Source organism: Cavia porcellus, unplaced genomic scaffold, assembly GCF_034190915.1.
Source record: "Cavia porcellus strain 051 isolate PalLab524CR breed Dunkin Hartley unplaced genomic scaffold, mCavPor4.1 scaffold_17, whole genome shotgun sequence".
Lineage (NCBI taxonomy): Eukaryota > Metazoa > Chordata > Mammalia > Rodentia > Caviidae > Cavia > Cavia porcellus.
The window spans coordinates 58500739-58572827 of NW_026947500.1; the positions used below are offsets into that span (position 1 = coordinate 58500739).

A 72089-nucleotide genomic window follows, 5' to 3' on the forward strand; every position below is an offset into this window, starting at 1 on the left:
CTTTCTCATCTATCTATAGACCAAAGGGGGACATGAATGACATCATGCTATATGATTTGTTTTGTAAACTATAAGGTCAGTCCTAGTGTTCGTTTCCCCTCAAAGTAAACAACAAAACAATATAACATATGCTGGAGAAATAAACACATTTTAGGAACAAAGTTCTTAGAGGTTATGGATAGAGAAAGTATAATAGTTTTATTTTACATTGCATAATTGTGATTCATTGTGAAAAGATCATGTTGGTTTTACTTGATAAGATGCACTCATCTAGTAAACCATATATTTTCTTTTCTTATATTTGTGTCTTGTGTGTTATCAGTATCTCTGCTGTTAGGTTTTAAATACAGAAAAACACCTTGGCAACAGCTTCAAAAGGGAATAACGTGTGGTGGTATACACCTGTGATCCCAGCACTCTGAGGCTGAGGCAGGAAGATGACCATGAGTTGGAAGCCAGCCTGGGCTACATAGACTAGTTCAAGGGTGACCCTGTCTCAAAACAAAACAAAACAAAACAAACCAAACCAAACCAAACCAAACCAAAACAAAACAAAACAAAACAAAAATTAATAAAAGTGGGAGGAAGGACTAGGAGTACTCTGACATATCCATGTCTGTCTTTGTAGGGCTATAGCTCATAGAGACTTTCTCATCTATTTCTAGAGCACACAGTAACCTGCTAATTCAGCTGGTCCTGACCTACTGACTGTGGCCTTCTCAGTGACGATGACATGCAGGATTACTTAGTGAAGCTAGATGGGGCCTGCATGTTTGATAGGAAAGTGTAACAATACAGCAGCTAGGAACAGCTCTGCTCGGTTCCACCTGCTCCGTGAGTTTAGATATTAAAAGAAAGACATATTCATTACAAGTACTTCTCAATTAACTATACCTCTGTAGACAAGGCAAGAAAGTATTTCTACAAAATGGACAGCAACAATCTTGTCAAAAGATATGTAATCTGGAATAACTAATTGTTAGAACTACTACCTTGACTTTTGAAGTGATCTTTTTATTCATCTTTAAGAATGAAAGAAAAAATAGCCTAAGTGCTGCATAGATTCTCCCTCCCCCTCCTGCTTATTGAATTCAGTTTTTTCCACTGATTTTCATCGAGTTCTGTTTTTTTTTTTATTTTGAGTAATGAGAGTAAAGGTATCACTAATTCACTGAGTTCGACTTGAAGTTGTTATGCTTTTGTTCAGTCTCCCAGAAGCACGGATCCCAGGCATGTGTCATCATGTCTATACAGGTATAAATGGAAATAGTGTGGCTTACTTTGGATGAATGTGTGCTACAGTAACTATGCAGAATAATATATTATTTACATGAAAATGAGTATATTTACAATATGGGCCATATACTTTTACAATTATTATGTTAATTATTCTCAATTATAGAAAAAAGGGTCGACCATAAACTGTGGATATAGTCAGAGTATGAAAACTTATATTCGTTTCCATTTTTCACATCCAGGAGTCTCCAGATCTAAGAGATGGCAGTGGAGAACTGTACTGTGCTTGCTGAATTTGTGTTCTTAGGCCTTTCCAGTAGAAAAGATGTCCATTAGGGAGTCTTGTTGTTCTTCCTTCTTGTTTATGACATTACTGTGGTTGTCAATCTAGGAATGATCCTGCCCACCAAAATAGAACCCAGACTTCATACACCCATGTATTATTTCCTGGGAAATCATCTGTTTTTCTGTGATGTCTGCTATTCTTTAACTGTCTTTAAGGTGCTGGCAGATTTCCTGTCTGAGCAAAAAAAGGACTCCATACAATTTATGTGATATATACATATGGATCAAACTTGCAAGTTCGTGCTTGACAGGTAGGTGCTTATGCCACTGACCTAAATCCCCACTGACATAAATATGTATTTTTGGCACCTTGAAGATGTGGAATGTCTCATGTTGGCTGCCATGGCCTATGACTATTATATTGCTATTTTCAATCCACTTTATACAATTGCAGTGTCCAGGAGGGTCTGCACCCAGCTAGTGGCTATGTCTATATCATAGGCTTGATGGATTCATTTCAATTGTCCTTCTGCACCTCAAATGTCATCAATCACTTTTTCTGTGGCATTCCACCCTTGCTGGCTCTGTCTTGCTCAGACACATCTGTAAATCAGATTGTGATGTTTACTTTCATTAGCTGTATCAAGGTGAGCAGTGTTGGCTCTGGCTTCCTCTCCTACAACTCCATCATCACTGCCGTCTTTAAGATGAACTCAGTTGAGGGCAGATGCAAAGCCTCCTCCACCTGTGCCACCTACCTCACAGCCATGGCTGTGTTCCATAGTACCTTCCTGTTCATGTATTTCTGACCCAGCTCCAGTTGCTCCATGGACACGGACAAAATGGCTTCTGTATTCTACATGGTTGCCGTCCTTGTGCTGAACCTCCTGATCTACAGCTTAAGAAATAAGGATGGGAAAGAGGCTGTGAGAAAATCAATCAGCACTGCATGGTGTTCTGGGTAAAACTGTTTTCCATACCGAATGGTTCAGAAATTCTGAGACTAAAGTTCAAGTATTTTGTCATGTGTTATCATCCATTCAGCCTTCAAAATTTTCCCACTATAGACTCATGACTGTGCACTTGTTGAGTGTGAGGAGCAGTAATTATTGGACATTGTCTTCCTTGTAAACAGGCAGAATAGAATGAGCATCATTTTGCTGATTTGTAGACAGGGTCCTGTAACCCACCCTCCTTCACTGATAATTGTATCCCAGTGAGATGCCACTGGGCTTTGCAAAATGGTCCATGCACAACTCATTGTTTCCTTTCTCTGATTGCAATTTTAAAAATGAGTATAACAATAAAATTGCTGAGCCAGAATGAATGTTTACAGGTCAAAGACTTGTTTGTGTTCTTTATATGTATTATTATCACCTCAAAAATGCTCATCATGATTATAAATATGTAGTACATAAATAAAAGATAAACAAATGAACTCCTAATTTAGACTCAAATTCTGTTAAGCTGATGCTCTTGCCCCTCCCATCTTGCACTGTTCTGCTTTGATATCCATGATGCTCTACAGCACAGTATAGCTCAACAGCACTCCCTGAATGAACAAGTCCCCTACTAGACTGGTGAAAACAGCAGATTCTGCATATGTAAAAGGAGGCAATTTCCTGGGTTTCATGTTATTGTAGTAAGTTCTGCTTAGATGAAATCTACCTGCATACTCCTCTTCCTGGAGACTGAAGCTGAATATTATGGACAGGACACATGTGATGTGAGGAGCATCTCTTCTCAGACTTTCTGTTGCCCACGAGTCTGCCCTAGGTTTATCTAGAGCCTTCAGGACTAGCGGCTGCACTGTCTTCTTGTACCTTGTAGTAGGGGCTCCATCTCTGCTCTTCCTTTCCTGCCCCACTCTGAAGCACAGAGGGGCTCTGGCCCGCTGCAGCAAGGGATTCCAGACTGACATGAGGACTGGAAAGGGCTCTCTATAGTTAGTGTGCCTAATCCAATTTAGACATTGTACTGTGTACATGTAAATCTAAACTTTATATAGCACCCAACTAGTATGGATAATTTGTGTTTTATTCATTAACTAAGTAATATATTACAATTAGTGAAAAGCTATGCAATGTTAGATATCTACAGTCAACATGATCTACAGCAGCTGCCCTTGAATATGTCTATTCTCTGCATAATGCCTACTTTAACATGTCTTCAGTCTGTCAGCCCCAAGTACCTTCTACACAGTGCTCCTCTGATTGACTTATTAGATGTTGCATACACCCAAGTGAGAGCATACTGCATGCTCTTCTCTTTATCTGGCTTAAATAACCTTATATAATAATTCTAGATTCTTCTACACTGCCACAGATTACAGGGCTTCATTCAAGGGAGGCAAAATTGAATTTCATTATGTAGAAAACATGATTTTTATCCAAAAAGCACAAGTTTAGTTCACATCTTGAGTATTGTGAGTTGCGTTTCAATTAACAAGGCAGAGCAGGCATTTTTCAACACATTGATTTTATTTCGTTTGAACTTGTAACAACTAGAGCTATTTCAGGATCACATTAGAATTAAACTTGTAATTTTTTGAGAGGCTACCATATTGTTTAACAAGACAGTTATTCTAGAAAGAAACCCTTTATAACTGTTGGTTAGAGAGTAGATTAGTACAAACACTGTGGAAATCACTGTGGAGATTCCTCAAAAAATTAGAATTAGAGGTCCCATTCAACCCAGGTATTCCCCTTCTGTATATCTTCCCAGAAGGATTGAAAAACATCACACCACAGTGACATATGTGAAACCATTAGGTTCAAAATATACAATAGTCACTGTGAAATGGAAGGAAACTGTTTAATAAAAAGAAACTAAGATAGGGGAAAAGAGAAAGGATAGAAGGGAAAAGAAAAAAAATGCAAGTTAGTTATACCATTAGTGTCACTTAGTTCACTGAATAGGAAAGGTTGTGCTAATATTGATTGAAGTAATTTTTATGCCCATATTTTGTACTTGAGTGACTAAAGATAATGTTGTGTAATTTATCAACAATTGTTTCTTTTTCATTACTTTGTTGTGAAAATTTGTTTTACCTTTTCTTCTTAATATTAACAAATAAAGTAATAAATTAAAAAAAAGACAGTTATTCTAATTCATTGCCACCCAATGGGAATGTGCTTTATTCTCTCTGCATCTTTACCAGCACTGTGTTTAGCATTTGGCAATAGTCACTCTGACAGGAATGAGTTGACATACTTTCAATTTGCTGTTCCTTGATGATTAGAAATGTCTTATATTTTTTCACATGGCAGTTAGTTTTTGCCATGTTTCACATTGTATACTCATGTCTTTCCACCGTTGTTGATGAGACTATTTACTACTTATTGAGTTAATTGATTTCCCTATATATATTTGATGTGAATCCCTTAAAATGTATGATTTGAGTATATTTTTGTATTTCATAGGTTGTCTCACCACTGTATTGATTGTTTTACAGGTATGCATAAAAATGGCTATATTGAGCTGGGCATGGTGGCTCATGCCTGTAATCCCAGCAATCGGGAGGCTGAGGCAGGAAGATCATTGTGAGTTCGAGACCAGCATGAGCTACAAAGTAAGCTCAAGTCCTCTCCAAGTTGTGTAGAGAGATCCTGTCTCAAAAAAGTGGCTATGTTACACCTTCACATATTGCTCATAGTATCTATGTAAAATATGGGGTGCACATTAAATTTAATTCATAAGGAAATATTTTCTTTATACAAGGAATATTGAAAATAGGCTAACTTGCCTAGCATATGTCCAAGCAAAGTAAATTTCATGTTAGTATTCGAAAATAACACATACAACATAAACTGAAAGTGATTAATAACTAAAAGGCAAAATGTAGAGAATAAGTTCTTGTCTAACAATTGTATCAAAAGTAGACAAAATAAATATGCTTAACTCATTACATTTTTAGTAATAATTTTTTTTAGTGAGGCAATCACATCCTTGTTCCTGAGGCTGTATATCAGGGGATTGAACATGGGAGTCACCACAGTATAGAAAAGAGACAGCAGCTTGTCATTATCTGCAGAATGGCTGGATTTGGGCCTTAGGTAGGTAATAGTAGCAGTTCCAAAAAATAGAACCACAACCAACAAGTGGGAAGAGCATGTGGAGAAGGCCTTGGCCCTTCCTTTGGCTGTTGGAAGCCTTAGAATGGTGGAAATGATTTTGCTGTAAGAGGCAAGGATCAGCATGAAAGGGACAGCCACAAACAACATAGCTACCACATAGACAGATGCCTCATGAGCAGATGTGTCCTCACAGGCCAGCTGGAGAATGGGGGGAATGTCACAGAAGAAGTGGTTGATTTGGTTGGAATTGCAGAAATGCAGAGAGAATATCTGGCACGTTTGCCCTATCTGCACTGGGATTCCACCAAGCCAGCAGCCAGCAGCCAGCTGAGCACACCTCTTTGGGTTCATGACCAGAGCATAGTGCAGAGGGTTACAGATGGCCACATAGCGGTCGTAGGACATCACAGCCAGCAGGAAACATTCAGTGGCTCCCAATATAAGAAAAAAACACAGTTGAGCGGCACAGTCCCGCAAAGAAATGCTTCTATTCTGTGTCCAAAGATTGAACAGAATTCTAGGAAGAGTGACTGAAACATAACAGATTTCCAAAGAAGAAAAATTTGCCAGGAAAAAATACATAGGTTTATGTAATGTGGGATCAATGCTGGTTATTATGATTATGAGGCTATTTCCAATTAGGATAGTCAGGTACATTATTGTGAACACTCCAGATAGAAGTCCTTGGAGGTTTGGAAGGTCAGAGAATCCCAACAGGACAAAGTGCATCATGGTGGAATCATTGTCTTGTGCATTTCTCTCTTCAAGTTGCATCTTTGAAAAAATGCAACCAGAAGTTGAAGTTACTTCACTCTGGTTAGCATCTGTTTAGGTATATGTAAAACATAGATGATGTGTTTACAAATGTCCAAATTATCTATAAGATCAAAACCTTTAACTTCCTCGTGCTGTGGATTTTTAGTGAAAGACGTTTTTGCTTACCAGGATGTCAGCTGACATGTCTCTCATATGCTTCTTTCTGATGAGGAAGAATGTCACTTCAAGTTTTCACATGAAAATACAAAATGCAAAATGCAAAAATACAAAGTTTGACTTTATGTTGTAATAGCAATAATTACATTGTATTCCTTATTTTTTTCTTACCTATTTTTTCCTCTGATTTCCCACTTAAAAATTAATTCTATTGCAAAGTAATATTTTGAGATATTTAAAATAATTTTGGGAAGAACATCCTTAATTTTTAAAGTGATTTGTGAGAAAATAATCCTAAAGAATTTTTATCTTTGACATTCTGAATTATAGATTTTTATTATTTAAGAAATGATCAACTGACTTTCAAATAGCATAGAATGATTTTTAATTTTTAAAACTTCATTACAATGTAAAACCTGTGAAATTCAAGGTCACATATTTAATTTAGACTTGTGACTTTAAGACGGTTGCTAAAAGAGTACAAGTGGATAAAAAAGAAATTATCAAGATTATTTTCCTACCCAGAGAACCTCAAGTAAAGAAACAGTATCATTATTCAAAAACTTAGTATAGATAAAACTTGCAGATCTTTGCTCTGAACACAACCCTATTTATCTGTGGGATATCAACTGTAATTCATTTCTGTGATTTTTACTTAAATCCTCGCATTCTCACTAATAACATCCTTGCTGCTGTTTTCTGTAGAGCTCATTTATTTATTTGATCTGTTTGACTGCATGTGTTTGTGTAGGTTCCCACGTAAGTGTGTTGGCATGCCATTGTTCATTTATATCATATTATTTTATTTCTCTACATTTGCTAGTGTTTCTTTGGATATATACCATATATGATTTCTGTATAATGTATAGTGCATTTGTTCTACAAAATTTGAGTTGTTTACTGCTAGGATAAATTTTGCATGAGTTATTTACTTCTTCTATGCCTTGTGTATGTGTATATGTGTTTATGTATAAGTGTGTGTGTGTGTGTAAGTGCTATGTAGAATTTATGATACTCTTACAGATTCAGTTTTGGTTTTTAATTTTTAGTTTTTTAAAAACTTTTAATCAGTACATGTGCTTCAGTTCATAATGGTAAAATTCATCCCGGAGAGTTGGTAGAAGTTGGTGTAAGTCATTTACTCTTGTAGAAATAGCCTCTCCCACTATTGTAGGTACTCAGTATGAAATTTTCATTTTAATTTTAACTAACGTAAACAAAAGGGATTAATTGACTGCACATAGCACAAGCTAACCATGTGCTGAGAGGGTAAATGGAACAGTGCATGCAGCTTCAAAGTGCAGAGAGAAATGAAGACAGAGCCAGTGTCCATGGCAAACTGGGCACCCTGAGACATTTCTTTGATTGGAAATAGAAATAAATGGTAATTATTATTCCACCCAAAATATCAGATATGAAGGTAGTAAGGATTTTTAAGGTTTTTCCCATAATTATGCAGTTACTAAAATTAAAATTGTGGTATTAATATGCTTTAACTGAAACTCCAAGGCATAGACAATTGTAAGAGGAGATATTTACTAACATGTGCTTTCAAGGTTTTGAATCTGTATAATAGCATTTTTATTCTAAATGCAGTACCCAAAATTGGAAACACATATCTTCCCATTTTTTACATCTAGAATTAAGAAATGGACAATGATGAAAACTTGATTTAAATATCATGTATTGGAGGCTATCACACTTGTATAGTTTACACTTCTTTATATGACTATTGTCCTCTGGAACTTATATTTTCTCTTTCTTTTTCTTGGATCTTTCCTTCTGTAAGGCTTTTCCTAACAAGCTGTACTTCATGTTATTTCCCACTGAACAAGTAGGAGTATACAATGCAAATGAAATTACAACATTTTCTAAAACAGATAAACAGTTAAAAAAAAACAAGAAGACTCGCACACCTACTAAAATATTTTTCTCTCTTTTTTGATAGGAGGACCTATTTGTATAATATAACAGCAATTTTAAGAATATTCAATGAAAGTATCTATGTACAACAAGATGCAAAATAAAAAATATGTTGTAATTACTGAAGTCAAGCCAAATTGTACTTATATTATAATATGATCTTGCCAAGAATTTATTCAAGACTTAAAAATTTTCATTGTTTTCGCTCACTTTTGAAGATATTTAGAAATTTTTATTTCACTGTAAAAAAGCAGTAGACAACTAAGGTAAACGTAGAGCTTTTGCTTTAAGTAAATACTTCATATTTATTTTACTTACCTCTCCTTTAAAGCAGTGGTTTACTTTGCTATAGATACTTTTGTACTAACAAAATCATCTATCATCACGTGAACATAGAGCTTGAAATCTGATTAAGTTTATGACATCATATTGAAGGTAGGGATAAAAGTCGCTATTGGCACAGGTATTTCATAAAGATTTACTTCTCCTGGCACAATCCTCTAAATATAAATAAAGAACTTGTCATTATTATAAAATTTTATATTCATTAATCATGAATATCAATGCTTAGGAAGCAGGAGTAATGTTGATAGTTGTGGGTTGTGTCAATGATGTCAATACTTTTGCTCCACTGCTGAAAGTAACTCTTGTTTGAGGAGATAACATTTAATGAATGCAAAGTGCTTAAATATGCACTTCACACATTATATCACTTAATGACTATTAACCCTTAAAGAATGATTATAAGGATAGTAATAATCTTTACTATATTAGCTTTTTAGGTTAAAAAGGAGTATACATTTTGTTCCCAGTGTATCTAATAATATCAAATATCAGAACTTTTTTGACATTTAAAAAAAACAAATGATTCAGTTTTAAATATTTTTCTGTAATTTAATCTTTTTGCTAATGTTAAAAATGAAAGCTAATATAATTGTACTGTTCATTATATTAGTTCTTTGAAATGAACTGTTAGTGTTTATATCATTTGATCAATTTTTCATGTGTATATCTGATTATCTCAGCAACTATTTTAAAGGCAGAAAAATGCAGTATAATAACCATTGTTAATTTCTTATTGTCTTGTTTTGAAATTTTGTATAGTTTTTATTTTTTATTCTCTTTTTAAAAAATGCAAGTTTATGTAAAAATAAATGAGGTTGGTCAAATGTAGTTCAGACTTGTATATTTAGAATTAGATTAATTATAATGCTTACCTTTATTGGATATTAGACAATGATAAAGAAATTTCATTTTTTCAATCAATTTAGGAATCTGCCTTCACTTGTAGCAGAAGGTAACCTCTTTCTAATGTACAACATATTCCCAGAGTAGTGTTCTTTAAATAGGAAATATTCTGTACCCTAGGGTACATGTCTTTTCTCATGTCACATTCTAACTGAAGGAAGTTGTTTGTCCTGCCACTCAAGTACTTAGTATAACAAGCCAAAGTATTCTTCATCTACCAATCTCTATAAGTTTTTCCATTGATTTTTTGTGGTCATTAAGAAATATAAATACTGAAATTTAAAAAAATCTGTAACTATATTACACATGATAGGTATCAAGATATTCTAATGAAAAGTCAAAGGAACAGTGGTATAAAATTAACTAAATTTCTGCATATTTTCATTAATTTTCCTCACTTGTTGCAACCTAGAATTCAAACTAGTAGTGGCTTGAGTTCTCCATCAAGCCCTTTCTCAGACTGATTATAAAATAATAAAATGGTTTCCTGTAACCTCTTCCAATATGCTGCACAAACAGGCATTAGACTTACACTCAAAAAATACAGTGCAGTGGAATAGTAAGTATAGCTGTGGCAGTCTGGCATACTCACATAAATACGAAGACTAATGATTACATAAATGAAAGACTATATTTTAGAAACACATATTGTCATCCCATTCCTGTATAAAAACTACCATTTTGAAAGGTTATATAAGAAATAAATGAATAAAAATAAAAACCAGAAAGATTATATAATTACCTACCATTTTTGAATGATGTTGTGATTATTTTAATTCTAGATAATAAAGTATGTGTGCAATATTGTTTATTTTGGTGTACATTTCAATAATTTTCAATGTTGATAAGCATATTTGATATGATTGTTTAATTCATCCATATGACTGTTTATTAAAATAAGTGTGCCATTTGTTAACATCTTTCATATAGTTTAGTAAGTCCATTTCTTCTCAAGTTGTATTTAGAGATCTTCCCATATTCCACACATATTTACTATGATAAAAAGATATGTGATTTGCTAACATTTTATTGACTACCTGTGTTTTCACTCTGGTAAGAATTTTAACAGAATAAAATGATTTCATATTGATGAAACAGAATTCATATTTGATTTTGTGGGTTGTGCTTTCAATGATATATTTGTGCAGTATTTGTCTCTGGTGACAATTACTCCCCACACCTCTTTATTTTATTTTAAAAAGCAAAACAACAACAAGAAAAGAAATGACACAGAATTTAAAAATAATAAGAAATTAATACTAGTTAATACATTGCATATTTTTATCTTAGAAGTAGTTTTTCAGGTTATAAGATTTAGGCACAAAAAAAAATCTAAGATCCAAAATATACAATAGATGTTGTGATAATGATAGGGAAAGAAAGTGCTCAAAAGGAAAGAACAACTGGGATAGAGGAAAGGAGAAAAATAAAGAAAGGAAAAGATTATATATGTATATATGTGTGTGTCATTCATTTAAAAGGAGCACATTCCTGGCTTTGATCTGTGTAGGAGGGTGGTATAGTCTCTGAAACACTGCAGAGACCATAGCCCTAAACAGTCCTCCTTCCCTGGACCTTCCCCCTTCTAGGCCTGTCTTTTCCAACATCTTGGGGAGAGGTGAGAGCAGGCTTGGGGAGGGTTCTCAGGCCACGGAGCCGGAGTCTCTACCAAGATAGAAGTACTGACAAGAACAGGTTCCCAGAAACTGCTACGGCAGCTGAAATCCCTGTTGAAACAGGAGAGATGTTAGCCAAAGTTCTGTGGCTTGAGACTAATTGAATACGCACATCATAATGTCCTCAAAATGACTGTAGGAGTAAGGGACTTTGAAGTAAAAGATTTTCTTAGTCCATCTCAGTTTTTTGGCTTTGATGCGGAGATATTTTCTCTAGCTGTGAATTTACAGGACAGCCCAAGCATCTTGGGTGCATTGGATTGAGCTGCTTTTACTTGGCTGTAAATCAATAGAAGAGGAGAGCAATGTCCTATTGGAAACTGACTTGATCCGATAAATCAGTATAGGTTCACAGTTTCAGACTTGGTGAAAATGGAAAAGATTGTATTAGAGAAGATTTGCTGGAAAGTCAAAGCCACCACTGCCTTTCAATTTCTACAGCTCTGTTATTCACTCATTCAAAAGAACTTGCTGTTTGAAAGGAAAGACAATTTAAATTCTGAATGACTAGAAGCTCAGCTTAAGGCATGTCACTGCAGGATCCTGTTTTGTAAAGCAAAGCCTTCTGTGTTGGCCTCATGTATCATTGCATTGGTGGTCCAAGCACACAAGTTTGTAGTTAACTGAAAGAGCAGAATGTCTTCAGAAACATTCCAAGATAAATGGCAGAGGTCTGAGCATCTGGCAAGAAGTTGTATCCAAGTGTTTAACTGAATATTCATCAAATCTAATACCCAGGAGTTGAAGTGGATCATTTCTGGGCATACTGCATGGCAACTGAAGCATAGTTACTATAGAATAACTCACCTTCCAACAATTCCTGATATGGTTCCTCAACTGATAAATTTGGTTGATTCTCTTTATACAGAAAATTGTGTAATTTTCTCTACAATCAAAGTATTGAAATATTATCTTCAAAATAAACCATCTGGACTTAGAATAGCAAAAGGGAAAAAATAATGTCATCAATCTAGTCAGCTCAGATTTGAAGATATCTGTTATATATAATGTATATCACCCTAAGTAAGGAGTTATCCAATCTCTGACATGTACATTAACCATTTCATTAAGTTAACAGCTCAGAAAATAACATCCTCTTTAGTAATCTGAATTTCTAAAGTAGCCTGAGGTAATGGTTTTTTAACTACACATTTTGCCATACATAGCCTCATGCTCTAGCTCATTTAAGTTATAAGAGGACCAAAAATTTGATCCTTATGTGAATTAATCTGAGACTATTAGCTCATAAGCAGAATAATTATAAACTTAAATATTATACCTAAAGAAACAAATAGTACAGAGTAGATGGTCTGTATTGAGTTTCTGAAAATTACCAATGTGTCAGCATACTGCTATTACAATTATGACACTAGAAATTATATTCATAAAAATGTTCTGAATGTTCTTCTCATCTAAATTTATTAACTTGCAGTAATGATTTTTTTACTACTCAAAACTAATGTTAACATTTAGTATATTACAAATGATTATGAAACAGATATAAAAATTTTTACTTGTAACAACTATTAGTATTTAGACCAATTTTTGATAAATAGCGTTTTTTTGTTCCTTACATAAATAGTGTTATTGCAGTAACAAAAAACATTTCTTTGAAGCCTTTCTCCACAACACTGAACTGTGGATTCCATGTTATAATGGATTTGTTATGAAATTTAAGACATCACAACTAGGTTAGTATGATGTTCTCCAACTGAGAAAAGATCCATAAGTAATAGAATCCTGTTGTAAGATTGTTTACATTTGAGTTCATCTGTAAAACTAAAGGCAGAAATGTGAAATACCTGATGGAAGCCTAAAAAAGGTGAGCTGTGTATCTTTATTTCTGACATTTATCTAACTTTGTATATTGGAGTAATATATTATATGTAGGTGAGACTATAAATGGTAACCTTCTTAATATAATGTTAAAGTTTGAATTATGAGGTTTGCAACAAAACTAATGTTGGTGACAAAATTTTCTACCATTTTTTTTAGCAGCTACATAATTCAATGCTCTCCAGGTAAGTCAATGATACATATTTTGAGATTCTTATGGAATGAGACATGATTTATTTATTCATTTATTTTCTTATTGGGTATGTAGAAATTCAATTTCTCCAATGTCATTCATTTTAAAAGAACATCTTTAAAATAATAGCACCGACTTTCCAAGAGGCTTTAAAGAGAAATTTAGAATTGATTCGAACAAAACTACAAAACACAATTTTTGAGATGGAGAATCAACATGTACCTACCAACTCACCATAATGAAAAAACTCATTGTGGATCACAAATATGTACTACTATTTTTTTTAAGTCTGGAAAGTGATAACAGGCATAAAACAAATTAAAAGATATTTGAGAAACTTAAACTAACCTCAGTAAGAAGAGCATGGCTGTGCTGTATTTCAGCAGCGTACTTTCCCCTCTGCTATACATGGCAAGGGACAGACTGACCAGGGCTTCACACTGTGGAAACAGGTGACTCTGTTATAGATATAGGAGGAGACAAAAGCAACTTCAAGTAGGACTCAGGGATGTAATTAAAATATACTTGTCATAAAGAAGGCAACCTCCCTATTATCAAATAATCGCGCAATGTGTTATTTTGTATCCCAGGATTTCCCTAAGTTTTGGAACATACCAGTTATTTATCAGGAAATTTTTATATAATGAGAAAATGAAAATGGACATTGTTAAAATGTTATTTGTTGTGACTTGAAAGACTGAATGTTCAAGCTTCTGTGAATCCTCAGGAGAGGCCACAGAGCTGGCAGATATAACAGGAGTGTGTAAATGCACAGGGTAAAGCTAGCATAGACTGATAGTGAGCTCTTGATATTTGAATGCATTGTTCAAGTCAATAGCAATTTGTCAGGCCTCCCTGGCCTAGGATATTTAAGGACAGTATCATTGTTTGACCCTCACCCACACTGGGCAATGTGTGGGATTCTTGGGAATTTAGTAATTTAAATAAAAATTTAAAAGATTCACAAAGCATATAAGCAGCTTTACACAGTGAAGAAAAGCAATACTTAAGAGTAATTTTAACATATCCCTATTCCGTCAATTCATTGGCTTCCACCAGTGGATGAGTAAAGAAGATCTCTGGCTATTTCTCCTTCCAGGTTAAGTGAATGACCAGCTACACCTCTGGGAGTTCTGTCCTCTGAACGGCCATCTTCTCCCCAACCTCCTTTACCCATGTCCCAGAAAGTGGCTGCATTTTTGCCAACCTCTGATCTCCTATGATCCTTGTGGTTCCTGAGCCTCATGGAAACTATTTCTGGATTTGTCCTTGGTTGGTCAACCATTCCGAAGGCTCTGTATGAGGCCACTGATACTGATTTGAAAGAAGACTGAAGGAGTAACAGGATCCTGCATGTTAGGGTACATTTTACATGTAACTGCTTCTGGGGTCTAAGTGGATTGCATCGTGTACATCAATGTCATTGATCCAATCTGATTGAACAGTTAGGCTGGAAATCACACACACACACACACACACACACACACACACACACACACACGCGCGCGCACACACATACACACACACACACACACACACATTTGAAGTTACATAAATCAGCATAGTCAAAAGAAATAGTTCCCCCAAAGTAAAATCAAATTAAAAAATACAAATTAAATTAAATTAAATTAAATACAAATTACATTTAAAAGTGTTTTTTGATATCATGAGTGGCATCTTATTTATCAAGAAAAATTGAATAAAAATAATGAAGTGGACCAAACAAATTAAAAAAATATTCATGGGGAAAGTAGAAATCACATAAATCGAGTGAAGGTTACCCAACTTTAATCAAAATAATAATAATAATATTTAAATAGTAAGACAAACTGATGTAGTTTTTTAAAGTCTCATGCATTCATATACATATATACATTTCTATATATAAATAAAAATTGGGTTTGTTGATTAATACCACATTTTCCTTATCTTTTCAAGCAACCAATAAATTATACATTAGGATGGATTTTTGCCTTAAAATGATACTGTTATGTTGCTTGATTTGCAAAAGTGAACTAAATGTTGAACCATCAAGTTGTTTTTCTTTCTGTTAGTTAACCTTATTTTTAATATTGCCAACTCCTTTTTGACATCTACACCTTATATAATTGTAATTATCAGTTTAATAATTTCTCCAGCATTTTCTTATGCTTGCAGAAGTAAAGTCAGCTCACTGAGACCCCTTATGTCTTAGCCAAAAACAAGTTTATTTTTTAATTATTAGAAATTGTATCAATTTTTATATTTCCATTATTAAAAGGTAAAATTATTTTTTCACAGTTAAAGAATGTCACTTAATCTTGATAATATTCAGGTTTGCAGTTTTAATTTCTCTTTAAAGACAAAAAGTCAATTTACAATTTTTAGTTGGTTCAGGAGAAAATAGCAACATGACCAAAAATGATTAAATGCATTAGGTTTTTTTCTTTTCATGGTAATCACATTATCAGTAAAGCAAATTTAGCATTAGGAGAAAATATAAAAACATATGGATATAGTTTTTAAATTTGTAATTATTTCTACACAATAATTTACTGTTCTCTAATAAAGCAGACTGACTACAGCGTGTTTCCTCAAACATCTCAGGTCTGTGATGTCTGTGGCAGTGATTGTTCAGTTGCTCACTCTTCGCATTTTTGGATGGTGAAATTGTGGCAACCATTGTTTTCTCTTCTGATTTGAGAAGCATTTGGGCTCAGCTCCTGGAGAGAGGGGGCTTCCTTGAGGTGTTCCCTATCCTGTGTATGTAGATCCCTTGGTTAGAGCTGCACCTGAGGGACATCGGCAGCTTCCCATGTGCAGGCAGGTCTTTGCTATGCAGTAAACAGGTTCACTGACCAGCACTGCATGACCTCATGTCACATCGTATACACGTGGGGTGTGATCAGTTCAGTTCTTCAATCTGTTCCTCTTCTTCCTCTTTTTCTTCCTGATCCTCACTTTGCTTAGTTTTTAAAGTATTTTGCCAGTTCCAATGGATGTCATGGATCTTGTCCAGTACTAATTTTTAATCTATTTATTACTAGTATATTAATGTATCTTCTTTTTCTTCTTTACCACCTGTGGAATATTCACATTATTGTGAATATTCACATTATCAGTAAAGCAAATTTAGCATTAGGAGAAAATATAAAAACATATGGATGTAGTTTTTAAATTTGTAAGTTTTCTGCATAATAATTTACAGTTCTCTAATAAAGTAGATTGACTACAGAGTGTTTCTTGATCATTATTTGATGTTCCTTACAGTGCTTTGTCTTGAGTTTTCTGTGTTAGTGATTTGGAGCTCTTCTCTTTTTTTGCCTTTTTCCTTTTTATCGGTACCAGGGATCGAACTCACGACTGCCTGCTTGCAAGGCAGGCGCTTATGCTGCTGAGCTAAATCCCCAGCCCTGTCTTTTACTTATTTTGTGAGAATAATTCCTAAGTATTTCATTTTTTTGGTTGCTAGTGTGAAGGGTGTGCCTTCATTTTATTTCTCTCAGTGATTTTGTTGTTAGTGTATAGAAATGCTATTGAGTTTCGAGTATTGATTTTGTATCCAACTACATTGCTGAATTGATTTATTATACTAGGAGTTTTTCAATGGAGCTTTGGGGGTCCTCAATGTAGAACATCATGTCATCTGCAAATGATGATAATTTAACTTCTTCTTTTCTTATCTTTACGCTTTTTATTTCTTTTTCCTGTCTTATTGCTCTGGCTAGTATTTCCAGTACTATGTTAAATAGGAGTAGTGACAAGGAACATTCTTGTCTTGTGCCTTATTTTAAGGTAAAGTTTTTCAGTTTTTGGCCATTTAATACAGTGCTGCCTGTTGGTTTGTCATAGATGGCCTTTATCATGGATTACAATTTTCTGTAAAGTTCTTATCATGAATGAGTGTTGGACCTTATCACAAGCTTTTTATGCATCTAGAGAGATGATCATGTGATTCTGACTTTTGGCTTTATTGATACGGTGGATTACATTTATTGACATACATATGTTGAGCCATCCCCGCATGCCTGGGATGAATCCCAGTTGGTTGTATTGTATAATCTTTTTGATGATTTGCTGCATCCTGTTTGATAATATTTTATTGAGGATTTTTGCATCTGTGTTCATTATGGATGTTGGCCTGTAGTTGTCTTTTTTAGTTGAGTCTTTCTCTGATTTTGGCACTAGAGGAATATTTGCTTCCAGGAATGACTTAGGAAGGATTGTTTCCCTTTCAGTTTCATCAAAGAGTTTGAGGAGTGTTGGCATTAAGTCTTCTTTGTGTTTCTTGTAGAATTATGCAGTGAATCTGTCTGGGCCTGGCTCTTCTTTGTAGATAGGGACTTAGTTATATTTTCTATTTCATTAATAGAAATTGGGTTATTCAGCAGTTTTACATCTTATTAACCCAGCTTTGGTATTTCACATGTTTCTAGGAATGTGTCCATTGTTTCTGTGTTTTTGAACCTATAAGAGTAGAGGTTTTTGAAATAGGTGCTGATGATCTTCTTTATTCCCACAGAGTCTGTGGTGATTTCGCCTTTTTCATTCCTTATTGCATGAATTTGTGCTGTTTCCTTCCTTTTTAAAATAAGGTTGGCTAGGGGCTTATCAATTTTATTTATTCTTTGATTCATTGATTTTTTGGATTGTTTTCTTAGTCTCTATTCCATTAATTTCTGCTCTGATTTTCATAATTTCCTCTCTTCTTTTGGCTTTAGGCTTGACTTGCTGTTCTTTTTCTTGATGTTTGAAGTGTAGCAACAGTTGTTTATTTGTATTTGTTTTCTTGATGTGTGAACTCAATGCAATAAATTTGCCTCTGAGGACTGCTTTCATTGCATCCCACAGATTCCATTAAGTTGTATTTTTTTTTCATTTACTTGTAGGTATTGTAAAAAATATTCAACTTTCTCTGTGACCAATTGATTGCTCAAGAGCATATAATTCAACTTCTATATTTGTGGGCCTTTTGAAGTTTCATTTATCATTAATTTCTAATTTTATGGCACTATGATCTGATAACATTCATGGGATAATTTCAATGCTTCTGAATTTGTTTAAATGTGTTCTGTGAGCTAGTATATGGTCTATTTTAGAGAATGTCTCATGTGCTGCTGAGAAGAATGTATATTTTGATGTTGGATGGAATACTCTGTCTGAGTGTACCAATTCCATTTGTTCACAGGTGTGATTCAGTTCTGTTATTTCTTTGCTGATTTTCTATCTGGTTGACCTGCCCGTTGGTGTCAATGGTGTGTTAAGGTCTTCTGTTATAATTGTTTTAATGCCAATTTGATTTTTCATTTCTGTTAATAGTTGCTTTGTGTAACTGGGTGTTCTGGAATTTGGTGCATATATATTTAAGATAGTTATCTTTTCCTCTTTAAGTTTTCCCCTAACCAGTATGTAGTGACTTTATTTATCTCCTAGGATCATTCTTGATTTGAAGTTCACATTATCTGCAAACAGATTAGCTACCCCAATTTTTTTGTTTCCTCTTTCATGGAGCATTGTTTTCCATCTTTCGACATTCAGTCAGTGAGTTTCCTTTTGGGTTAGATGGATTTCTTGTAGACAGCATATGGTTGGGTTTTGTTTCTTGGTCCATTCTACCAGTCTGTTGTATTTAGTTGGTGAATTGAGACCATTTACATTAATGGTTATAACCTTTGGGATTTTTTTTGGTTATAACTGTTATATATTGGCTCATTGTTGACATGTTATCTTTCTGCTGTTACATTTTTATCTTTCCATTCTGTTTAGTTGTCTACCTGGCTTAGTGGTGTTTTCCTATGTATCTAGAGTGTCATTCAGTATTCTTTGCAGAATTGGCTTGGAGATCATGAAGTTCTTCAGCTGCTCTTTGTTGAGGAAGTGTCATATTTCTCCACCCACTTGGAAGGAAAGCTTTTCAGAGTACATCAGTCAAGTTGAAATCATTTTTCTTAGCATCTGAAACACTTCACTCCATGTTCTTCTTGACATCATTGTATGTATTGATAAGTCTGCCGTGTTTCTGGCAGGCTTTCTTTTTTTAAAGTGATCTGTTGTTTCTCTCTGACAGCTTTTAGTATTCTATTCTTATGTTGGATTTTTGAGAAGGTGATTTTTGTAGGTCTGGGTATAGTTTTATTTTGGTTAAGGCTATTTGGAGTTCTATATGCTTCCCTAATCCTAATTTCAGTTTCCAGTCTCATGTATGGGAAATTTTTAGCTATTACTTCTGTGAATAGCCTTTTGATATCATTTGTGCTTTCCTTTCTTTTTCATTTATCCCTATTAATCTTATGTTGTTTTTCTTTGCATCATCTTACAGCTGTTTAATTGTTATTTCCTGATTCCTTGTTATTTTTAAAAGTTGTTTCCTTTTCTGTTCACTAGCTGTAATCTTGTCTTCATGGTCTGCAATTCCATCTTGACTTTCATTGGGGTGGTTTTCACAACTTTCTTTTTTTTATTTAAAGAAAAGGAAACAAAAAAATACATGGAGATAAAAGGTTAGAAATAATACAAAATTACAGAAAACAAATGGTAAGAAATTGCTGGTTGATAAGTTAAACATTGTCATCTTAGAAATAGCTGTTCAGGTTATAGAATTAAAGTGTTTAGAATGACACTCAAAAAGTGACACTACAAACAGTTCTGCTCAATGATCAAACAAAAACTCAGTAATATGGTTATCAGTCCTACACATTTGTTTTACATCTCAAAGAGGGTAAGGTTAAACATATCAAAACAGAACAAAACAGTTAAAAAAACAATTTAAAGAAATACAGATTTCAAAGCAAGTCCACTGGAGATCTTCCCTGTCTATCTAACTGTCTCTAGTTTCTTACAAATAGTTGTCCCCATCTTCATCCATTTTATATACTTATTGCATATTATAGAACTAATCAAATCATTGCAGGATGATGAAGGCTTTTTAGGTCCTCAAGTTCCAAATTAGGGAAGACAATAATAACTACCAACGCATCTCTCATTCTCTTTGTGATAGCTGTCCCCATCTCTACATATGCTGAAATTGAACTCAAAAAACCAGTCCAATGTCATTCTAACCAGTGAACAATAGTACTGCTAGAATTTATATCATAATGCTACAAAATTAGCCTCAGGTTTCTTAGCGTCTCTTCCTCAGAGTATCTGTTCATTACATCTTGCATTATATAATCTGTTCCCGTAAAGAATTTAAAAGAAAACCCATGTGTGAATTTCTACATATATACCTATCCAGTCTGTATTATAGGGAAAACCAAGTCATAGCAAGACAGCAGAACAATTTCCTAGAAAAACATGCAATGGATAAGACATATAAAACCACAATATAGATGATCTTCCGTAGTTACTATGTTTTCTCTTGTTATTTGACAGCATTGTAGGATTTGAGAGCTGTTACTAGTTAATACCAGTATAGATATCCTTTACATCTTATCATCTTCAGAGTAGTTGCCTCTACTTTTAGGGTTGATACTAACAAGCATACCAAATTCAAATAAAATCAGCCAAGGCCAACCCATAGTCTTATGATTCAGATTCAAGTAAGATCAGTCATAGTAAGACAATGTAGTAATACAGGATTTCAGTTTAAGTTAATAGGAAAGTAAGGATAGTTACCATGGTATAACCTGCTATTTTTGGTTCAAGATATCTGTTCCCTCAAATCTGACATGAGTGGACAGACCAGAACAAATTAAATTCAAACTAAATATGGCAATAGGACTACTGTGTCTTTTAAATCGTTATACACCATTAACAATGACCTCTGCCTTTTTTTATATAGTTTCAGAACTGTCTATACTAAAGACTACAGCTTACCATCTCTGCCTCATGTCTGCTACTCCACTTTTCTGCTATAATTCCTTATTCCCTCATTCCATTGTCTGCCCCATTTATTGAGGCCTCTCTGCCACTGTTGCTGGAATCCTGGTATCTCTTCCTCTCTTTCTCTGTAATGTCCTTCAGCGCTCTCTGTAGGGTTGGATTGGTGGTCACAAACTCCCACAGTTCCTCCTTGTCTTGAAAGTATCTTATTTCTTCATTAATTTTGAGAGAGAGTTTTGACTGGTATATGAACTTTGGATGCATATTTTTTTCTTTCAGGACTTGGAAAATTTCTCCCCACTCCCTTCTTGACTTGAGTTTGTGTTGATAAGTCTGCTGTTATTTTGATAGTTTTCCCATTGTAGGTAATCTGCATCTTTTCTCTGGCTGCTTTTAATATTCTGTTCTTTTGGTGGATTTCTGGAATCTTGATTATTATATGTCTAGGCATAGATCTGTTTTGGTTGTAGGTAGCTGGTGTCCTGTATGCCTCTTTTATCTGGATATCATTTCTTTTTGCTATACATGGGAAATTTTGCTTTAATATATCTGTGAATATTTTTTGTATTTCATTTTTGGTTGCTCCTGCTTCCTCATACACATTCTTTATTCTTAAGTTATGTATCTTTTTGTCATCCTCCAGTTTTTTTTTTTTTGTCTTTTTTGTTTTTATCGGTACTAGGGATCGAACTCACGACTGCCTGCTTTCAATGCAGGTGGTTGTGCTGCTGAGCTAAATCCCCAGCCCCGATCCTCCAGTTTTTGAATTGCTTCTTTCTGATTCCTTGTTATTTTTAAGAGGCGTTTTCTTTCACGATCATATGCCATAAATCTCTCTTCAAATTTCAGAAGGCTGTCTTTAGTTTCTGTCAAGGCATTTTGCCAGTGTTCAATGGGGATTTTAGTTTCCTGGTATTCTCTTTGGATCTGTTTCATGTATTCTAATTTATGTTTAAATTGTTCTTCAGAAGTTTCTCTTTCTTTTCTGATTTCCTCAGTTCTTCCATCTGTCTTCTCTTGGGCGGGGCTTGTCATTTCTTTAATTAATCTCTTTATATCTTGCCTCACTTGGATCAGGAGTACAGCTTTAAATTCCTCTATGAGATCATGTAGGTACTTTTTAATTTCGGCTGATGCTGTGTCGAGCAATGAATGGTTACTGTGCTTGTTCTCTTCAGTGTTTACTTCTCCTGGACTTATTTTCTCATGTTGGGCAGCTAGGGATTTTTTTTAAATTTTTATCTATTGTCATTTTTCTGGTTTCTTTCAGACTGTCCTGGGGTTCTCTGGCCCTCTCTGAATTGCTTAGGGCCTTTCAGAAATGTGCTGACTTGAGTTTTTGCTGTCCTCCCCAATTTGCTGTTATCTTGGAACTGGACAGTGCCCGCCACCATGGGGAAATCAATAACACAGAGTCTGGCCCCAGACATTTTAGTGTTGGGCAGAAACTACAGCTCGGTGACATTGCCAGGTCCCCCTGTAGGGAGGGCTCGTGGAGGACATCTTGAAATTGGGCAGAGCCTGATTACGTGCTGGCTTCAGCTCCATACAGAGAACAAGAGGGAGACATCTTGGATTTGGGCAGATCTGCTGTTCTGGTGCTCCTGTCACAGAGAGGTCTGGAAGAGAACAGCTGGGATTTGGCCAGAAACCTGTGCCATAGTGACATTAGTCAGCTGCTTCTGGTACAAAGAGAACTGGCAGGAGCTACTGGGGCTAAACCAAGCCTCTGCTTGGGGCCCAATAAGCGGATACAAAATAGTCACAACTAAGTGACATCCAGAAAGTACAGCCTAATTTTCAGATTAACTGGCACAGAGGCTGGAGACTAGCCTCTACCGCCCCTGCATCCCAGCCTACCACACATGTGAGTTTGATTTATTTCACTTATGAGTATGGACTCAAGTTGCAGCAATTTACTTATAAATAACTCAATGTGATCATTCTTTTTTATAAAAAAGAAAAAGGGTAGAAGTAATACATAATTTCAAAAAATAAACAGTAAGAAATCACTAGTTGATAATTACATACGATGTCCTCTTACAAATAGTTGCTCAAGTTACAGAAGTGAAGCATACAAACTGAACATTTAAACAGTGAGACTGAAAACAGTTCTGTTCAAAATCCAACAAAAACTTAGTAATATGGCTATCAATCTTATGCACTTAAATATACATGCAGTTATATCCTTTAGAGCACCTTCTTTCCTCTTTTTACAATGGCAATTACACTCTTTGGGTGTTATTACTCTTACATTTCTTATCACTTTTTATGCTAGAGACACAATATGATATTTATAAATATGATTATTATTTATTTCACTAATGAGAATAGTCTCAATTTGTCTCCATTTGCTTATGAAGGCCTCAAGATCATATTTTTTATAGCTGAGTAACATTTCATTGTATAGAAATACCACATCTTTTTCATCCACTCTGCGGTTGATGGGCATCTTGGTTGTTTCCAAGATGTAGCTATCACAAATTGTGCTGCTATGACATGGGTTCACATAAATCACTGTGATATGGCCTTTTCAGTTTTTCTCGATAAATAGTTAAGAGGGAAATAGCTGGGTTGAATGGAGCTTCCAATCCCAGTCTTCTGAGAATTCTCCATACTGATTTCCACAGTGGTTACACCAGTCTGCAATCCTACAAACAGTGGAGCAGTGTTCCTTTTTCCTGCAGCCTCGCCAACATTTGTTATCAGTTGATTTTTGATGGCAGCCATTCTTTCCAGGGTGAGATGGAATCTCAATGTCGTTTTAATTTGCATTTCTTGAATGACCAGTGATGGTGAACATTTCTTGATGTATGTATTTGCTATTTGTATATCTTCTTCTGAGAACTGTGTGTCCATCTCAGATTTTTGGAGAGGGTCTTTGAATTTTGGGGTTTGATGTTTTTCAGTTCTTTATATGTTCTGGATATAAATCCTTTGTCTGAGGGATTGCTGGCTAAAATCCTTCCCCATTTGGTGGGTTTTCTTTCTACTCTGTTGGTGATTTCTTTGGAAGTGCAAAAACTTTTCAATAATATGAGATCCCAGTTGTTGATTCTTTGAAGAGTTTCCCATTCAGTTTCCATTTTGTTCATGAATTCTCTGTCTACCTCTATGTCTCCAAGACTTCTACCTACCTTATCTTCCAGTAGATTTAGTGTTTCTGTTATAATATTTAGATTTTGATCCATTTAGACTTTAGTTTAGTACATGTTGATAAGCACGTGGAGAGTCAATTTTTCTAGAAACATGTTTCAAAGCGACTATCTTTTGGCAAATGTTTTTGGTTCCGTTATGAAAGATAAGGTGGCTATGCATGTTTGTAGCTGTCGTTGTATATTCTAGTCTATTACACTGACTTCATTCCAGCATCATGCTGATTTTATTACAGTAGTTTTGTAGCATAGCTTCAATTCATGGATTGTGATGTCTCCTGCTTTACCTCTGTGGCTTAGAATTGCCTTTGCTGTTCTAGGTCTCTTCTGGTTCCAGATGAATTTTAGGAGTGATTTATCTAAATCTGTGAGGTATGCTAGTGGTATTTTGATTGAGATTGCATTAAATCTGTATAATACTTGTGGGAGAATGGCCATTTTCACAATGTTTGTTCTTCCCAACCATGAACAAAGAATATCTTTCCATATTCTGAGACACTCTTTGATTTCTTTTTCAGAGTGTTAAAATTTTCCCTGGATAGATCTTTTTAAAATTTTTATTTTAGATTTTATTTAAGAGAAAAAGAAAAAAACACACAAAGGGTACAAGTAAATAAAGAGTTTCAAAAAAATAAATAGTAGGAAATCACTAGCTAATAGATTACATATTGTCATCTTTGGAATAGTTGTTCAAGTTACAAAATTAAAGCATATAAAGTGGACATTCAAACAGGGAGACTGCAAAAAGTTCTGTTCAATAACCCAACAAAAACTCAGTATTATGGTTATCTATCTTATACGCTTAAATATACATGCAGCTATATATTTTAAAACACTTTCTTTTCCTCTCTTTTTTACAATGACAATTACACGTTTTTGGTTTTATTAATTCCACAGTTCTTATCACTTTTTTGAAGAGAATAAAACCAAATGTGACAAAACAAAACAGAGTCAGTCAAATCAAAAGGATAGACTTAATACATAATGTAAAAACAGAATACAAGGTGATCAACAATGGTTACCATAATGTCTCTTGCTACCTTAAAGAGAATTGCCTATATCATCAGGTATAACAAAATTGAACAAAACAGTAGAGAACAAAACCAATAAAATTGGAACATTGGAGACATTACAGGACTTCAAAAGAAGATAATAGTCAAACCAGAACGGGCATCATAGTGAATCTTATTGTCTTCAAAGTTGTTGCCTATACTCTCAAACTTGATACTATCAAGCAAACTATCAAACTATCAAGCAGAATAGAGTAAAATCAGTCAAAAAAGATGGTGAGAGCAATACAGGGTTACAAATGAAGTTAATAGGAAATCAGAGTGGGTTACTATAATATATCCTGCTAGTATCTATTTTTTCCCTCAATTAAAAAGGTAAAAATAAAAAAATAATAAAAAAGGAGATCAAGATAAAAGAGGACATAACAACAAAACAGCACAGGTCAGAACATAACAATTTAAGCAAGACAGTGTTTCACCACACGATATTCTGGCATAAAAGTAGTTACCATAGGGTCTCTTTTTTTGAAATCTTTTGAGTATAACTTCATATACTGTAGCATCAAACATATCAAGATAATGTAAAACCATTCAAGAGAATGACAGTATTACAGGGTATTCAGAACCAACTAAAGAAAGCAACAATGGTTTCTATATTATCTCCTTGTTTAAAAAGTTTTTTTATATTATCACATATAATAAAATCCAATAAGATACAACATATTAAGACTGATGGAGACAGAAGAACAAAAGCTTGATGGGACTTCAAAACAAGATGATAAATCAGCACTAGCTATTATGATGTCTCATTTTCTCCAAAATAGCTGTTCATATCATTACAAACAATAAAATTAAACAGCCCAGAATAAAACCATTGAAATTGATGAATGAAAACATTATAAGGCTTCAAAGCAATATAATGGAGAATCATGATTACTGCATACTTTTATGTACTGTTATCGCGTCTTACACCTGGGAAACTAATAAATATTTATACAGGTGGGTTTGATTTATTTCACTTATGAGTATGGTCTCAATATGTGCCCATTTATTTATAAATATCTCAATGTTATCATTCTTTACAGCTGAGTAGTACTCCGTTGTATAAAAATACCACGACTTTTTTTTATCCATTCCTCAATTGATGGACACTTAGGTTATTTTCAAGATCTGGATATTACAAATTGAGCTGCTATAAACATTGGTGCACATGTATCAAGGTAGTATGATGCTTTCAGTTCTTCTGGGAATATGTCTAGAAGTGGAATGGCTGGAACAAATGGAGCTTCCAATCCCAGATTTTTGAAAAATCCTGAGACTGACCTCCACAATGGTTGCACCAGTCTACCACCAACAGTGCAGGAGAGTTCCTTTTTCCCCACAGCCTCTCCAGCAATTATTGTTGGTGGTTTTCTTGATCCTGGCCATTCTTTTAGGAGTGAGATAGAATCTCAGTGTGGTTTTAATTTGCATTTTTCTAATGAGTAATGATGATGAACGTTTTTTCATGTATTTATTTGCCATTTGTATTTCTTCATCTGAGAACTGTGTATTCATGTCAGATGTCAATTTTTGGATTGGATCTTTGAATTTTGGGGATTTGATTTTTTAATTCTTTATATTTTTTTGACAGAAGTTCATTGTCTGAGGGACAGTTCACTAAGATATTTTCCCAGTTTGTGTATTTTCTTTTCACTATGCTGGAGATTTCTTTTGACATGCAGAGGCTTTTTAATAGGAGGTGATTCCAGTTATTGATTCTGGGAAGTATTTCCTGTGTGGTTTGAGTCCTGTTCATGAATTCTCTACTTACCCCTATGTCTTCAAGGTTTCTATCCAATTTGTCTTCCAGTAGATTGAGTATTTCTGTGTTCATATTCATATCTTTGATACATTTAGATTTTAATTTAGTACATGGTGATAGGCATGTTTCTAGTTTTAGTTTTCAGCATATCAGAGCCGGTTTTTCCAACATCATTTATTAAAGAGACTGGCATTCTTCCAGTAAACCTGTTTGGTCCCTTTATCAAACATAAGATGGTGGAGTGTGTTTGTAGTTGTGGTTGTATCTTCTAATCTATTCCATTGATCTTTGGCTCTGTTTTGATTCCAGTACCGTGTTGATTTTACTACAGTTGCTTTGTAGTATAACTTCAAGTCAGGGATTGTGATGCCTCCTGCCTTGCCTTTGCTGCTTAGAGCTGTCTTTTCTATTATACATGTCTTCTTTCCCCAGATGAATTTTCAGAGTGATTTCTCAAGATCTATGAGCTATGTGGTAATCATGATTCCCCATTATATGGCTTTGAAGCCTTATAAATTTTTCACTCATTAATTGGAATGATTTTATTCTGGGCTGTTGGATATTATTGTCTGTGATGATATGACTAGCTATTTTGAAGAAAACAAGACAATATAATAGCTAGTGCTATGACCGGTGATGGTGAACATTTCTTCATGTTTTTATTTGCTATTTGTATATCTTCATCTGAGAACTGTGTGTTCATCCCCAATGCCCATTTTTGGAGAGGGTCTTTGAATTTGAGGGGCTTAATGTTTTTCAATTCTTTATATGTTCTGGATATAAGTCCTCTGTCTTAGAGGTTGGTGGCTAAAATTTTTTCCCATTTTGTGTGTTTTCTTTTCATTTTGTTGATGATTTCTATTGAAGTGCAAGACCTTTTTAGTAGCATGAGATCTCAGTTGTTGATTCTTTGAAATATTTCCATCTGGTTTACATTTTATTCATGAATTCTCTCCCTACCTTCACGTCTCCAAGATTTTTATCTACCTTGTCCTCCAATAGACTTAGTGTTTCTGTTTGAATATTTAGATCCTTGATCTATTTAGACTTTCATTTGGTTTACAGCAATAGGCATGGGTTTATTTTTAGTCTTTGGCATGTAGAAAGCCAATTTTTACAATACCATTTATTAAAGATGCTATATTTTTTCCAGTGAACATGTTTAGCACCTTAGTCAAATAAAAGGTGTCAGAGTGTCTTTGTTTACATCTTTTAAACTGTTCCATTGATCCTCAAGTCTATTTCTTTGCCAATATCATACTGATTTTTATTACTGGGGCTTTTTAGTACAGTTTCAGGTCCATAATTGATATGCCTCCTGTCTTGCCTTTGTTGCCCAGAATTGCCTTTGCTATTGTAGGTTTCTTCAGTTTCCAAATGAATTCTAGGAGTGTTTTCTCTAGATCTGTGAGTTATGTTAATGGCATTTGAATTGGGATTGTGTTAAATCTTTATAAAATTTTGCAAGTATGGTCATTTTCACAATGTTGGTTCTTCCTGATTAAGACCAAGGAATATCCTTCCACTTTCTGATATTCTCTTCAATCTCCTTTTTAAGGACTTCTTTATGTCTTCTGATCATTCTTAGTTTGAAGTTCACCTTATCTGCAAACCAAATAGCTTCACCCACTTTTTTTGGGTTCATTTTGCATGATATATTGTTTTCTGTCCTTTGACTTTCAGTCTGTGAATATCCTTTTGAGTTAGATGTGTTTCTTGCAAACAGCATATTGTTGGATGTTGTTTCTTGATCCATTTCTTTTAGTTAGTGCATTGAGTCCATTTACATTAATAGTTATAACTGTTATATGTTGGTTTATTGTTGATATGTTATTTTTCTGCTGTTGCATCTTTATCTTTCTATTCTGTTTAATTGTCTGGTTTGCTTAGTGGTTTTTTCCTCAGTGTATCTAAACTGTCTTTTAGTATTCTTTGCAGGGTTGGCTTGGTGATCATGAAGTTCTTTAGCTGTTCTTTGTCATGGAAGTATCTTATTTCACCATCCATTTTGAAGGACAGTTTTGCAGGGTACATCAGTCTAGGTTGAAAATCATTTTCCTTTAGGATCTGAAATACTTCACTCCATGCTCTTCTTGACTTCATTGTTTGTGCTGAGAAGTCTGCTGTGATTCTGATAGGTTTTCCTTTATAGGTGATCTGTCTTTTCTCTCTGACAGCTTTTAATATTTTATTTTTATGTTAGATTTTTGAGATGGTGATTATTATATGCCTGGGTTTAGCTTTATTTTGGTTATGGCTATTTGGAGTTCCAGAAGCTTCACTATTTCTAACGTCAGTTTCCATTCTCATGTTTGGGAAATTTTCATCTATTACTTCTGTGAATAGCCTTTTGATATCATTTGTGCTGTTTCCTTCTTTTTAATTTATCCCTTTTAATTTTATGTTGTTTTTCTTTGCATCATCTTGCAGCTGTTGAATTGTTATTTCCTAATTCCTTGTTTTTTTTAAAAAGATCTTTCCTTCTGTTCACTAGCTGCAATCTTGTCTTCGATGTTTGAAATTCTATCTTCACTTTTTTTGAGTCAGTTTTGACAACTTTCAATGGAATTTTTGATTTCCTGTATATCTGTTTGAATCTGCTTCATGCATTCTGTTTGTTTCTTAAATTCTTCATCTAGGCATTCTATCTTTTTGTTTTTTTCCTCTATTTTTTAAACTGTGTCTTCTTTAAATGTGTTCAGCATATCTTTCATTACTTTTATCATTTCTTCTTTTACCTGGAAGGTTATTTCTAGTTTGAATTCCTTTAAAGCTTCCTGGAGTTGCTTCTTTATTTCAGTTAGTATTATTGCAGGTATTTCAGGTGTATGGCATATATTTTCTTCTATGTGCATGGCTCCTAGGCTTTCATGGGATGGGCTGGAGGTTTGAGATTGCATGTTGGTCTTTCTTTTTGACATTTTCCTATATTTCTGTGTTTTATGTGTTTTCCTAAGGCTTCCCCTGATGTGTTAGAAATTGTCTCCTATGCCCTAGGTGCCTGAGACTGAATGGAGGTTGTTGAGCATGGTTCATTCAGTCCCTCAGGCCCTGCTGTGGTACCTTCAGTTTTCCAGGTAGCTGGGCATGCACATACCCACTGTGGATGATGGGCTAAAGCTCTCCCCGGGCAAAGACCAATGCCCTGAAACTCACTTCACCTCCTCTCCACTCCCATAATTGAAAAAGGTCGTGGGGGTAATCTACTCAATCTGCAAAACCTCCTAAGGCGAGTGTAGAGTGGCTGGGCTCTGGGCAACTCCTTGACCTCTGAGAGTAATTATCTTAACACGGTGTCCCTGCTTGGGATGGCTTGTGCACTCACCCCAGCTGCCAGCTGAGTTTCCTGGTTCCTGGTTCCAGAGAAGGTTGCTGGGCATGTTCTGGGCAGGCCTGAAACCTGCCAGGCAAGTGAAGTCTAGTGTGGCCAGGCTCTGGGTGGGTCCTTGAGCTCTGGGAGCTATAATCTTAATGCAGTCTCCTGGGTTCTGGCTTGGGGGAAGACTCACCCCAGCTGCCAGCTGAGTTTCCTAGTTCCTGATTCCAGAGAATGTTGCTGGGCATGTCCTGGGCAGGCCTGAAACCTACCACCGGAGCACAGTCTAGAGTGGCTGGGCTCTGGATGGGTCCTTGAGCTCTGGGAGCAATGATCTTAACACAGTCTCTGGGCTATGGATAGGGAGCTGGCTCATCCCAGCATCCAGCTGCATTTCTTGCTTCCTAGTTCCAGAGAAGGTTGTTGGGCATGTCCTGGGGCAGGCCTGAAACCTGCCAGGCAGTGCAGCCTAGTGTGGCTTTTCTCAGGGTGGGGCCTGAATAGATCTTTTACTTCTTTTGTTAGATTAATTCCTAAGTGTTTCATTTTTTGGATGCTATTGTGAAAGGTGATATTTCCATAATTTCTCTCTCATGGAGTTTTTTGTTTGTATACAGGAATGCTGTTGATTTTTGAGCACTGTAGTTTGTATCCAACTACACTGCTGAATTTGTTTATTTTCTCTAGTAGTCTTTTAATGGAGTTTTTTGGGTCTTCTGCATAGAGTATCACGCCATCTGCAAATTGTCACTGTGATTCTTAAGTGACACTCTCTTCAGTGTGCCGTCACTCTCTCTAGTAAGCATCACCATCAGTTTCAGACAGAACATTTTTGTGCTCAATGGTACCATGTTTTGTTGCCTGAAATCTAGAAACTTTCTTGAGACTGAGACCAAGAATGGAAAAAGAAGTCAATTGTGAGTGCTTATTATATATAAAATGATTATGACATGCACTTTGACTGTACACTGTATAGATTCTAAGAAATAATATATAAGTTTTGTGTCCAGTGTAATCGATCTATAAAGGCATGCATATTAATTATGGAAGAAATTAAAAAGATGTAAAATGCTTATAGAAAAATGAGGATGTGGCCATATGTATGAAGTAATCCCCAGAGTCATGGTACTCTTAATTATGCATTAAAACAGTATAAGCTAAATTACACTTAAACATCTAATATTTTTAGCTGTCATTTTAAATATTATTTTTAGAAAACACTTCCTAATGGAAATAGAGCCCAAATGATTCCTCTGCTTTTCACAATGTTAACCTTGGGACTCTGACACAGATGATAGGAAAGAATGGTGGTAGAAAAGCCCTGTGGGGAGGAATACCTCTTTGGTTTTCTTTTGTCAGTTTCAGGAGTAGAACTGAGGACCTCACATTTTCCAGGCAGGCACTGTGCCACTGAGCTAAATACCCAGCCAATGGACATCTCTTTTGGAAAACAAATTCAGAGTGTTATACTCCTGCATTACAATTTACCCTATTTTTAATTAGTTTTTTTATTTTCAAATAACAGCATAGCTGAAAATATTGTCTATGATATAATTTTCCAGTGACTATAAATAATAGGTTAACAATATAGTCATGTGTTTATATTTCTACTCATTTAACTTAAGCCTTCATACTGAAATACCTAAACATAGCTATGCCATGGTGATGATTCATTTGGATATGTGTGTAACATTGGGAATAGATTGGCACCATTGATAGGTTGAGAAGTTTTCAGTATACACAATGATGATTCTTAGTGGACCAGTAAGTAGGAGGCCCTGAGCCAAATCACAGGAGACAAGTTTTAACTTTTCTGCTGTAGTTCCTTTTCCCTCAGTATTCACCTCCCCCCTTATCATCCCTTCCTTCACCCCAGCTCTCTCTCTGTCTCTCTCTATCTCTGTGTCTCTTTCTTTGTTTCTCTGTCTCTCTCACCCCTGTCTATCTCTCTTCACATTTAATATGTGAGGCATTTGAAGCAACTCTGAGTGATTGTGTTTAGCAAGTTATTCTTCCTCACTAGAAATCAGGATGATCCATAAGATCCTTTCTTGTTGCCAGGTTTCCTCTCAAGATGACTATGATATTATGGTTGTCTAAAGCTGTCCTCACTGCTAGAGATATTTAAAATAACAAAACAACAACATCAGCATCACACACATACACACAAAATATGCAGGGATTCATCACTGCAAATCTAGACCTATGTGATCTAGAATGACATTAAGAATTCTATCTGCTTACATGTGTGAATTGTGAAGGGGCAGATTCTTTAGTAACAGGCTCTTTAGTGGGTTTCTATTCTGCATTGCTATTTAAATAGAAACACCACAAATAATATGCTATAGTTATTAGTGTCTAATTATACTACAAATTGCAACATTAGAACAGTATCAATCATGAAAAAATCAAGATTAACATAACTAACAATAATAATTTCAACTATTAATGTGGATGCTTAGCAACTTTGGCTCTCATGTGTTGACAGGAATAATAATTTAATCTTTCATTAGTAAATATTTTTTATACCTTATAAATTCCTTATGATCCCAAAATGTCATTTCATTTCTTATATCCAAAATAACTAAGTCTATACTGACAGTCAAAGCTGTTACCAAAATATTTCACTATATTGTCATGTTTACACTGATAAATAACATTTGATATATTTGTTTATTAGATTGCTGCAAATGAATGACCTTTCACTATATACAATAGGATGAAGGGAGCTCACATATAAAAGAGTGAAATAATTCAGACCAACGTGTAAAATAATACAAACTGCAGCTCTTTAATGGCTTCCTATTTTGAACTTATTTTTAAATAGACTTGCTCCACAAGTTTAATTTGTTTTATGATCTCATTATGAGATCGCTAGGCACATTTAGGGACATGCGTGGTAGCGTGTAATATATATGACAGTCTATGATAACAGATTACATAAAATGCCTATAATAAGGTTAAAATTGATCAAGTTTTAAAATCAAATCTAGAACATGAACTCATAGGCTATTTCTTAGAAGTTCCTTCAAAGAATTACTTGTAAATAATATAATTTTGGATGTATGATTTTACTTATGACAGACATTTTATGATGTGAAAAATTAGATAGGGTAATAATGCCTGTGAGTTCACGAGAGATTAAATAAATTAGTGTAGAGATTAAATAAATAGAAAACTACATCATCTCTAGTGATAATATTTGCAAAACTTAACACTGACATCATTTTTGTTTAAAATTAGAAATAGATAATGAAGCGTAGTTATCTCTAGTATGTAAAATAAGGTTTGATTTTGCTGAAATCACAGATGTCGCTGTCAATGTTTTTCATGAAATGCATTTGTTCATGCATGTGTTTGTGTTTGCATTTTACTTCATTAAAATGAAATGTTCATGTATGAACAGATGAACTGGAAGCAAAAATTCTTGTTGATTAGGGTCCTTTAACTAACACGACATAATATTGAATACTATGCTAGATAGTTTTAAGAAATTATTTTTAAGAAGTATACACTTTTTTCTCTAATACCCTATTAGTGAGATACATCAGATGTTAAATCATTTGTCACTTACTTCTGTAAGCCCAAGTGTTCAACATACAGAGATGAGACATAGAAGTGGTTCTGACCCAAGGCAGGCAGGAGACTGATAGATCTGGCCAACAGTGACCAGCTGCCCCACCACTGAAAAAGTTCAAACACAGGGACAGAAGTTCTGTTGTCACATTGCAAGAGTCTAACCGTAAGAACAAGGGACACCCCCTGTAAAGAAGAGACCCACTGCCAACTTCTCCAGAGAAAGACATGTTACATAGAAAGTACAAGAGCTACCCACAGCTCTCATCTTATGACTGAAACAAAATTTACCTGCCTTTTAACCATCAATAAAAACCCTACTCACCCCTGCCCTGGGAAACTTGGCCTGGTCCGCTGGGTAAACTGCCACTTCTGCTTCCTTTGATTAAAACCCCTCATGTTGACTGCATAGTGTGTGTTCTGATTCCTGAGATGGTGTTTGGCCACTGTATCTGAGACAAACAGAGTTGCATCCAGTGAAGAGATCAGTAGTGCTGGCTCACGTACTGATGCTTCTTGGTGTTTTTCTGACTTGTACATTTTTTAGTTATTTTTTCAATAAAGACTGTAATATAACCAAATGATTCTAAGATCATGCAAACATAAATTTTAATACTTTACACATTAGCATTTCAATAACTATATGTAGAAGTTAGGAAAGCAGTACATATTATTATGATGAGAAAAATCAGAAAATATGTGTTATTTCTAGTCTTATCAGTATTCACATATATCTTACAGAATGTAATTAATAATAATAAATAATAAATTTAATCATTAAAAGATCTTACCACATGCATTAAAATGAGTTTATGGTAAGAAATTGAGACTTGAAAATTAATTTTTTGTTAATGCTGTATCACTTTAAAATTCATCTACATTTAATTCCACCTTTCTCATCTATCTATAGACCAAAGGGGGACAGGAATGACATCATAATATATGATTTGTTTTGTAAACTATAAGGTCAGTCCTAGAGTTCATTTCCCCTCAAAGTAAACAACAAAACAATATAACATACTCTGGAGAAATAAACACCCCTGTGCCACCTACCTCACAGCCATGGCTGTGTTCCATAGTACTTTCCTGTTCATGTATTTCTGACCCAGCTCCAGTTGCTCCATGGACATGGACAAAATGGCTTCTGTATTCTACATGGTTGCCATCCTTGTGCTAAACCTCCTGATCTACAGCTTAAGAAATAAGGATGGGAAAGAGGCTGTGAGAAAATCAATCAGCATTGCATGGTGTTCTGGGTAAAACTGTTTTCCATACCGAATGATTCAGAAATTCTGAGACTAAAGTTCAAGTATTTTGTCATGGGTTATCATCCATTCAGCCTTCAAAATTTTCCCACTTTAGACTCATGACTGTGCACTTGTTGAGTGTGAGGAGCAGTAATTATTGGACATTGTCTTCCTTGTAAACAGGCAGAATAGAATGAGCATCATTTTGCTGATTTGTAGACAGGGTCCTGTAACCCACCCTCCTTCACTGATAATTGTATCCCAGTGAGATGCCACTGGGCTTTGCAAAATGGTCCATGCACAACTCATTGTTTCCTTTCCCTGTTTGCGATTTTAAAAATGAGTACAACAATAAAATTGCTGAGCCAGAATGAATGTTTGCAGGTCAAAGACTTGTTTGTGTTCTTTACATGTATTATTATCACCTCAAAAATGCTCATCATGATTATAAATATGTAGTACATAAATAAAAGATAAACAAATGAACTCCTAATTTAGACTCAAAATTCCATTAAGCTGATGCTCTTGCCCCTCCCATCTTGCACTGTTCTGCTTTGATATCCATGATGCTCTACAGCATGGTATAGCTCAACAGCACTCCCTGAATGAACAAGTCCCCTGCTAGACTGGTGAAAACAGCAGATTCTGCATATGTAAAAGGAGGCAATTTCCTGTGTTTCATGTTATTGTAGTAAGTTTTGCTTAGATGAAATCTACCTGCATACTCCTCTTCCTGGAGACTGAAGCTGAATATTATGGACAGGACACATGTGATGTGAGGAGCATCTCTTTTCAGACTTTCTGTTCCCCACGAGTCTGCCCTAGGTTTATCTAGAGCCTTCAGGACTAGCGGCTGCACTGTCTTCTTGTACCTTGTAGTAGGGGTTCCATCTCTGCTCTTCCTTTCCTGCCCCAGTCTGAAGCACAGAGGGGTTCTGGCCCGCTGCAGCAAGGGATTCCAGACTGACATGAGGATTGGAAAGGGCTCTCTATAGTTAGTGTGCCTAATCCAATTTAGACATTGTACTGTGTACATGTAAATCTAAACTTTATATAGCACCCAACTAGTATGGATAATTTGTGTTTTATTCATTAACTAAGTAATATATTACAATTAGTGAAAAGCTATGCAATGTTAGATATCTACAGTCAACATGATCTACAGCAGCTGCCCTTGAATATGTCTATTCTCTGCATAATGCCTACTTTAACATGTCTTCAGTCTGTCAGCCCCAAGTACCTTCTACACAGTGCTCCTCTGATTGACTTATTAGATGTTGCATACACCCAAGTGAGAGCATACTGCATGCTCTTCTCTTTATCTGGCTTAAATAACCTTATATAATAATTCTAGATTCTTCTACACTGCCACAGATTACAGGGCTTCATTCAAGGGAGGCAAAATTGAATTTGATTATGTAGAAAATATGATTTTTATCCAAAAAGCACAAGTTTAGTTCACATCTTGAGTATTGTGAGTTATGTTTCAATTAACAAGGCAGAGCAGGCATTTTTCAACACATTGATTTTATTTCGTTTGAACTTGTAACAACTAGAGCTATTTCAGGATCACATTAGAATTCAACTTGTAATTTTTAAGGGACTACCATATTGTTTAACAAGACAGTTATTCTAATTGATTGCCACCTAATGGGAATGTGCTTTACTCCCTCTGCATCTTCACCAGCACTGTGTTCAGCATTTGGCAATAGTCACTCTAATAGGAATTAGTTGACATGCTTTCAATTTGCTGTTCCTTGATGATTAGAAATGTCTTATATTTTTTCACATGGCTGTTAGTTTTTGCCATGTTTCACATTGTATACTCATGTCTTTCCACCGTTGTTGATGAGACTATTTACTACTTATTGAGTTAATTGATTTCCCTATATATATTCGATGTGAATCCCTTAAAATGTATGATTTGAGCATATTTCATAGGCTGTCTCACCACTGTATTGATTGTTTTACAGGTATGCATAAAAATGGCTATATTGAGCTGGGCGTGGTGGCTCATGCCTGTAATCCCAGCAATCGGGAGGCTGACGCAGGAAGATCATTGCGAGTTCGAGACCAGCATGAGCTACAAAGTGAGCTCAAGGCCTCTCCAAGTTGTGTAGAGAGATCCTGTCTCAAAAAAGTGGCTGTGTTATACCTTCACATATTGCTCATAGTATCTATGTAAAATATGGGGTGCACATTAAATTTAATTCATAGGGAAATATTTTCTTTATACAAGGAATATTGAAAATAGGCTAATTTGCCTAGCATATGTCCAAGCAGAGTAAATTTCATGTTAGTATTCGAAAATAACACATACAACATAAACTGAAAGTGATTAATAACTAAAAGGCAAAATGTAGAGAATTAAAGTTCTTGTCTAACAATTGTATAAAAAGCAGACAAAATAAATATGCTTAACTCATTACATTTTTAGTAATAACTTTTTTAGTGAGGCAATCACATCCTTGTTCCTGAGGCTGTATATCAGGGGATTGAACATGGGAATCACCACAGTATAGAAAAGAGACAGCAGCTTGTCATTATCTGCAGAATGGCTGGATTTGGGCCTTAGGTAGGTAATAGTAACAGTTCCAAAAAATAGAACCACAACCAACAAGTGGGAAGAGCATGTGGAGAAGGCCTTGGCCCTTCCTTTGGCTGTTGGAAGCCTTAGAATGGTGGAAATGATTTTGCTGTAAGAGGCAAGGATCAGCATAAAAGGTACAGCCACAAACAACATAGCTACCACATAGACAGATGCCTCGTGAGCAGATGTGTCCTCACAGGCCAGCTGGAGAATGGGGGGAATGTCACAGAAGAAGTGGTTGATTTGGTTGGAATTGCAGAAATGCAGAGAGAATATCTGGCATGTTTGCCCTATCTGCACTGGGATTCCACCAAGCCAGGAGCCAGCAGCCAGCTGAGCACACCTCTTTGGGTTCATGACCAGAGCATAGTGCAGAGGGTTACAGATGGCCACATAGCGGTCGTAGGACATCACGGCCAGCAGGAAACATTCAGTGGCTCCCAATATAAGAAAAAAACACAGTTGAGCGGCACAGTCCAGCAAAGAAATGCTTCTATTCTGTGTCCAAAGATTGAACAGAATTCTAGGAAGAGTGACTGAAACATAACAGATTTCCAAAGAAGAAAAATTTGCCAGGAAAAAATACATAGGTTTATGTAATGTGGGATCAACCCTGGTTATTATGAATATGAGGCTATTTCCAATTAGGATAGTCAGGTACATTATTGTGAACACTCCAGATAGAAGTCCTTGGAGGTTTGGAAGGTCAGAGAATCCCAACAGGACAAAGTGCATCATGGTGGAATCATTGTCTTGTGCATTTCTCTCTTCAAGTTGCATCTTTGAAAAAATGCAAACAGAAGTTGAAGTTACTTCACTCTGGTTAGCATCTGTTTAGGTATATGTAAAACATAGATGACGTGTTTACAAATGTCCAAATTATCTATAAGATCAAAACCTTTAACTTCCTCGTGCTGTGGATTTTTAGTGAAAGATGTTTTTGCTTACCAGGATGTCAGCTGACATGTCTCTCATATGCTTCTTTCTGATGAGAAAGAATGTCACTTCAAGTTTTCACATGAAAATACAAAATGCAAAACTACAAAGTTTGACTTTATGTTGTTATAGCAATAATTACATTGTATTCCTTATTTTCTTTCTTACCTATTTTTCCTCTGATTTCCCACTTAAAAATTAATTCTATTGCAAAGTAATATTTTGAGATATTTAAAATAATTTTGGGAAGAACATCCTTAATTTTTAAAGTGATTTGTGATAAAATAATCCTAAAGAATTTTTATCTTTGACATTCTGAATTATAGATTTTTATTATTTAAGAAATGATCAACTGACTTTCAAATAGCATAGAATGATTTTTAATTTTTAAAACTTCATTACAATGTAAAACCTGTGAAATTCAAAGTCACATATTTAATTTAGACTTGTGACTTTAAGACTGTTGCTAAAAGACTACAAGTGGATAAAAAAGAAATTATCAAGATCATTTTCCTACCCAGAGAACCTCAAGTAAAGAAACAGTATCATTATTCAAAAACCTAGTATAGATAAAACTTGCAGATCTTTGCTCTAAACACAACCCTATTTATCTGTGGGATATCAACTGTAATTATCTCTGTGATTTTTACTTAAATCCTCGCATTCTCACTAATAACATCCTTGCTGCTGTTTTCTGTAGAGCTCATTTATTTATTTGATCTGTTTGACTGCATGTGTTTGTGTAGGTTCCCACATAAGTGTGTTGGCATGCCATTGTTCATTTATATCATATTCTTTTCTCTACATTTGCTAGTGTTTCTTTGGATATATACCATATATGATTTCTGTATAATGTATAGTGCATTTGTTCTACAAAATTTGAGTTGTTTACTGCTAGGATAAATTTTGCATGAGTTATTTACTTCTTCTATGCCTTGTGTATGTATATATGTGTTTATGTATAAGTGTGTGTGTGTGTGTGTGTGTGTGTGTGTGTAAGTGCTATGTAGAATTTATGATACTCTTACAGATTCAGTTTTGGTTTTTAATTTTTAGTTTTTTAAAAACTTTTAATCAGTGCATGTGCTTCAGTTCATAATGGTAAGATTCATCACAGAGAGTTGGTAGAAGTTGGTGTAAGTCATTTACTCTTGTAGAAATAGCCTCTCCCACTATTGTAGGTACTCAGTATGAAATTTTCATTTTAATTTTAACTAACGTAAACAAAAGGGATTAACTGACTGCACATAGCACAAGCTAACCATGTGCTGAGAGGGTAAATGGAACAGTGCATGCAGCTTCAAAGTGCAGAGAGAAATGAAGACAGAGCCAGTGTCCATGGCAAACTGGGCACCCTGAGACATTTCTTTGATTGGAAATAGAAATAAATGGTAGTTATTATTCCACCCAAAATATCAGATATGAAGGTAGTAAGGATTTTTAAGGTTTCTCCCATACTTATGCAATTACTAAAATTAAAATTGTGGTATTAATATGTTTTAACTGAAACTCCAAGGCATAGACAATTGTAAGAGGAGATATTTACTAACATGTGCTTTCAAGGTTTTGAATCTGTCTAATAGCATTTTTATTCTAAATGCAGTACCCAAAATTGGAAACACATATCTTCCCATTTTTTACATCTAGAATTAAGAAATGGACAATGATGAAAACTTGATTTAAATGTTGTGTATTGGAGGCTATCACACTTGTATAGTTTACACTTCTTTATATGACTATTGTCCTCTGGAACTTATATTTTCTCTTCCTTTTTCTTGGATCTTTCCTTCTGTAAGGCTTTTCCTAACAAGCTGTACTTCATGTTATTTCCCACTGAACAAGTAGGAGTATACAATGCCAATGAAATTACAACATTTTCTAAAACAGATAAACAGTTAAAAAGAAACAAGAAGACTCGCACACCTACTAAAATATTTTTCTCTCTTTTTTTGATAGGAGGACCTATTTGTATAATATAACAGCAATTTTAAGAATATTTAATGAAATTATCTATGTACAACAAGATGCAAAATAAAAAATATGTTGTAATTACTGAAGTCAAGCCAAATTGTACTTATATTATAATATGATCTTGCCAAGAATTTATTCAAGACTTAAAAATTTTCATTGTTTTCGCTCACTTTTGAAGATATTTAGAAATTTTTATTTCACTGTAAAAAAGCAGTAAACAACTAAGGTAAACGTAGAGCTTTTGCTTTAAGTAAATACTTCATATTTATTTTACTTACCTCTCCTTTAAAACAGTGGTTTACTTTGCTATAGATACTTTTGTACTAACAAAATCATCTATCATCACGTGAACATAGAGCTTGTAATCTGATTAAGTTTATGACATCATATTGAAGGTAGGGGATAAAAGTCACTATTGGCACAGGTATTTCATAAAGATTTACTTCTCCTGGCACAATCCTCTAAATATAAATAAAGAACTTGTCATTATTATAAAATTTTATATTCATTAATCATGAATATCAATGCTTAGGAAGCAGGAGTAATGTTGATAGTTGTGGGTTGTGTCAATGATGTCAATACTTTTGCTCCACTGTTGAAAGTGACTCTTGTTTGAGGAGATATCATTTAATGAATGCAAAGTGCTTAAATATGCACTTCACACATTATATCACTTAATGACTATTAACCCTTAAAGAATTATTATAAGGATAGTAATAATCTTTACTATATTAGCTTTTTAGGTTAAAAAGGAGTATACATTTTGTTCCTAGTGTATCTAATAATATCAAATATCAGATCTGTTTTGAGATTTAAAAAAAAACAAATGATTCATTTTTAAATATTTTTCTGTAATTTAATCTTTTTGCTAATGTTAAAAATGAAAGCTAATATAATTGTACTGTTCATTATATTAGTTCTTTGAAATGAACTGTTAATGTTTATATCATTTAATCAATTTTTCATGTGTATATCTGATTATCTCAGCAACTATTTTAAAGGCAGAAATATGCAGTATAATAACCATTGTTAATTTCTTATTGTCTTGTTTTGAAATTCTGTATAGCTTTTATTTTTTATTCTCTTTTTAAAAAATGCAAGTTTATGTAAAAATAAATGAGGTTGGTCAAATGTAGTTCAGACTTGTGTATTTAGAATTAGATTAATTATAATGCTTACCTTTATTGGATATTAGACAATGATAAAGAAGCTTGATTTTTCCATTAAATTTAGGAATCTGCCTTCACTTGTAGCAGAAGGTAACCTCTTTCTAATGTACAACATATTCCCAGAGTAGTGTTCTTTAAATAGGAAATGTTCTGTACCCTAGGGTACATGTCTTTCCTCATGTCACATTCTAACTGAAGGAAGTTGTTTGTCCTGCCACTCAAGTACTTAGTATAACAAGCCAAAGTATTCTTCATCTACCAATCTCTATAACCTTTTCTATTGTTTTTTTTTTTGTGGTCATTAAGAAATTTAAATACTGATAATTTAAAAAATCTGTAACTATATTACACATGATACATATCAAGATATTCTAATGAAAAGTCAAAGGAACAGTGGTATAAAATTAACTAAATTTCTGCATATTTTCATTAATTTTCCTCACTTGTTGCAACCTAGAATTCAAACTAGTAGTGGCTTGAGTTCTCCATCAAGCCCTTTCTCAGACTGATTATAAAATAATAAAATGCTTTCCTGTAACCTCTTCCAATATCCTGCACAAACAGGCATTAGACTTACACTCAAAAAATACAGTGCAGTGGAATAGTAGGTATAGCTGTGGCAGTCTGGCATACTCACATAAATACGAAGACTAATGATTACATAAATGAAAGATTATATTTTAGAAACATATATTGTCATTCCTTTCCTGTATAAAAACTACCATTTTGAAAGGTTATATAAAAAATAAATGAATAAAAATAAAAACCAGAAAGATTATATAATTACCTATCATTTTTGAATGATGTTGTGATTATTTTAATTCTAGATAATAAAGTATGTGTGCAATATTGTTTATTTTGGTGTACATTTCAATAATTTTCAATGTTGATAAGCATATTTGATATGATTGTTTAATTCATCCATATGACTGTTTATTAAAATAAGTGTGCCATCTGTTAACATCTTTCATATAGTTTAGTAAGTCCATTTCTTCTCAAGTTTTGTATTTAGAGAGATCTTCCTATATTCCCCACATATTTACTATGATAAAAAGATATGTGATTTGCTAACATTTTATTGACTACCTGTATTTTCACTCTGGTAAGAATTTTAACAGAATAAAATGATTTCATATTGATGAAACAGAATTCATATTTGATTTTGTGGGTTGTGCTTTCAATGATATATTTGTGCAGTATTTGTCTCTGGTGACAATTACTCCCCACACCTCTTTATTTTATTTTAAAAAGCAAAACAACAACAAAAAAATACATGACACAGAATTTAAAAATAGTAAGAAATTAATACTAGTTAATACATTGCATATTTTTATCTTAGAAGTAGTTTTTCAGGCTACAAGATTTAGGCACAAAAAAAATCTAAGATCCAAAATATACAATAGATGTTGTGATAATGATAGGGAAAGAAAGTGCTCAAAAGGAAAGAACAACTGGGATAGAGGAAAGGAGAAAAATAAAGAAGGGAAAAGATTATATATGTATGTATGTGTGTGTCATTCATTTGAAAGGAGCACATTCCTGGCTTTGATCTGTGGTAGGAGGGTGGTATAGTCTCTGAAACACTGCAGAGACCATAGCCCCAAACAGTCCTCCTTCCCTGGGCCTTCCCCCTTCTAGGCCTGTCTTTTCCAACATCTTGGGGACAGGTGAGAGCAGGCTTGGGGAGGGTTCTCAGGCCACGGAGCCGGAGTCTCTCTACCAAGATAGAAGTACTGACAAGAACAGGCTCCCAGAAACTGCTACGGCAGCTGAAATCCCTGTTGAAACAGGAGAGATGTTAGCCAAAGTTCTGTGGATTGAGACTAATTGAATACGCACATCATAATGTCCTCAAAATGACTGTAGGAGTAAGGGACTTTGAAGTAAAAGATTTTCTTAGTCCATCTCAGTTTTTTGGCTTTGATGCGGAGATATTTTCTCTAGCTGTGAATTTATAGGACAGCCCAAGCATCTTGGGTGCATTGGATTGAGCTGCTTTTACTTGGCTGTAAATCAATAGAAGAGGAAAGCAATGTCCTATTGGAAACTGACTTGATCCGATAAATCAGTATAGGTTCACAGTTTCAGACCTGGTGAAAATGGAAAAGATTGTATTAGAGAAGATTTGCTGGAAAGTCAAAGCCACCACTGCCTTTCAATTTCTACAGCTCTGTTATTCACTCATTCAAGAGAACTTGCTGTTTGAAAGGAAAGACAATTTAAATTCTGAATGACTAGAAGCTCAGCTTAAGGCATGTCACTGCAGGATCCTATTTTCTTTCTTTTTTTTATTTAAGAGGAAAAAGAGAAAAACACAAAACAAAACAAAGCAGTGTAAGGGTACACGTAATACAGAACTACAAAAAAAAAAAAAACCCAAAAAACATAACAGTAAGAAATCACCTGTTAGTAGATTACATATTATCATCTTGAAAATAGTTGCTCAAATCACAGTATCAAAGAATACAAGGTGGACATTCAAACAGGGAGACTGCAAACAGCTGTGTTCAATGATCCAAAAACATTGATATAGTCAGCTATTTAACACCCCTAACCACACTTTTTTGGGGGGGGGAGAGAATACAGTCAAATATGGCAAAACAAAGCTGTCAGTCAATACCAAGGATAGACATAGCACATGGTGTAGAACAGAGTACAAGGTTATCAACAATGGTTATCAACGTTGTCCCTTGTTTCCTTAAAAAGAATTGTCTATCTCATTAGATATTATAAAGTTGGACAAAACAGTAGAGAACAAGACCAATAAAACTTAGGCATTGTAAACATTACAGGACTTCCAAAGAAGACAATAGTCAAACCAGAATGGGTATCTTAGTGAATCTTATTGCCTTCAAAGTAGTTGCCTATGTCTTCAAACTTGATACTATCATATAGAATGGAACAGAGTCTAATCAGTCAAAACAAGATCGTGGGAGTACGACAGGACTTCAAAACAAGTTAATAGGAAATAAAAAAGAGTTACTATTTATATATTCTAATTTTTTAAATTTTTCTTTAATTAAGACAAACATAAGTAATGACTAAATAATTTTTTTTAAAACAATAAGGGGGAGATTGAGATAAAACAGGACATAACAATATAACAATAGAGGTCAAAGCATGACTGTTTCAGCAACCTAGTACTTCACCACCATATAACCCGACTTAATAGTAGTTACTATAGTCTGTCTTTTTCCTTGAAATATTTGGATAAAACTTCATATACTCTAGCTTCAAATATTTTCATATCAAGAAGCCCAGAATAAAGCCTTTCTAACTAATGAGTGAAAACTTTATAAGGCTTCAAGGCCACCTAATGGGGAATCCTGATTATTCCAGCTATTCCACTTCTAGGCATATTCCCAGAAGAACTGAAAGCATCATACCACAGTGATATATGTGCACCTATGTTTATAGCAGCACAATTTGTAATCGCCAGATCTTGGAAACAACCCAAGTGTCCATCAACTGAGGAATGGATAAAAAAGTGGTGGTATTTCTATACAATGGAGTATTATTCAGCTATAAAGAAGGATCACATTGAGATATTTATCAATAAATGGGCGCAGCTTGAGACCATACTCATAAGTGAAATAAATCAATCTCGCATGTGTGAATACCGAATAGTTTCCCTAATGTAAGTAATGATTCAAATATATAAAAATAAGAGGATCCTATTTTCTAAAGCAAAGCCTTCTGTGTTGGCCTCATGTATCATTACATTGGTGGTCCAAGCACACAAGTTTGTAGTTAACTGAAAGAGCAGAATGTCTTCAGAAACATTCCAAGATAAATGGCAGAATTCTGAGCATCTGGCAAGAAGTTGTATCCAAGTGTTTAACTGAATATTCATCAAATCTAATACCCAGGAGTTGAAGTGGATCATTTCTGGGCATACTGCATGGCAACTGAAGCATAATTACTATAGAATAACTCACCTTCCAACAATTCCTGATATGGTCCCTCAACTGATAAATTTGGTTGATTCTCTTTATACAGAAAATTGTGTAATTTTTTCTACAATCAAAGTATTGAAATATTATCTTCAAAATAAACCATCTGGACTTGGAATAGCAAAAGGGAAAAATAATGTCATCAATCTAGTCAGCTAAGATTTGAAGATATCTGTTATATATAATGTATATCACCCTAAGTAAGGAGTTATCCAATCTCAGACATGTACGTTAACCATTTCATTAAGTTAACAGCTTAGAAAATAACATCCTCTTTAGTAATCTGAATTTCTAAAGTAGCCCTGAGGTAATGGTTTTTTAACTGCACATTTTGCCTTACATAGCCTCATGCTCTAGCTCATTTAAGTTATAACAGGACCAAAACTTTGATCCTTATGTGAATTAATCTGAGACTATTAGCTCATAAGCAGAATAATTATAAAGTTAAATATTATACCTAAAGAAACAAATAGTATAGAGTAGATGGTCTGTATTGAGTTTCTGAAAATTACCAATGTGTCAGCATACTGCTATTACAATTATGACACTAGAAATTATATTCATAAAAATGTTCTGAATGTTCTTCTCATCTAAATTTATTAACTTGCAGTAATGAGTTGTTTTTTACTACTCAAAACTAAATGTTAACATTTAGTATATTACATATGATTATGAAACAGATATAAAAAATTTTTACTTTTAACAACTAATAGTATTTAGACCAATTTTTGATAAATAGGTTTTTTTTGTTCCTTACATAAATAGTATTATTGCAGTAACAAAAAACATTTCTTTGAAGCCTTTCTCCACAACACTGAACTGTGGATTCCATGTTATAATGGATTTGTTATGAAATTTAAAACATCACAACTAGGTTAGTATGATGTTCTCCAACTGAGAAAAGATCCATAAGTAATAGAATGCTGTTGTAAGATTGTTTACACTTGAATTCATCTGTAAAACTAAAGGCAGAAATGTGAAATACCTGATAGAAGCCTAAAAAAGGCGAGCTGTGTATCTTTATTTCTGACATTTATCTAACTTTGTATATTGGAGTAATATATTATATGTAGGTGAGACTATAAATGGTAACCTTCTTAATATAATGTTAAATTTTGAATTATGAATTTTGCAACAAAACCAATGTTGGTGACAAGTATTTTCTACCATTTTTTTCTATCAGCTACATAATTCAATGCTCTCCAGGTAAGTCAATGATACATCTTTGAGATTCTTATGGAATGAGACATGATTTATTTATTCATTTATTTTCTTATTGGGTATGTAGAAATTCAATTTCTCCAATGTCATTCATTTTAAAAGAACATCTTTAAAATAATAGCACCGACTTTCCAAGAGGCTTTAAAGAGAAATTTAGAAGTGATTCGAACAAAACTACAAAACACAATTTTTGAGATGGAGAATCAACATATACCTACCAACTCTCCATAATGAAAAAACTCATTGTGGATCACAAATATGTACTACTATTTTTTTTAAATCTGGAAAGTGATAACAGGCTTAAAACAAATTAGAAGATATTTGAGAAACTTAAACTAACCTCAGTAAGAAGAGCATGGCTGTGCTGTATTTCAGCAGCATACTTTTCTCTCTGCTATACATGGCAAGGGACAGACTGACCAGGGCTTCACACTGTGGAAACAGGTGACTCTGTTATGGATATAGGAGGAGACAAAAGCAACTTCAAGTAGGACTCAGGGATGTAATTAAAATATACTTGTCATAAAGAAGGCAACCTCCCTATTATCAAATAATCGCGCAATGTGTTATTTTGTATCCCAGGATTTCCCTAAGTTTTGGAACATACCAGTTATTTATCAGGAAATTTTTATATAATGAGAAAATGAAAATGGACATTGTTAAAATGTTATTTGTTGTGTCTTGAAAGACTGAATGTTCAAGCTTCTGTGAATCCTCAGGAGAGGCCACAGAGCTGGCAGATATAAGAGGAGTGTGTAAATGCACAGGGTAAAGCTAGCATAGACTGATAGTGAGCTCTTGATATTTGAATGCATTGTTCAAGTCAATAGCAATTTGTCAGGCCTCCCTGGCCTAGGATATTTAAGGACAGTATCATTGTTTGACCCTCACCCACACTGGGCAATGTGTGGGATTCTTGGTAAGATTCACAAAGCATATAAGCAGCTTTACACAGTGAAGAAAAGCAATACTTAAGAGTAATTTTAACGTATTCAGTCAAATCATTGGCTTCCACCAGTGGACGAGTAAAGAAGAATATCTCTGGCTATTTCTCCTTCCAGGTTAAATGAATGACCAGCTACACCTCTGGGAGTTCTGTCCTCTGAACGGCCATCTTCTCTCCAACTTCCTTTACCCATGTCCCAGAAAGTGGCTGCATTGTTGCCAACCTCTGATCTGCTGTGATCCTTGTGGTTCCTGAGCCTTATGGAAACTATTTCTGGGTTTATCCTTGGTTGGTCAACCATTCCCAAGGCTCTGTATGAGGCCGCTAATACTGATTTGAAAGAAGACTGAAGGAGTTAAAAGGATCCTGCATGTTAGGGCACATTTTACATGTAACTTCTGCTTCTGGGGTCTATGTGGATTCCATCGTGTACATCAATGTCATTGATCCAATCTGATTGAACAGTTAGGCTGGAAATCACACACACACACACACACACACACACACACACACACACACACATTTTAAGTTACATAAATCAGCATAGTCAAAAGAAATAGTTCCCCAAAAGTAAAATCAAATTAAAAAATACAAATTAAATTAAATTAAATACAAATTACATTTAAAAGTGTTTTTTGATATCATGAGTGGCATCTTATTTATCAAGAAAAATTGAATAAAAATAATGAAGTGGACCAAACAAATTAAAAAAAATTTCATGGAGAAAGAAGGAATCACTTAAATAGAGTGAAGGTTACCCAACTTTAATCAAAATAATAATAATATTTAAATAGTAAGACAAACTGATGTAGTTTTTTAAAGTCTCATGCATTCATATACATATATATATTTCTATATATAAATAAAAATTGGGTTTGTTGACTAATACCACATTTTCCTTATCTTTTCAAGCAACCAATAAATTATACATTAGGATGGATTTTTGCCTTAAAATGATATTGTTATGTTGCTTGATTTGCAAAAGTGAACTAAATGTTGAACCATCAAGTTGGTTTTCTTTCTGTTAACCTTATTTTTAATATTGCCAACTCCTTTTTGACATCTACACCTTATATAATTATAATTATCAGTTTAATAATTTCTCCAGCATTTTCTTATGCTTGCAGAAGTAGTGAGCTCACTGAGACCCCTTATGTCTTAGCCAAAAACAAGTTTATTTTAATTATTAGAAATTGTATCAATTTTTATATTTTCCATTATTAAAAGGTAAAATTATTTTTTCACACTTAAAGAATGTCATTTAATCTTGATAATATTCAGGTTTGCAATTTTAAGTTCTCTTTAAAGACAAAAAGTCAATTTACAATTTTTAGTTGGTTCAGGAGAAAATAGCAACATGAACAAAAATGATTAAATGCATTAGGTTTTTTTTCTTTTCATGGTAGTCACATTATCAGTAAAGCAAATTTAGCAGTAGGAGAAAATATAAAAACATATGGATATAGTTTTTAAATTTGTAAGTATTTCTACACAATAATTTACTGTTCTCTAATAAAGCAGACTGACTACAGCGTGTTTCCTCAAACATCTCAGGTCTGTGATGTCTGTGGCAGTGATTGTTCAGTTGCTCACTCTTCGCATTTTTGACGGTGAAATTGTGGCAACCATTGTTTTCTCTTCTGATTTGAGAAGCATTTAGGCTCAGCTCCTGGAGAGAGGGGGCTTCCTTGAGGTGTTCCCTATCCTGTGTATGTAGATCCTTTTGTTAGAGCTGCACCTGAGGGACATTGGCAGCTTCCCATGTGCAGGCAGGTCTTTGCTATGCAGTACACAGGTTCTGCATGACCAGCACTGCATGACCTCATGTCACATCATATACACGTGGGGTGTGATCAGTTCAGTTCTTCAATCTGTTCCTCTTTTTTTCCTGATCCTCACTTTGCTTAGTTTTTTAAGTATTTTGCCAGTTCCAATGGATGTCATGGATCTTGTACAGTACTAATTTTTAATCTATTTATTACTAGTATATTAATGTATCTTCTTTTTCTTCCTTACCACCTGTGGAATATTCCCATTATTGTGAATATTCACATTATCGGTAAAGCAAATTTAGCATTAGGAGAAAATATAAAAACATATGGATGTAGTTTTTAAATTTGTAAGTATTTCTACACAATAATTTACAGTTCTCTAATAAAGCAGACTGACTACAGCGTGTTTCTTGATCATTATTTGATGTTCCTTACAGTGCTTTGTCTTGAGTTTTCTGTGTTAGTGATTTGGAGCTCTTCTCTTTTTTTGCCTTTTTCCTTTTTATCGGTACCAGGGATCGAACTCATGACTGCCTGCTTGCAAGGTAGGCGCTTATGCCACTGAGCTAAATCCCCAGCCCTGTCTTTTACTTATTTTGTGAGAATAATTCCTAAGTATTTCATGTTTTTGGTTGCTAGTGTGAAGGGCGTGCCTTCATTTTATTTCTCTCAGTGATTTTGTTGTTAGTGTATAGAAATGCTATTGAGTTTCGAGTATTGATTTTGTATCCAACTACATTGCTGAATTGATTTATTATACTAGGAGTTTTTCAATGGAGCTTTGGGGGTCCTCAATGTAGAGTATCATGTCATCTGCAAATGATGATAATTTAACTTCTTCTTTTCTTATCTTTATGCCTTTTATTTCTCTTTCCTGTCTTATTGCTCTGGCTAGTATTTCCAGTACTATGTTAAATAGGAGTAGTGACAAGGGACATTCTTGTCTTGTGCCTTATCTTAAGGTAAAGTCCTTCAGTTTTTGGCCATTTAATACAGTGCTGCCTGTTGGTTTGTCATAGATGGCCTTTATCATGGATTACAATTTTCTGTAAGGTTCTTATCATGAATGAGTGTTGGACCTTATCACAAGCTTTTTCTGCATCTAGAGAGATGATCATGTGATTCTGACTTTTGGCTTTATTGATATGGTGGATTACATTTTTTGACATACATATGTTGAGCCATCCCTGCATGCCTGGGATGAATCCCAGTTGGTTGTATTGTGTAATCTTTTTGATGATTTGCTGCATCCTGTTTGATAATATTTTATTGAGGATTTTTGCATCTGTGTTCATTATGGACGTTGGCCTGTAGTTGTCTTTTTTAGTTGAGTCTTTCTCTGATTTTGGCACTAGAGGAATATTTGCTTCCAGGAATGACTTAGGAAGGATTGTTTCCCTTTCAGTTTCATCAAAGAGTTTGAGGAGTGTTGGCATTAAGTCTTCTTTGTATTTCTTGTAGAATTCTGCAGTGAATCTGTCTGGGCCTGGCTCTTCTTTGTAGATAGGGACTTAGTTATATTTTCTATTTCATTAATAGAAATTGGGTTATTCAGCAGTTTTACATTTTATTAACCCAGCTTTGGTATATCACATGTTTCTAGGAATGTGTCCATTGTTTCTGTGTTTTTGAACCTATAAGAGTAGAGGTTTTTTGAAATAGGTGCTGATGATCTTCTTTATTCCCACAGAGTCTGTGGTGATTTCGCCTTTTTCATTCCTTATTGCATGAATTTGAGCTGTTTCTTTCCTTTTTAAAATAAGGTTGGCTAGGGGCTTATCAATTTCATTTATTCTCTGATTCATTGATTTTTTGGATTGTTTTCTTAGTCTCTATTCCGTTAATTTCTGCTCTGATTTTCATAATTTCCTCTCTTCTTTTGGCTTTGAGCTTGACTTGCTGTTCTTTTTCTAGATTTTTGAAGTGTAGCAACAGTTGTTTATTTGTATTTGTTTTCTTGATGTGTGAACTCAGTGCAATAAATTTGCCTCTGAGGACTGCTTTCATTGCATCCCACAGATTCCATTAAGTTGTATTTTTTTCATTTACTTGTAGGTATTGTAAAAAATGTTCAACTTCCTCTGTGACCAATTGATTGCTCAAGAGCATATAATTCAACTTCTATATTTGTGGGGCTTTTGAAGTTTCTTTTATCATTAATTTTTAATTTTATGGCACTATGATCTGATAACATTCATGGGATAATTTCAATGCTTTTGAATATATTTAAACATGTTCTGTGAGCTAGTATATGGTCTATTTTAGAGAATGTCTCATGTGCTGCTGAGAAGAATGTATATTTTGGTGTTGGATGGAATACTCTGTCTGAGTGTACCAATTCCATTTGTTCACAGGTGTGATTCAGTTCTGTTATTTCTTTGCTGATTTCCTGTCTGGTTGACCTGACCCTTGGTGTCAATGGTGTGTTAAGGTCTTCTGTTATAATTGTGTTAATGCTAATTTGATTTTTCATTTCTGTTAATACTTGCTTTGTGTAACTGGGTGTTCTGGAATTTGGTGCATATATATTTAAGATAGTTATCTTTTCCTCTTTAAGTTTTCCCCTAACCAGTATGTAGTGACTTTATTTATCTCCTAGGATCATTCTTGGTTTGTAGTTCACATTATCTGCAAACAGATTAGCTACCCCAATTTTTTTGTTTCCTCTTTCATGGAGTATTGTTTTCCATCTTTCGGCATTCAGTCAGTCACCCTTTGTAATTCATAGTCTAACACTGGTTATCTGAGGTACCCTAGCTGGTAGGAGGCATAAGAACCTCCTTCTTCAGAACTACATGGCAAGGATGACAGCAATGTGCCAGCAAACCTACCAGTCACATGCACTACTCTTTAACAGTTGATATCTTGATTTTAAAAATGATAATAAAATTTGTTTTGTTTTTTTCTCTAATTAATAAAGGATAGATGTACATATGTAGGCTTATACATGCCTAGAACTTCTAAAGAGTTTACAACAATTGATTTTATTACATATGATGATATGAAAGGCTGCTTGGAAAAAAATGAAACATTATGGTAGGCACTGCTGATTTTCTATCACCTTGTTTTGAAGTCAAATAATGTTTTTAATCCTTGTTTTAATTGGTTTTAGTCTGTTTTCTATTATTTGATTTCAATATGTGGGAAGGTACGACAGCTATTTTGAAGGGAACTGATTTTCCTATTGTCTTGTTTTGAAGGCCTGTAATATCAGAGGTGAAAAGAAGAATACAATCTGTGATATTTAGGGAAATATAATTACTAGATAGGATAGGGTGCACTGTTATTGCAACTTAACTAGTGCTAACCAAGATACCTTCCCAACTGCTTGCAATTTGGTCCTGTGTTGTTGAAGAAACAAAAATAATAAATGATTTGGAACTAATACCTATGAGGAACAAGTCTTGTTGCAACATTTTTTTCCTGCAAGGCAAAATTTCATTGATTAAATTAGCCAATTAAAAACAAGCACTTGCCTTCAACATATTGTTCAACTTAGATGAAACCACAGAGGCAGAGAAAAGGGTGATGTATCAGCAGTTGCCAGGAAAAATACAGAATCTGTTTCAGATGACTGAGGTAAAAAAACCCCTTTAACTGGAGGCCTAATTACATGATGTATTATTTTCCTATATGCACCTTGATACATTGTCACAAAGTTGAAGACTTAAACGACATGAAATTAGTCTCTTACAGGTCCATGCCAGGTAAGAATTCTCAGGGTTGCAGAGCTCCAGCTCCTGCGAATCCTTTAAGGGAGAAGTTTCGTTGCCTCTCCCAGGTATAGGTAGCTCTTGGCCGCTTTACTGTGGAGTTGCCTTTACTATGCATCCTGTTTCATACGATGTTTTCTCCACCTTCCATGTCTTTTAAAAACCCTTTCTTTATCTGTATCTCCTGTGCTGAAAAAGGATATTAATTCTTTATCCATTCTAAACCATAGTGACTTGCATTTCAAAGTGCTTAAGTATAATGCACTTTTCCATTCTTTCAAATAAATTAACATTTGCAGATACAGAGAAATAAGGGACCACTACCCAATTCACTCAGAGTGGGTGTTGAGAGCTGGGTAACACCAGAGCAAGAACAAAAGCTACAATGTGAGGGACTGAGAATAGCATAGCAGAATAGCATATCTTGACACAGAGGAGACAACATACGCAGAATGTGAGTTGTAAAAGGGCATGTATAGAGACAAAGATAGAAATGGCAAATTGCTGGCCACATATTTTTAAAATTTACTACAGGGTAGTGAAATTCAGGACAATAAAGGAGTGAGGAGATTTTGAAGTTTTGCAATGTCATGAGCTTTAAGACAAGATAGGAAATGGGAGAATGTTGAAATAAAACAAAAGAAAAACACAGAATCCCCTGTTCTCAGTTTCATGGTTACTTCCGGTATTTTTCATTACATTAATAGAAACAGAGGACCAGAGAAGTTCAAAAAATGAATGCAAGAGTGGAAAAGTTAAAGGAAACTTACTCCCAGATATGAACTGTATCACTAGATATGAGACACTCAGTTGACCTTTTATTGTACCGTTTAAGCTGTTAAATCACCAGTCAGCCATGAAAGAAAGATTGAGTCCTAGAAAGAGATCAGTGATCTTCATAAGTGTTCATTTATATACTGACTATAATTACATTTTAAGTAAACTATATAAAACTAATACCATTGTACATAACATGATTTCATAATCATATCATAAATTATCAATATATAGTTATACAAGAAAATGTGAGTATTTTCCAACTGTAGCTATATGAGAAACACACTAGCCAATTATTTCGGAGTTTTCAGGTCTTTACCCCATGTTGATAACTTAGTAATTTTCTCAGTGCAAACAAGATATCATTGTTCCTCAGAGTATAGATCATTGGATTCAGAGTTGGGATCAAAATGGTATAGAAAAGAGCAAAGAGTGTCCTTGTACCTTCAGATCGACTTGGTTTGGGTTGTAAATAAGTGATGCTAGCTGTGCCATAGAATAAGACCACAACTGTCAGATGAGAAGAGCAGGTGGAGAAGGCTTTAGCTCTGCCTCTGACCAAGGGCATTTTCAGAATGTTGGAGATAATTCTGCCATAGGAGACGATGATCAATAGAAAGGGAACCGTGACAAACACCACCGCAACCACATAGACTGCAATCTCATTCTCAGAAGTGTCTCCGCAGGCAAGCATGAGTACTGGGGGGATGTCGCAGAAGAAGTGATGGATTTGGTTAGACCCACAAAAGGGCAGAGAGAAAATCTGGCATGTTTGCCCAATCATGACTGGAATCTCACTTACCCAGGAGGCAGCCACCAGCTGCACACAGAACTTGTGATTCATGATGAGGGCATAACGCAGAGGGTGGCAGATGGCTACGTAGCGGTCGTAGGCCATTACAGTCAGGAGGAGGCACTCGGTACCTCCCAGCAGGAGAACAAAGCACATTTGTGTAGCACAAGCAAGAAAGGAAATATTTCCTTTTGGGATACAAAGATCCATGAGCATTCTTGGGATAGTGGCTGTTACATAACAAATTTCCAGAAAAGAAAAATTGCTAAGGAAAAAATACGTAGGACTCTGAAGAGTAGAGTCAACTTTTGTTATCAGTATTATAATGCTATTACACATCAGAATTGTCAAATATATGAGTAAAAATATTCCAAAAAAAAAACCATCGAAGGTTAGGAATATCAGAAAACCCCAAGAGAACAAAATCCATGAATGTAGTAGTATTTGATATTTCTTTCTTCATTTGCATTCCATCTGAAGTTACAATATATTTAGGATAGTTAATCCATTTGTATTTGAAATTGCATGCACTGTTGTGCTACTGTAATTAGGTCTGTAGATACATGATCTCAAATGTTATTTACAATTTTACCTTCTGTTTTTATGATATGAAATTTGAAACTTCAGAAATGAACTGGTTTGCAGTTAACTGTAATTCAAGAGATAAAGTCTAACATTTTATTATAGTTAGTTGTAATGATACTCAGGATTATGGAGAAATGCAATTCTTACAGTACATTGTGTGGGTGAATATTATATTCTTCTCATACCCTTAATATTAGAATTAACCAACAGGTTTTTTCTATTGTTTGCCTTGGCTTATTATTTTTCTCTGTATTGATAATTGTTTGCCATCTTCATCAAATTCAATTCTCTTGAAGCTTTTAAAAAAATTCTTAGTAAACATGAGTTTATATCTTCTTTTAGCACTCCAGTGGAAGCGATGCTCCTAAATGAGTTTTTCATTGCAAAGGAAATAAGTGCATTATTATTATTGTTTTTCCATGTACATATCTCCCATCCTATATTCAAAATACCAAATATATGAAGCTCAAATAATTATAACTTTCTCTGTTACCATCTCCTGTCCCATGAAAGATAAATATTAACAAGTATAACTTCATGAATGATATGAATAATTCTTCATACTGTTGTTTCTGTTACATGATTTCCTTTTAATCCAATGCAACTCTGTTTCTCTGCATTGCTTGTCTAATGTAGTGCCAGTTCAGTGCAAGTTTGATTAAACCTGGTAGTGATATACTCTGGCCATTGTAGTGACTGAAGTACATACATGGAACTAAAAATAAAAGCATATCACTGTTCTCCTTGTTTCTGTGTCCTCTGCCCATCTCCTCACATCCATGTTCTCTCAGAGCCCTCCTCATTGGCAAGAAATCTACATGCTTGTTTCTTTGTATTTGTTCTTTATTGTGCTTTTGTACATCGCCTGCCTCAAGTGAGAGATACTCTCCATTCATAATATGGATAAGAACAAAAATGAAGAAAGGGCTTTAAAATAGAAAGAAGGAAGGTGACAGAGAAAGAGAAGGATATTTTTTTAAAAACAGAATCATACTCTGTTGTGTACGAGGACCTACTTCCCAAACGGCTGTAAAGTGAATGAGCTGCAGACATATCTAATAAATAACTAAAAAAATTTCAAAAAATCAAACCCAAATCAAAACAAGACATTTTTGATCTTTTGCATTAACATTATCCAATATGAAGTATTCTGCACTGCTTTACAATTTTGTAATGCTTCTTAAGTGCATTTTGCTAATGTTTCTTCCCCAACTTTCCAACAGTATGTACTCTTCTATCTTCTCAAATCCATTCTACCTGTATATTTGACTCAGTCATCTGACACTTTTGACTTGATATAATGATAATGATACACTGATTCCTTTCTATTGCTATAATCAGGTAGAAATAATTTTCAAGTTTTCTCATGTAAATTATTTCTATTAATAACATAATTAATATTTGACACATACCTCACTATACTTAACTTTATAATCAAGAAAGTGAACATATCTGTGACTTAACTCCCTTACAGATAAAGAACTCAGAGTTTCATGGGGTTTTTGTTTCAATTTGAAAACATTCTTAAGTAAAACAGTTACATATTTCTATCACAGCTCACCTTCACAAATTTGTATTTAGCAACAAAAAATTGTTTAAATAATAGTTTACCTACAATTTTTTAAGTTCTTTTTCCCAGGAAGTCCATTGAATGCTAAGATACCTTTGCTTATTTAAAGAACTCTTCCCCTTCTTACGTAGAAATAGTCACTTTTACTCTGGGGACAATCTTCTCTTGTGCATCAAATTTCATTTCTGGAAGTCTGGTTGGATTTGCCAATCACTCTGGTTCATTATTGAGAGCTACTTTTTAAAAAAAGAACTTTCTTTGTCTTCCTTTCTTTGGTGTAAAGCTCCCCTCCACAGGGGGAGTTAACTGGTAGTAAAAGAGCACTTGTTTATCTTTCAGGAAAAATTTAAAATACCTTGATATTTTATTCAAAGTCTTTAATAAATAATGGGAAATTGTCTAACTTACATTTGTTCCCACAATTCATCCAGATTTAGGTCATCAGAAAAAAGTCCTACATGTTTTATACTGTATAAATGCAATGCTTGGTTTCATAGGTTGTGATGAAAGCCCTTTTCATAATTGGGATATTTTGTTCCTAAATTAAGTTTATGAAAATATAGCATGTCATGCTTCCTAAAATACCTAGATTTGCTTGTATTTATATTATGCTATCTTTTTGATGTTTAGAGAAGGTGTCTCTCTGATTGAAAACACATGCCACCTTGAAAACACACAATTTTAAGTAAGGACAGAATGCAAAGATTAATGTTTCCTGTAATCATCCAACATCTAGAACATCATTTCTGGGTTTGTATGCATATAAGAATCTCAAACATAATTTTGTGAAACATCATCTTCATCTATCTATGCTTTTATATTCCAGAGTTACGTCTTACATTCATTTGCTTATTAACACCACAACCCACTGTTTTTGTTTTCAGGTGTTATTTATTTTTGAAGAACACTTTAAAGTGTGAAAAATGCTATGCATATGTATCTTTTTATTGTATTTTTACTGACTCATGTTCTGTATTTAACTTTCCACCTGTCTTAATTTTCTTTTATTTGAAAGACTTCCCTTTTATGTTTTTCAATTATAAATCTTTTATTTTATTCTTTCCTTTAACTGGTGCAAAAATTTTTCATTATAAAATACCATTTTATCTCTTACAGTGTAATTTCACTAGATAAATAATTACATCTCAACAGATTTTCTCTTTCAGCCCTCCTAAGATATAGTTTCATTATTTAAGTTAATCCTAGTGAGAAAACTACATTAACTAAGTTTTTGTTACTTTAACATGATGTTAACAATGTCAAAAAGTAAAGAATTTAAAAATCCTATCATTTTATTGTAAGAATATTCTTCTATGGGCATTGTAGGTAACCAATACAAAAAATGTACTATTAATTCCCATAACTCTCTTTGTACTTTGCATAATAAAGTACAATCACAAAGACACTTCCATACACACAAGGTTATAATCAATGGGCACAATTTTTGATGTCTTAAAACATATGATCATCTTTGAGTTAGTTTTTTCACTATCACCATAATTTTTTAGAACTATTTTTTATGAAATAGCTATCTACATAGATCTGTAACTTTCATGTTAATAGAGATTGGCTTACTATAATTGATGGAACTAAATGGATTTAGCAAAAATATTTTTCTCCTACTAGAGTCATGAAGATAACACACGTATTTGAGATTTGTTATATAGAACTTAATATTCAGGTTTCCAAATTACATGGAATTATTTCATAGACAAATTAAATGAATAAATATTTGGTTTTCTTTCCTGTCCATACTTATATCAACTTTAAGATGGGATATTTTATTAAACGGAATATTTATACCAAGATAATTCTATTGTGTAGTCCTACTTTCATATTTAAGTGTGTCTATAAGTTTGGTGTGTCTATCTGTGGGGCTCTTTGGTATGTGTCACTGCCCCTTTTCTATTATAGCGTTTATTTAAATCATTTGTATTTCTGCAGCTTTATACTAAGCTGCAATGGTATGTGGAATAGGCCTCTTACTTTACTGTTTTAAGAGCATTTGGTATCTATGTTTCCACAATAATTAAACTTACTTTCTCAAGCAATTTATTTGCAATCCTGTTAAGTTACATACACATATACAGACACAATGAGGATTATTCTATTTTTAAGTTTTATTAAGGTACATTTACATATTTACAAGTTTTACTTTTCTAATATATGAAAATGTAGGCAAATTCATCTATTTCTCAAATTTTACTCTAATTGTTTTATAATTTATCAGGTAGGGTGCCTTAATGATCCTTAAGTATTTGATAATTTTTATCTTATTCAACATAGTATTTATTGTAAACACTTCAAAATGATATCTGGAAAATGGCAAGCATTATTATTTTCTTGAATTCTATATAGTTAATAGGTTTGAAGAAACAGTAATGAAAATATTTAGTTTTATATTTCCATAACTATAATAAAAAATGAGAAAAAATCCAAAAGAATATTTTACTCGGACTACACCTTCAGTTTAAGGTCTTTTGGTTCTACTGTTGAGAACCTATAGCTGGACATCACAGTGGAAGTGATGGTGGAGGAAAATGCTCCCCCATAGAAGCCCAAACAGAGAGAGAAAGAGGAGAGACTGACTTTTTTCAACCAGGTCTACTTATGTATATACACACTACAATCACATTAAACAAATGAGTATAGTTTTTGACATTTTCTTTGTCAATTCTTAGTTGTGAAACTGTTTTATTTATAGTCTAAATACAATCTGTCTCCAGTTGCTTAACTCTGCTTTTCCTAGAACTTCTGCACCAATTTTCAAGAGAAACATTTCAAGTGATCCATTCAGTATTTGTTTCTTCATGCCATCTCATCATTTTTTTCTCTATTTGGCTTTCCTTTAGTGTATAACCACGGAAAATAGGATTTAAAAAGACACAAAGATTTAAGCTTTCACACTATGTGCACCTTCTCCTAGTTATTCAAACAAATATTCAGCTAAGCCAAGTTAGAAATTCTTTTACCCATATAAAGGAAAAATAGCTAAGGAAAAAATACATAGGGCTCTGAAGAGAAGAGCCATCTTTCATTATTAGCATTATAATAGTATTACCCATCAAAATATACACATAAAAATAGTCCCAAAAGAATCCACTACATATGAGTAATATCAGAAAATTCCAAGAGAAAACTTCATTATTGTAACAAAAATGGATTTTTGTTGTATTTTTCTTTCTAAAATATGGTAAATTCAACATGGTTAATCATATTTGGAACTACATTGCACTCTACTGTTTCCTGAATTACTTTTATAAGTATATCTATATAGTTACTTAAAATATTTCTCATTACCTCATTTGGTTCCTAGCCTATAGAAATTAAAAATTGAGATATGAAGTGATAAACAATTTAAATACACTCAAGAAATAAAATCTAATGTATTTTATTGTACTTGCCTCTAAATATACCAAGCATATTAAGTAGCATGCATTAATATTTAGAGCATATTGTAAAGAAATAATTTTAGTAGTTTATCCTTGAGTGTAGTTATGTTTGAGGTATTTACCCATTGCTTTCTCTTCATTTTTATTTTCACAATGTTGTTAGTAATACTCTGCCTTCTTTTTTTAAAAATTTTATTCAAAGAAAAAAATAAAACAGAAAAAGAGTACAAGTAATACAGAATTTCAAAAAAAATAAACAGTAATAAATCACTAGTTAATACATTACATATTGTCATCTTAGAATAGTTGTTCAAGTTATAAAATTAAAGCATACAAAGTGGACTTTCAAACAGTCAGACTGCAAACAGTTGTGTTCAATGATCCAACAAAAACAGTAATATGGTTATCCATCTTACACATTTAAATATACATGCAGTTATATATTTTAAAGCTCTTTTTTTCCTCTTTTTTTTTTACAATAACAATTACACATTTTGGGGTTTATTACTCCCACAGTTCTTATTGCTTTTTTTGAAGAGAATAAAACCAAATGTGACAAAACAAAACAGTCAGTCAAATCAAAAGGATGGACACAGTACATGATGTAAAAACAGAATACAAGGTGATCAACAGTGCTTACCATAATGTCTCTTGCTATCTTAAAAAGAATTGCCCATATAATCAGTTATAATAAAATTGAACAAAACAGTAAAGAACAAAACCGACAAAACCAAAACATTGGAGACATTACAGGACTTCAAAGGAAGATAATAGTCAAACCAGAATGGACACCATAGTGAATTTTATTGTCTTCAAAGTTGTTGCCTATACTCTCAAACTTGGTATTATCAAGCAAAACACAATAGAGTAAAATCAGTCAAAACAAGATGGTGAGAGCAATACAGAGCTTCAAACCAAGTTAATAGGAAATCAAAATGGGTTACTGTAATATATTCTGCTATTATTTATTTATTTTATCCCTTAATTAAAAAGATAAAAATAAAAAAATAAAAAAGATTGAGATACAAGAGGACATAACAATTTGAGATAGAAGAGGACATAACAACAAAAAAGTACAGGTCAGAACATAACAATTGAAGCAACATAGTGTTTCACCACAAGATATTCTTTTTTTTTTGCATACCTATCTATGTTTATAGTGGCATAGTTTTCAATAGCCAAATCTTGGAAACAACCCAAGTGCTCAACAACTGGTGAAAAGACAAAAAAGATGAACCACAAGATATTCTGACATAAAAGTAGTTACCATAGTGTCTCTTTCCTTGAAATCTTTGAGTATAACTTTGTATACTGTAGCATCAAACATATCAAGATAATGTAAAATCATTCAAGAGAATAACAGTATTATAGGGTATTTAGAACCAATTAACAGAAAATAAACAAAGGTTTCTATGTTATCTCCTTGGTCTATAAAAGTTTTTGTTTATATTATCACATATAATAAAATCCAATAAGATATGGATTTATTATTCATATAATAAAATCCAATAAGATAGGTTAAGACCGATGGAGAGACAAGAACAAAAGCTTGATGGGACTTCAAAACAAGATGATATTAAACCAGCTCTAGCTATTATGATGTCTTGTTTTCTCCAAAATAGCTGTTCATACGATCACAGACAATAAAATCAAATAGCCCAGAATAAAACCATTACAATTAATGAATGGAAACATTATAAGGCTTCAAAGCAATAAATGGGGAATCATGATTACCACATACTTTTATGTATTGTTATCATTTCTACAACCAGGGAAACTATTTGGTATTTATACATGTGAGTTTCATTTATTTCACTTATGAATAAGTTCTCAAGCTGTGTCCATTTATTTATAAATGTCTCAATGTGATTGTTCTTTATAGCTGAGTAGTTTTCCATTGTATAAAGATACCACAACTTTTTTTTATCAATTCCTCAGTTGATGGACACTTAGGTTGTTTCCAGATTTGGCTATTATAAATTGTGCTGCTATAAACATAGGTGCACATATATCACTGTGGTATGATGTTTTCAGTTCTTCTGGGAATATGCCCAGAAGTGGAATAGCTGGATCAAATGGGACCTCCAATCCCAGATTTCTCACAAATCTCCAGACTGACCTCCACAATGGTTGCACCACTCTACAATTTTATTTATTCTTTCAAAGAACCAACTCTTTGATTCATTGGATTATTTTCTTAGTCTCTATTGCATTAATTTCTGCTCTGGTTTTTATAATTTCCTGTCTTCTTTTTGCTTTGGGCTTGATTTGTTCTTTTTTTCCTAGATGTTTGAGGTGTAATGTCAGGGTATTTATTTGTATTCATTCTGTTTTCCTGATATGGAAACTCAGTACAATAAATTTTCCTCTAAGAACAGCTTTTATTGTATCCCACAGATTCTGGTAAGTAATATTTCTATTTTTGTTTGCTTGTAGGTATTCTTTAATTTCTTCTTTAGTTTCCCCTGTGACCTACTGCATACTCAGGGGTGTGTTATTCAGTTTCCATGTGTTTGTGGGATTTTTGCAGTATCTTTTATCATTAATTTCTAATTTCATGGTGCTATGATCTGATAACATGCAAGGGATAATTGCAACTCTTTTGCATTTATTTAAATATGTTCTGTGAGCTAATATATGATCTAGTTTAAAGAATGACCCATGTACTGCTGAGACAATGTGCATTCTGATGTTTTTGGATGGAGCACTCTGTATATGTCTATCAAGTCCATTTGTTCACAGATGTGATTCAGTTCTGTTTCTTTGCTGTTTTTTTGTCTGGTTGATCTGTCCCTTGGTGTCAATGGTGTGTTAAGGTCTCCTGTTGTAATTGTGTTACTGATAACTTAGTTATCCATACCTGTTAATACTTGTTTTATATAACTGGGTGCTCTGGAATTTGGTGCATATATATTTAAGATTATTATCTCTTTCTCTTGAAGTTTTCCCCTAACCAGTATATAATGACCTTCTTTATCATTATTCGTTTGAAGTTCACATTGTCTTCAAACAAAATAGCTACCCCTGCTTTTTTGTGGTTCTTGTTACATGAAATATTGTTTTCCATCCTTTGACTTTCAGTCTATGAATATCTTTTTGGGTTAGACGGGGTTCTCATAGAGAGCATATGGTTGGATGTTGTTTCTTGATCCATTCTGCCAGTCTTTTTTTTTAATGGGTGTATTGAGACTATTTATATTAATGGTTATAACTGTTATATGTTGGTTTATTGTTGACATGTTATCTTTCTGCTGTTGCATCTTTATCTTTCTGTTCTATTTAATTGTCTGGTTTGCTTAGTGGTTTTTTTCCTAAGTGTATCCATACTGTCTTTCAGTATTCTTTTCATGACTGACTTGGTGACCATAAAGTGCCTTAGCTGTTCTTTGTCATGGAAGTGTCTTATTTCTCCATTGATTTTGAAGGACAGTTCTCAGGGTTCATCAGTCTAGGTTGGAAATCATTTTCCGTTAGGGTCTGAAGAGCACTCCATGCTCTTCTTGATTTTATTGTTTGTGCTGAAAAGTCTTCTGTGATTCCTGTAGGTTTTCCTTTATTGGTAATCTGCCTTTTCTCTCTGACAGCTTTTTGTATTCTATTCTTTTGTTGGATTTCTGCGATGGTGATTATTATATGTCTGGGTGTAGTTTTATTTTGGTTATGGCTATTTGGAGTTCTATACGCTTCACTGATATCCTGATATCAATTTCCAATCTCATGTTTGGGAAATTTTCAGCTATTACTTGTCTAAATATCCTCTTGACATCTTTTATGTTGTCCCCTTCTTTTTCATTTATCCCTACCAATCTTATGTTGTTTTTCTTCACATCATCCTGAAGCAGTTGTGGTCTTATTTCCTGATGTCCTGTTATTTTCAAAACATCCTTCCTTTCCTGTCCCTCAGCTGCAATCTTGTCTTTGAGGTCTGAAATTCTATCTTTACTCTCATTGAGGCAGTTTTTACTACTTTCAATGGAACCTTTGATTTCCTGCATATCTCTGTGAATCTGCTTCATGTATTCTGTTTGTTTCCTATATTGTTCATCCAGGAACTCTGCCTTTTTGTTTAATTCCTACAATTTTTTAACTGTGTCTTCTTTAGATGTGTTCAACATCTCTTTCATTTATTTCATCATTTCTTCTTTTACCTGGGAGATTATTTCTAGTTTAAATTCCTTTAAAGCTTCTCAAAGTTTCTTCTTTATTTCAGTTGCTATTATCTCAGATATTTCTTGTTTTGGCATATATTTTTTTCTATGTACATAGCTCTTAAGGTTTCTTGTGATGGGCTGGAGGTTTGAGATTGTAATTTTGTCTTTCATTTTGTCATTTTCCTATATTTCTGTGTTTCAAGTGTTATTCCAAGGCTTTCCCAAGGCCTGTTGGAAATACTCTTCTATAGCCTCAGCTCCTGGGACTTTGGCTTCCCAGGTCCCAAGATTGAGAGATGGTCACTCAGTTGAGGCTGGCTGGCTCAAGTCCCGCTAAGATGGTGCCATCCAACAGGAAGTGGGGAAGTTCCCTTTGTGGGATGAGCAAGGATTCCAAACTAGCTGGGCTCTGGGAATGGTATGGTAACACTCAACCCAGGCATCCCAGCCTCTGTAACTGACTGCGCTGACATGCTCAGAACTCCAGAGTCCACCAAGCCTGGCAGGGAGTGCTGAAACCTGTGCAGGCCGGTTCAAAATCTGCTGAGCTGGTCCAGTGCAACAGGAAGCTGCTCTGCCTTCTTTTAATCTGAAGAATTTTTTTGGTTGTTATTCCTTGAGTTTTATTCTATAATTATTATTCAAAATGAGTTTTAAATCCTTATTTTTACATTTCAATCAGAGCCTACTTTTTCAACTAATTACTTGCTCATGAGGAAATAAAATACATTATTATCACTCTACTAAGTCCCCTTCTTACATCAATGATATAAAATTTGAAAAATATTAATGCTGTCATTTTGTAAATTAACACTCTCATAAAATATGCTACCACACATATTGAAATATTAATTAAATTTGATGATATACCAGATTCAGGTCACTCAGACCTTTAAAAATGTGCTAGTGGTGTGTCATTGTGCATACTGCATGTTGGTTTCTTCAGTAGATAGAGGTGAAAGTCCTTTCCCAAATTGGACTCTTTTTTATTAAATTAACTTCCAAGTAAATTATATTATTCCATATTTGTAGAAAAAAAATTTAGATTTTAAAAAATTCATATTATCAAGCAGGCAGTCGTGAATTTGATCCCCAGTACCGATAAAAAGGAAAAAGACAAAAAAATTCATATTATTTTATATACTGTGCCCTCAAAGGAAGCATTTAGCTGACAGCAAATACAAGTCATTTCAAAATAAGGATTTTACATAACACAAAACTGCATTCTAAAAACATTTTTCTATTTCAATGATTCTAGACATATGTGGAAATAAAGCTTTAGGAGGGTGCAGTCAGTAGACTCTCAAGTTCAAACCCAATTTAGGAAACCTAGAAGGACTGTTTTGGATGAAAAAATAAACTATGGTGAAACATATAAATCAGTGTGAGGGCTATAGCTTCAATCCCAAATATGAAAAAGCAGTCTTAAGCATTGTCAAGATCCTATAGTCTACATCCATTCCATACTAATTTGTTAAATGCTTTCTGCATTTATCCTGTACTAATTTGCAAATACTTCTCAACCTCTGTCTTTAATATTGAGTTTTCCAGGGTATGCAATATCAATATATTTGTTTCTTCTAAAATTTATCTCAGTCTTTCATAATTTACTAAGCAGACACACACTATTTGTGAAATGATATTTGATTCATTTGTTTTATATGGCAATAAAAGTTATTTTTCTAGTTCATTGGATTTACATTTAGCAAATTAGTTCAATTACCTTATTTGCTCTAATAATTTTAATGTAGATTGTCTTTTCTATATATATTACCATGCCCAGGACATAATTTGATTATTTTGTTTGCAATTCTAATATTTTTTAAAACTTGTTTTTGTTTTTTTTTCTTTTTTTGTCGTTTTTACACGTGCAATCTAGTCTTTAGTTATATGCTAAATAGGAGATCCACGCCATGTTGGAGCTTAGGACTCTGGGAAGTCAAGTCAGCATCTCCCCTCCCTGGTGAGCAGCAGTAGTTTAGCCCACTGCAGCCCTTCCAGGGGGAGACCTAGCAGTGTCTCCTGAGATCCACGCCATGTTGGAGCTTAGGACTTCTGGAAGCCAAGCCAGCATCTCCTCTCCCTGTAAGCGGAGGCAGGGTGGCAGACTGCAGCCCTTCCAGGGGGAGAACTAGCAGTGTCTCCTGAGATCCACGCCATGTTGGAACTTAGGACTCTGGGAATTCAAGCCAATACCTCCGAAAAAAAAAATCCATGTAAATTATATGTAAGTTGCAGTACACCAAAATGTAATCCACTATTCTGTGCAATTTATATGAACTTATAAAATCATTTTCAGATTCTATAAAATAAAAAAAAACTAATATGATTGATAGTATCGAGTTTGGGATTATAGGCAACTACACTGAAGAAGACAAGACCTTACGATATACATTCTGGTTTGATAACTGCCAGTTTTTGAAGTTCTATACTATATACAAAGTTGTGTTTTTATTAATACTGTTATATACTGATATATTCAGTTATACTATGTCTGACGATATAGCCAGTTCTATTGAAGATAACAAGAGACAACACAGGAACTATGGTAGAAGTCCTTGCACAATGGTCTTATATGTCTTTTTTGTTTCATGTGTTTATAGGAATATGTTTTGTTCTGTCTTGCTTTGTTTCGTTTCTACCTCTAATATGGAAAGAACAGAAATACATGTTAAGACTCATGCATGTGTAGAATCTATAAACAGTTTACGAGAGCTGATCTTATGACACATGATGAAATGAACAGATACTTTGAGGAAAAAGAGTCACTAAAGAACCCAGTGCTGATTCTCGTGTGTCATAATGTGAAACCCAGCAATAGTATTAGTCTCTGTTCAGAGTGATATTAGCCTGCTTGGGTTTTTTCTATCTCAACACAATTGAAGATATGGATAACTGCATGTATGTTTAAGTGTATAGGATTGATAACCATATTTCTAAGTTTTTATTGAACAGTTGAACAGAACTGTTTGCAGTCTCGCTGTTTGAATTCTCACTTTACAAGTTCCATTTTTGTATCTTGAATAACTATTTGTAAAATGACAATATGTAAACATCAACCAGTGATTTCTTACTGTTTATTTTTTCTCTGAATGCATGTATTATTTTTACCTATTTTCTGTTTTGTTTAGTCTTTCTTTAAATAAAATTAAAAAAAGTTATATGCTAAATAAAGTTAGTAAAATATAAAATACTTTCTTGCTGGCAAGAAGAGAAAAAGACGATTCAACATTTCTTCTTAAATGTAATTTTATCTGCTCATTTTATAAATCATCTCTTCTATGACACTAATATGCACCTTACATGAGGGAATATAGAAACCATTCTATTTATTTTCCATATTCTTTGTTAACTTTTTCTCATAATACAAGAAGTAATCATGCATACAACAAATGTTCAAATAAACATATCAGTTAAAGCCACGTTGCATTAATGCTTCTCAAAATACACCTGCTTTGTAGAAGCAAGCCTACAAGTTTGTTCCTGACCACTGTGCAATGAGCATGAAAAATAGAGATACAGAATTATGTTAAAATACAGAGGGCCAAGGGGTTCTTGTTGCCTTTTGGCAGAAAATCCCTAGAGACTGGTGCACTGGGCCTTTATTCAGGCTGTCATGGACATGAGTAGTTAGAGTCACAAAAGAATCAAATGCTTCCCACCATGCATGGTACTATCACAGGTGAATGAGTGGATCTCAACTGTTTCTACCTTTTCCTGCAGTGTGTCAGCATGCTCTTTCATGCTGCTTTTCTTCTTAGTGCTTTCAGAGGAAGATAGCTAGGCCTCAGTCTTCCTATCTGGTCTCCCACACCCTTTGCTTTGAATACATTTAGACCATTATTCTTAGCACCTTTTGAATTGGTTCTGAAACCCTTGTTCATTGATGTCACCATGAGATGTGATTAAATTTGGTGAGTGTTGCCACTAGAGTGCCATCCATAGAAGCATTATACTCTGGCCTCCTCTACCTTTGTCACTGTGTCCGGAACTGTGCAACTTCATGCTCTTCTAAAAATCAAAGTGACCATGAAAGATAAGTGTTTTTAATCAGTTCAGGATATCAAAGTATAGATGGTATCAAGACAGAATGGACTCAAAAAATAGCCAAAATAATGGGATAAGTGTGTTCTAAATAACTAAGCATTTCAAATGGGATTAATAACTGTGCTTTTACAGTATTTTTTTTATTAATTTCACAGTATGTTCCATGTGCACTCCATGTGTTAGTATCTGTTTCTAGTTTTGTGGTGGATTAAAATGTTCAACTTGAAACACTCAGATGAAATAAGTCAGCATGGTTCCATATGTGGAAGGCCCACCTGAGCATTGTTGCCAGTAGCATAAAAGAACTGGAGGGGAGGATGTTATGTTGTTGATTGTCCTGGAGAAACATTCATGCTGGTTTTCTTGATATGAACTGAAATGTTCTCATAGCCAGATGAGCTCAGGTCCTCACTGTTGTTAAGAATGACTGTAGTTCTTTTTGGAGGACCTCTGGTCCTTATGTTGAGCTTTGCTTCTTAGCTCCAGTACAGATCCTTCAGCCTGCTAATACAGATTCTTCATCTTGCTGCTGCAGAATTTCTAGCTTCCACTAATGATCTTTGAGCCTTCCTAGTGTAGATCCTTGATACAGACTTGCATAAGACATTGTTCCCCAGTTGAGCTAGTGCGAGGCATAGCCTGAACTCTAAGTATTCAGCTGGATTCATGCTAGATATTGTCGTGGAATCCAGGTCCTCCAGGACCCCAACTGTATTCTTTGAGTTTCTAGTGCATGACCATATGACTTTCACTTTTCTGCATTTGACATTTTGGATGAACATTAATGAAATAATAATCCAATAAATTGTGTGTCCTGGTACTGATAACAACATCAGGATGGTGGAGATGATTTTACTATGGACCTGAGTTCAACAGAAAAGGGGCCATGATGAAAACCACAACTGTAAAGATCATCATGCATTTATGAAAGTTTCTTGAGTATCAGCAGGATATCACAAAAGAAGTGGTTGATTTAGTAGAATCCACAAAATGGCAGAGAGAAAATCTGGCATGTGTATTCCACATGGAGTGGAATTCCAGTGATCTAAGAGGTTGCCATCAGCTTCATATAGACTTTATGGTTCATGATTAGGGGGTAACGCAGCTGGTTACAGATGGCCAAGTAGCAATCATAGGACATTGCTATCAGGAGGAGGCTCCCAGTTCCTCTGAGTGCAAGGATGAAGCACATTTGTGTAGTACAAGGAATCAAAGAAATATTTCCTTTTAATGTCTACAGGTCTGTTAAAATCCTAGAAAGGATGTCAGACATAGAGGAGATTTCTAAGAAAGAAAAATTTCTGAGAAGAAACACATAGGTGTCTGGATAACTAGGTGAACTTTGCTTGTGAGATTGATGATCCCATTTCCTAAAAGAATGATCACATAGATAAAGAAAAATATCATGAAAAGAAATTGTTGGAGACTGGGAATGTCAAAAAAACCCAAAAGAATAAACTCCATCATTGAAATGAAATTTATTTTTTGTGTCATTTCTGTGAAAATAGAAAGATAAATAACTTTTGTTCTTTGACCCACTATTGAATTCTACAGATTCAAGGACTCTTGGAAAATTAGGTTATAAGTTTTCAAATCTACATTCAACTTCCAGTTTCTTAGATAGGATTCAAAAGGTACAAATGTTCTGGGGCATACTGAGAAATGTTGTCTAAATTCTAAAAATATAACATACCTGTATCTATTGTTGGTTTAGTTTGAGCAATAATGATACATCTGAGAATTATACAACTCCATTTTTTATCTTCAAATATGTTAAAAATTCCTCTTTTTTTTTTTACTTGCAGTGAAAAAGTTTTAAGGCAAAATCTTTGATATCATATTTTCCCAGCATTAGGTCCATCTTCAAACATTTGTTATTTTGGTAATAATAAACTGTTCCTGAGGCCTTTGGTAAGTATGTTTTACAGGTGAGAATCCTATCACACGGCTATAGCTCTACTATCTCTACGTGTACATCATGTTGAAACTGAATTTCCCTTCCATTTATAGATTAAACACAAGCAATATTGTGCTCATGCATTCCACATCCAAAACTTTTTACTGACCCCATTTCACTAAGCATCAGAACACCAGGTCTTGGGATAAATATGGAATGGCCAGGCCTACATGTCTCACTGAGGGATAAGCAATAAATTAAAGCTTATATGTTAATCTATATGATCTGGTCTCATAAGTCTATACATCAGACTCACAAGTGGGAGGCCAGGACCTTCTGATCCATCCCTTCCTAAAGAGATCTCTCTTCTTTCCATATACACTTGCTGTGAGACATGATTCCTAGTTAGATCAATATTACCCAAGTGGCTAAATATTTCCTACCTTTAACCATCACTGTTACTTAGAAATCATTCTTTGAGTTTAGAAAACAGGAACTGGCTGAGTCTGACATCTAGCAGGTGGGGAGTTACACTTGTTTCTCCTTTATGAAGTTTACTTAAATTCTGTAAAAGCTGGTGATATACAAGAATATTTTAAGTTGTGCTTGAAATACAGCCAACAATAGGGAAACCATTTCAGGAGCTTATTAATGTATCTAGTATAACATCACCTGAGAACATAACTTAACAGGAAGTCACCATGTATCTCCAGCGCCATCTATCTCCAGTGCCTACTGTGCCACTGAAATTCTTCCTATCTATCCCTTTGCCAGATGGACGTGGTTATTGGTAAAGCTTAGCTAAGGTTCTTTTACAAAGCCTTGCTGAGTTCACACTGTAAGATATTAACATTTCTGCATTTTTGAGAATAATTTTGATCTTCAGGAAAATAAGATTTCATTTATTCCTTTCCTTCCACCTGAAATGCATTTTCAGCAGAGATCCTGTGGTGAAAGTTGCTATATTAAATTTAGAATAATCCTCACTAATTAGGAAACCAAGCATATTACCAGAAGAAACAGGGAACTAGAATCAGCTTCAGTTCTGTTACAGAGAGGCAGATCAAATGTTTTTCCTTATAAAAAGTTTCCAGACCCAAGGAATTATGGTGATTTTTACTCTGAGAGTTTTTTTTTCTTTTAAAGAGATTAAGACAAAATAGGACATAACAGAGCAGATCAGAACAGAACAATGTAAGCAAAACAGTATTTCACCAGGAGACAACCCATAATTAACAGTAACTACCAAGATGTCTCTTTCTTTGAAATAGTTGAGTATAATTTCATATACA

The 72089-nt window shown here is 34.2% G+C and overlaps 2 protein-coding genes and 4 pseudogenes across 2 annotated transcripts; 3 read left to right on the top strand and 3 right to left on the bottom strand.

Moving 5' to 3' along the window:
- The first annotated feature begins 1497 nt into the window (after positions 1-1497).
- Positions 1498-2632, top strand: LOC100729532 (olfactory receptor-like protein OLF2; annotated as a pseudogene).
- A 2785-nt stretch (positions 2633-5417) lies between these two features.
- LOC100729255 (olfactory receptor 10AG1-like) lies at positions 5418-6371 on the bottom strand. The gene has a single exon (XM_003467838.2). It carries the CDS (start codon positions 6369-6371, stop codon positions 5418-5420), a length of 954 nt encoding a protein of 317 aa, XP_003467886.2.
- Positions 6372-11491: 5120 nt separating this feature from the next.
- Positions 11492-14186, top strand: LOC100728972 (cyclin-G1-like; annotated as a pseudogene).
- Positions 14187-37739: 23553 nt separating this feature from the next.
- Positions 37740-38684, bottom strand: LOC100725379 (olfactory receptor 10AG1-like). Its single transcript, XM_003467897.2, has one exon. It carries the CDS (start codon positions 38682-38684, stop codon positions 37740-37742), a length of 945 nt encoding a protein of 314 aa, XP_003467945.2.
- Positions 38685-43710: 5026 nt separating this feature from the next.
- On the top strand, positions 43711-46092 carry LOC100728695 (cyclin-G1-like; annotated as a pseudogene).
- Positions 46093-54669: 8577 nt separating this feature from the next.
- Positions 54670-58320, bottom strand: LOC100728415 (olfactory receptor 10AG1-like; annotated as a pseudogene).
- Between the last annotated feature and the right edge of the window lie 13769 nt (positions 58321-72089).

Bases quoted from the DNA above. Each gene is read 5' to 3' on its own strand.
- LOC100729255 (XM_003467838.2), bottom strand. From the start codon at position 6,371: ATGCAACTTGAAGAGAGAAATGCACAAGACAATGATTCCACCATGATG.
- LOC100725379 (XM_003467897.2), bottom strand. From the start codon at position 38,684: ATGCAACTTGAAGAGAGAAATGCACAAGACAATGATTCCACCATGATG.